The 68,325-nt window shown below is 50.9% G+C and overlaps 14 protein-coding genes across 14 annotated transcripts; 8 read left to right on the forward strand and 6 right to left on the reverse strand.

The window, feature by feature from the left end:
• The first annotated feature begins 967 nt into the window (after window positions 1-967).
• On the forward strand, window positions 968-1,791 carry LOC126804750 (uncharacterized). The gene is made up of 2 exons (XM_050531986.1): window positions 968-1,221; window positions 1,321-1,791. The coding sequence occupies exons 1-2, from the start codon at window positions 970-972 to the stop codon at window positions 1,789-1,791; spliced, it is 723 nt and encodes a 240-aa protein (XP_050387943.1). The 5' UTR covers window positions 968-969.
• Window positions 1,792-5,873: 4,082 nt separating this feature from the next.
• LOC126804752 (uncharacterized) lies at window positions 5,874-6,245 on the reverse strand. The gene has a single exon (XM_050531988.1). It carries the CDS (start codon window positions 6,243-6,245, stop codon window positions 5,874-5,876), a length of 372 nt encoding a protein of 123 aa, XP_050387945.1.
• A 1,445-nt stretch (window positions 6,246-7,690) lies between these two features.
• On the forward strand, window positions 7,691-9,922 carry LOC126804753 (uncharacterized). The gene has a single exon (XM_050531989.1). The coding sequence runs from the start codon at window positions 7,691-7,693 to the stop codon at window positions 9,920-9,922; it is 2,232 nt and encodes a 743-aa protein (XP_050387946.1).
• A 1,390-nt stretch (window positions 9,923-11,312) lies between these two features.
• LOC126804755 (uncharacterized) lies at window positions 11,313-12,845 on the forward strand. Its single transcript, XM_050531990.1, has 2 exons — window positions 11,313-11,759; window positions 11,841-12,845. Exons 1-2 carry the CDS (start codon window positions 11,313-11,315, stop codon window positions 12,843-12,845), a joined length of 1,452 nt encoding a protein of 483 aa, XP_050387947.1.
• Window positions 12,846-14,389: 1,544 nt separating this feature from the next.
• LOC126804756 (uncharacterized) lies at window positions 14,390-18,448 on the reverse strand. Its single transcript, XM_050531991.1, has one exon. The coding sequence runs from the start codon at window positions 18,446-18,448 to the stop codon at window positions 14,390-14,392; it is 4,059 nt and encodes a 1,352-aa protein (XP_050387948.1).
• Window positions 18,449-19,088: 640 nt separating this feature from the next.
• On the forward strand, window positions 19,089-19,976 carry LOC126804751 (uncharacterized). The gene has a single exon (XM_050531987.1). It carries the CDS (start codon window positions 19,089-19,091, stop codon window positions 19,974-19,976), a length of 888 nt encoding a protein of 295 aa, XP_050387944.1.
• Window positions 19,977-20,003: 27 nt separating this feature from the next.
• On the reverse strand, window positions 20,004-21,092 carry LOC126804757 (uncharacterized). Its single transcript, XM_050531992.1, has one exon. The coding sequence runs from the start codon at window positions 21,090-21,092 to the stop codon at window positions 20,004-20,006; it is 1,089 nt and encodes a 362-aa protein (XP_050387949.1).
• Window positions 21,093-25,426: 4,334 nt separating this feature from the next.
• Window positions 25,427-27,286, forward strand: LOC126804759 (uncharacterized). The gene has a single exon (XM_050531994.1). It carries the CDS (start codon window positions 25,427-25,429, stop codon window positions 27,284-27,286), a length of 1,860 nt encoding a protein of 619 aa, XP_050387951.1.
• Window positions 27,287-27,314: 28 nt separating this feature from the next.
• LOC126804760 (uncharacterized) lies at window positions 27,315-27,590 on the reverse strand. Its single transcript, XM_050531995.1, has one exon. The coding sequence runs from the start codon at window positions 27,588-27,590 to the stop codon at window positions 27,315-27,317; it is 276 nt and encodes a 91-aa protein (XP_050387952.1).
• A 9,344-nt stretch (window positions 27,591-36,934) lies between these two features.
• LOC126804761 (uncharacterized) lies at window positions 36,935-37,666 on the forward strand. The gene has a single exon (XM_050531996.1). The coding sequence runs from the start codon at window positions 36,938-36,940 to the stop codon at window positions 37,664-37,666; it is 729 nt and encodes a 242-aa protein (XP_050387953.1). The 5' UTR covers window positions 36,935-36,937.
• A 185-nt stretch (window positions 37,667-37,851) lies between these two features.
• LOC126804762 (uncharacterized) lies at window positions 37,852-39,750 on the reverse strand. The gene has a single exon (XM_050531997.1). The coding sequence runs from the start codon at window positions 39,748-39,750 to the stop codon at window positions 37,852-37,854; it is 1,899 nt and encodes a 632-aa protein (XP_050387954.1).
• Window positions 39,751-40,571: 821 nt separating this feature from the next.
• Window positions 40,572-41,135, forward strand: LOC126804763 (uncharacterized). The gene has a single exon (XM_050531998.1). It carries the CDS (start codon window positions 40,572-40,574, stop codon window positions 41,133-41,135), a length of 564 nt encoding a protein of 187 aa, XP_050387955.1.
• Window positions 41,136-48,015: 6,880 nt separating this feature from the next.
• LOC126804764 (uncharacterized) lies at window positions 48,016-50,623 on the reverse strand. Its single transcript, XM_050531999.1, has 4 exons — window positions 48,748-50,623; window positions 48,531-48,643; window positions 48,278-48,424; window positions 48,016-48,171 (listed from the first exon to the last, which is right to left on the reverse strand). The coding sequence occupies exons 1-4, from the start codon at window positions 50,621-50,623 to the stop codon at window positions 48,016-48,018; spliced, it is 2,292 nt and encodes a 763-aa protein (XP_050387956.1).
• A 9,149-nt stretch (window positions 50,624-59,772) lies between these two features.
• On the forward strand, window positions 59,773-60,867 carry LOC126804765 (uncharacterized). The gene has a single exon (XM_050532000.1). The coding sequence runs from the start codon at window positions 59,773-59,775 to the stop codon at window positions 60,865-60,867; it is 1,095 nt and encodes a 364-aa protein (XP_050387957.1).
• The last annotated feature ends 7,458 nt before the right edge of the window (window positions 60,868-68,325 follow it).

The raw sequence follows: 68,325 nt of genomic DNA on the forward strand, positions 1-68,325 counted from the left end.
GGATATTTTTGCTAATGGACTCAAGGAGCTATCGAATGCAAGCCTAACAATATATCTAATGTTATTATTGTATCGTGTTTTGACGTCTCGCTCGTTCCAACATTTGACAACGCTGGTTTCGTTGGACGTGTGCGCAAGCGTGCGCAATGCGCTACGAAATTCAAATCATACCATGGAACCGAATTAGACAAACGATCTATGAGGTCTGGTAGAAAACGATTGCTCTCAGAGAGAGCTCAACAACATGGTCAGGGTGGACATTTATTGTATATCAAGTATTTAAATATCTACGCGCAATTTGTGCCACCTTCTTGTCGAAAGACGTTGACCTAATCAAACTATTGTGAATGTAGAGGGGATTTGTTGCAAATTTACAGTAGGCTTGATAGAGTTCGATGAAAAAATTTTCATCAACACGGGCAATCTTATTTGTTGATAGAAGTAGTATCCTGAGTTTGTTGGGCACGAATGCGTATACTGTCCATTCATTGAATTTGTCGATACTCTTCAGATACATTGATGTGCTAGTTGACTCCAGTTCATCGATGATATCTAGCGCCGAATAGGCTATGAATTGTTTCAAATACCTATGCTTGTCCTCAGTTGGATACTCGTAAATTGGTTTGTCATTATTGACTATAACAAAATAAAATTCTTGACTCATATCTCCATATGATGTAATTAATGGTTTGTTAATAAATTTTGCACTGCCAATGAGATTGCCACTGGCGAAGGCGGATTGTGCGATTGTAAACATTCGGCAGTATCTTTTTCAAAAAGAGCGCTCGCTTAAAAACTGCCTTCTGCGCAGGCGCACGGGCACAAGCACATGATTTCCTCTGTAGCATGGTGCCGGCGGTCACTGCAAGTCGCACATTGCGCTAGTATTTACTTACTCTTATATTCTAATTAAGAATTATACTCTTTCATCATATATTATTGATAAATTAAAACCTTACCTTGGACATCATGGCGAATCTGTCACAGAAGAAGAAGGTTGTGGCCAATGGTATGTTCAAGGCCGAAATTGACGAGTTCCTTCGCCGCGAACTAGCAGAGGATGGATACTCAGGCGTCGAAATCAGGAAGGCAATGAGGAAGTTCGAGATCATCATATCAGCCACAAGAACCCAACAAGTTCTTGGAGAAAAGTCTCGCCGTATCAGGGAATTGACCTCAGTTGTCAGCAAAAGATTCAACTGTGACGATAACACAGTCGAGGTAAGTGTCTGATCATCTCGACAGACCAGCAACAGCTGCCCATTATCATGTCATCTAACCACTCCGTGATCTCTATCTCACTTCAACTTATGAATGCAGATGTATGCCGAAAAAGTATCCGACAGAGGTCTATGCGCTGTCGCTCAATGTGAATCACTCAGATACAAGCTTGTCGGTGGTCTAGCTGTCAGACGTGCCTGTTATGGTGTCCTTAGATTTATTATTGAAAGCGGAGCCAAAGGCTGTGAAGTCGTAGTAAGTGGCAAGTTGCGTGGTCAGCGTGCTAAATCCATGAAATTCGTCGATGGATACATGATTCACTCCGGAGACCCAACAAACCACTATGTAGACACTGCTGTAAGACACGTGCTCCTCCGTCAAGGTGTGCTAGGTATCAAAGTCAAGATTATGTTGCCATTCGATCCAACCGGCAAGAAGGGGCCAAAGAAGGCTCTACCAGACACAATTCACGTCATCGAACCGAAAGAAGAGATTCTACCCACTGTTCCATCAGCTAGCAACGACGAAGGTCAGATAATCGAGCCAGTCGCGTTGAACACTCTCGAGTAAGCTCTTGAAGGAATGTCTTGTAATATTAAAATAAATTGACTTATTGAAAAAGCCTGTGCAGTGGGTCAATCTAGAAACTCGCCTCCGCGCAAACCAAGTTTGTCCAAATATTGTATCTTCTTCCATGCATGTTAAGAAAATCCCGATCCCTAAGCTAGCTCTACCCATTTTCTCTGACACGTGTTTAGAAATTGCCTTGATGCATGATCTTCGGTCTGGCACTTAAGGGCGAGCAAAGCTCTTCGCCTCGCATCCCCAAGATTCCGCTGGTGAATGTGGTTTTGTTTGACATGAGCTGGATCATTGCAATGCGAGCGAGTTAGACGCAATTTCAACTCGCCCGATCTTGGAATCAAATAGAAGCCAGCCAGCATCTATGGGTCAGCGAAACGCGCACGATGGACTGATTGGTGGTCGGTGATGAGCAACCAGCGAACATGGTTCGGTGATCAGGATGCATTCGAGAGAAGCAACAAGAGCGCCAACATTGGGACATCAAGTAGCAGTGTCAGTGCTAGCAACGATGATACTGTTTCCGATCCAGCACGACCATCTCGTTACCTCATTGGCGCGCGAAAGTTAACCATGACAGTCAATGTAGAGTCTCTTCTCACTGAATGATCTTTGGTTTGGTGCCGCAAAGTGAACAGCTTTCCGTCTCGCCACTAGCAACTCAAAGTTCTGAGTGATGAACTTCGATGGGCTTGGGGGGCCTACCAAGGGAAGGTTCATCGACTTGTTTGTCGAGTCTCGGCCGCCAAATTGAAATATTACATAAATAACCTTAGGGAAACCGCGAATCCTCGGCCAGCGGGAGGGGTTTGGCCAGGAAGGTGGCATGTTTGCATTGAAAGTCTCATACAAACTTGGAGCGTATGCGAAGCTGACAAGATAGAGGCACAGAGCTTGGATCTCGCACCGAGACGTTTTGTGAGCTTGCCACAAATCTTTCAATGGATGTACCATATTAACTTCAAGCGAATTTGATATCAGCCAAGAAGAATTGATGACAATTGGCAGCGCCAATTTCATTGACCGAATCGGTTATACTTGCCGTGTAATATGGCAGCAGTGTGATGTTTGCCCATAAAATGCAGAGGCGGGCGAAGAAGCGCGCGATATGGAGGGAGAGAGGGGGAAGAGGGCAAACAAAAATCCGCCAAAGTCGGAATGTGAAAATTTCCCGATGAGTCCACGAAGAGCGGAGAGAATCTGTGTCAGTGAGAATCCCTCGCCGGAGGAGCTCACTCAATGGGCTGGACATCCTGTGCATTACATCATCCTCTTGAGTTTTGCCCGATGCGTCAAGCGCCATTGATATTGAATGGCTGGATGCTGTTTGAATTGGTCGGTCGGTCGGTCGGTCGGTCGCTGCGCCGAGTTCACATCGACAATCATTCCATCGAGAGTGATTCCCTGTGAACATAATCTTTGATAGCGAGGCATAAGTGACCACTACTTTCATATTTCCAATACAATGTCGGCCAAGTCTCCTGTGATATTCGGCTCGGTTCAGCTTTCTATCGGATCCATAATCAATCATTCAGTGCAGCTGCAGCAGCTCATATTGCACATAATTCTGTTCGTCGTTTGGGCCAATGCCGACGGTCAAATATCGGACAGATTGCAGCCCAGAAGGCGACAATCTCAAGCGACCCTGTTGAGTCACAAGCAGAGCTTGCTGACGGGCTCGGCCAACAGTCACCTCGGCTCGCCCTACAATCAATTCTATCTCACCAACAGTGTCAATTCACCCCACAACGGTAAGTACCAATCATCACGAATCCAGTGCCTCTACCCACTTCTGGAGCAATTAAACTCCAACAACTCATGAGCATCCATCATCGATCATCGTTCAGTAATAAGTTCCTTGCTCACGAGTCCATGGATAACGCCGTTGAGCATCAAGGAAACCTGCACGACCGCCTCGGACAATCGGGCCGGCATTTGCATGCCCAAGAAGGCGTGCCTGAGCTCGGGCGGCTACGTGGCGGGCACTTGCGGCATCCTGGGCTCGTGTTGCGTCTACCAGGGCACCTGTCGGACGATAATTGCCGCCAACGAGACCTACTTTGTGTCGCCCGCGTTCCCGTCCATGCACAAGGAGCGCCTCGATCCGCCGATCTGTATCTTCACCCTGCAGCGCAGCCCCCTCTATAACAAGTGGCCCGTGTGCCAGTTTCGGCTTAGTTTCGACGAATTCTCCCTCGCCCCGCCAATCAACGGAACTTGCGGCGGCAAGACCGACTCGTTCATCGTGTCGGGCGCGGTCAACTTCAACACCTCGGGCCTGCCAACGGCCGGCCTGTGCGGCGACATGAGCGGCCAGCACAGTAAGTAACCATCCATTAACAATCTTTCTCCGGCCAGCCAGCACAACTTGCCTAACGCGCGACCAATCACCTCAGTGTACCTCGATGTCGACCCAGAGCGACCAGACGATCCGCTTCTGCTTATCGTGAACACGGCCAACGAGCAGCGCTACAATCGGCGCTGGTCCATCCGGGTCCAGCAGATCGCCTGCCATTCGCCCTTTCGGGCCCCGAACGGGTGTCTGCAATTCTACACCGCCGAGTCGGGCATAATTGAGAGCTTCAATTATCGCGGCAACGGCCGGGCGACCGCGTTCCCGGGCTCGTCGGTGCTGCCCATCCGCTCGGTGCCCCAATATCCGACGTTGCAGTTCATCTCGTCGCCGAACTACTTCAACGACCTCTACTATGGCGTCTGCATCCAGAAGCAGCCGCGCATGTGCGCCATCAAATGGCAGGCAATCCATTTCGATTTCGGCGGCACGCTGGCCGGCCTATCGGACGTCAGCGCGCCCAACAGCCAAACCTATGGCTGCGTGCGAAACGATGGGCTCGCAATGTATGGCGCCGACTTGGGCGACTATGTCGCCATCCAGGGGGCCTCGCGCGACGGCCGCTTCCGGCTGCAGAATCAATTCTGTGGCCAGCGTCTGAACTCGTTGCCGCAGCAAGACGTTAACGACGAGATCATTAGTTATGCGAAACCGTTCACCATGATTGTCAGGACCGACAGTCTGGCCGGGCTGCACTCGTTACCGCAGGCGCCGAAGAGCCAAAAAGGTGAGTTCATCTACGATCCGGCTCGTGGCGGGCAGCCTGCTCGTGGTTCGCTTCAACTATGTGATGCGCCCCAAGTTGATAACTCCTAACCGAGTGGATGAATAAATCTCTCTCCCCCCGCCCCTCTGCCCTGGCCCTTTGTATCGCGCGTGCTCGCGTTGGCGCACCAGGATTTCGACTTAAATACAAGCAATTGGCCTGCAAATAGATTGTTCGCAATCTAGATCGCAAGCGAACAGCTCGGCTCAGCTCAGGCCAGGCAGTCGCCTGTTCTCATGCCGATAAAATCAACGACGAGCACGCGCAACATCCGCCGCTCGCGTTGCATCAAACAGATTAACGCCGCGCGACTCCGACGGGAAGTGATTCAAGGCTTGAGCTGGAGAGATAATTGTTATTGCTGCTCGCACCAGTTTCGCGCTTTATCGCAACCCAAAAATCTTTATTGTTGTTGATCGCTGGCGCGCGATTAGCCGCCCAGATGATAGCGGCTCGCGCTGTCGGAACTTTATCGATGGTTTGAATCTACGGGCGGTCCTTGTGCTGCAGTCGCCGCCGTCGTCGCCGCCGCGTCGTTCATCCGCCCACTCTGGACTCGAGTGGGCCAATGATTGTTCCCAGCACGGAATGGCATCACATACACACACACACACACACACACACACACACATTCGGCCAGCAGCTCATCACTCCAGCCGGAGGATCAAATCGCTGCATCAATATCTATTGAGAGATTTTATAAACCAGCCGGACAACATCACTGGCTCGGACAAGCTCACACGCTAGCGCCAACGACGATTAGAGCTGTCAATCAGCTCTAAATAACGACAACTCGTATCTGTATTTGTACCTCTCTTTCTGTCTGTCTGTCTGTCTGTCTGTCTATGAATTAAACTGTTCGGAATAGTCTTCGGTTTTGCTTCAATGATACGTTTCTTGTGGTCATTCGGCGGCGGTCAGCTGGGATGATGCGCCGTGAGAAGCACTCACTTAACTGTGCTGGAAGTTTCGCTTCTGAGAGTTGTCGTGCTCGAGTATGGACTCGAGCAGTCGTATGTACTTGATGGCCATTCTCAATATTTCATTCTTGCTCAGCCTCTTGTCGGGCGGATGTGTTGGAACTAGGCGCCGTAGGTTGACAAAGGCTCGATTGACGTTCTGTTGGCGCCACTTTTCGCGATTGTTCGTCGATGAACTCCGTCTCCCGTTTGCCTTTCCTTGTGCAATCATTCTATAATGGCTCCTCTTACTTCGAATCCCATTGCTAGACATGATCTCATCCAGACTCGACGAGTGGCCCTCCTCCTCTTCCTCCTCGCCGGAACCCGCGTTGTCACCTTCAATCGATGGCTGTGACGCCATACCCTCACACTCACCTTTCATGACTTGAATTTGCGCCCACTAGAATGCCCGATGATTTCGAATGTAAACATATCGGATACCGATGCTCGACTGCGACTTGTTTCGAGAACCGGATGCGCTTCAAGTTCCTATGAAGCACTTTTTTTAGCGCACGATTTGCGCGCATGCGTTCCAAAGAGGCTAACCAATGAGGCTCACCATCGCTCCGAGTTAGGTGCTCTCTCTCTCTCTCTCTCTCTCTCTCTCTCTCTCTCTCTCTCTCTGCGAAATGTTGTCTTGGCGACTGAACACGATTGTCTACAGTTGCCAGCGCTCCGAACTGGCGCATGAGACTCAAGGGTGATATCCGATTAAATCCAACTAAAGATCGGAAGACCATACACGCCCGACCATGCACCTGTGTCGGGCAGTTCAGGAAAAATCATCGTCCTTGGAGGCTAGAAACCATGACATCCAATCTATAATCTCGCACCACTTCTCCTCCTCCTCTTCGTCTACTTGGTCCTTATTTGTTTCTCTACAATACTTGACGCAGCCGTTTATCACCGAGGCCAATTTGCATGCAATTGCTGGATTGAGCTCGTCCTTGACAATGGCCAACACTTCATTTGCCATTGTTTTGGGCTCATAGATTTGCTCTTTAATCATTAACGTCAACAGGGATTCGTATTTGATCCAACTTATAAGTTGCGAGCCGCTTTTGTGTAGAACTGTGAGGTTCTTGATGCTGACAAATTCCTTGATTTTGATATTCTTGTGCTTAAAACATTCTACAACCTTGGCTTTGACGTTGTCATCGATTAGATTTGGTTTCGTGCCGATGACTTGAATCAGAAGTGCAATCAAGGCTCGGTGACACGAAGGCAGGCTTCCAGCATCGCCCAGCAGACAGCCTTCGTGCTCTGGGCTGCCTTCTTTGTTATCACATTCGGTGCTTGAGTTGTTCTGGTATTTGTCAATTATATCGTACAATCCCTTCGAATCGTCCAGTTCGCCGACCATTCGGCCGAGGTCTGTCATCTCAATGTCCTGCCCGGCGGACTATCGGTGTGAGCGAAATAATCCAATATGGTTAGACCAACAGTTGGTGCTAAGTTGAACGCAAACTCAACTCACAGAACATGTGTTCAACTTTGTTATGCGGTGAAGATTTTCCCGAAGAGGCTGGCGGGCTTGATTGAGCGGACAGGCACAAAGTCAACGGAGAGTCTGCCCGACCGAACAGGGGGAACGTGTTTGCGGTATTTACGTGCAGTCGATTCTGAGCTGTAAACATTAGAAAATGGTCCCGGCTAAGTAGTCAATCTTTTGTCGCAATTTCACCCGATCGCCCATCGAGGCCAAACAATTAGTTTACATTGAATTGTATGTGATTATATTTTTAAGTTAATACAGGCATCAGTTTATTGTTGACAGCTGCAAAACTGAACAAATTTATTTCCAAGATGGATGCCTCGGCCGTCAAAGCTGGCATGTGGCAGGATATTACTGCCGAGTTCAAGAGCTCAGTCAGTCAATTAAACCTTGGTGAACTGCTGAAAAGTGATCATTTCACTCTACTCGAAGCAATGAGTGCAATAGAATTAATGGACCCCAAAATGGATAGTGGTATGATTCTTAAAAAATGTAACAGAAAGATATTGAATTTTGATCAGTCAGTCAAGTCCGGTTTGATCAAGATAAACAATCTAGAAATTAGTGAACTATTAGGCATAATTGATGATACTTATTCGTGCTTAGTAACTTGGCTCGAGGGTCATCTTCTATCACTAACAGTCATGACAAATTTATATTTACACCAGCCTGAGAAGATAGAAGATCGATGTTTACGAATTTTCTCTCTATCAGCTTTGAAGCTAACCAAATTCATCGACAAGATGGTTTCTGTGATTTTCTGCATAGAGGAGGAAGATTTTATGCTCAATATGGGCAAATTCAACCTAGACTCCCAGATCAACGATTCAAAAGTATTATGTTCGCTGGAGGACCTATGCCAATATTATGAAAGATTAATCGAGCATGATTCAATTAGAACTCATAATAATAGCCATGGCACTAAAACAAATAATACCAAAACTACTAATACAAACAACAAGCAAGCGGATAAGCATCAATCAAATTCATCTAGTGACATGTCTCCATCGAAAGTGAACCTGGAACTTGACAAATGCCAGATAGCTGCCTTAGTAACTAGGCTTCGATTTACATACAACTTTTTTGCATGTTTCCTGCACATTCATCGCCACATTCTCAAAGATGCTGTAGCTGGCATGGAATTTGATAATCAAACTGATGCAGGAATCTCAAGAGCAGTTAAGCTCTTCCAGAATGATGTCCTCCTCTGTGATCAGCATCTAGAGAAGTGCCTTGAACATTTAGACCATTGGAGTGAAACTATCGATATGGGAATCAAACCCAACCCAAATCAAACTGATAGCACAAGTGAGGGAATTTATCCAACCATTATGGGCTTTGAGCCACACGTAAATCATAAATTATTGCCTGCTACCTACCCCAGGTGTTCATCCATCAAGAGTAGACCATCTACCATAGATTATCTAAGAGATCTTATTATAAGGATGAGACATTGTACCTCAATTTCGGTATCATTTTATCAAAAATCCTTGATCAAATCAGTAGATCTCTTTGAAAATTTCAGCAAGTACTTCCGGCCTAGCTCATGCGTCATCTCTAGATCATTTCTTCAAACTCTGTACTTACCGGGTGTGTCGATCAAATTACTCAGGGATGAAGTAGTACAATCAATGACTGAGTTCTGTGAACCACTCGGCCAAATGATGCGTAAAGACGAAGGAGGAGGAGGAGGAGGAGAGGAAGAATCTCAAGGTGCGGATCGGTTCATGTTCCTTACCCATAGTCAAAAAGCCTTCTCACAAGTTGTGAGCATCTATGGCCACAATCCATCAAGACAGCATGAGAGATTTTCAGAATTAATCACAACGTTCAAGAATCTTCAGTATGAAAGCGCCTTCATCAACAGTGTAGCCTATTCTTGGACAACCTACCACTTGGCTAGATTATGTATCAAGTATATCCTCTCAGGCCTTGAGCTAGAATTATTTTCTGTCCACGAATATCCGTATGTCTTTTGGTACTTATACGAGATTCTGTACAAAAACGAAAGAGAACAACTTGATCTAGCTCGCCAATTCATCGAGGGGCAGTTACTTGCAGAGGATGCTCAGAAGAAGGCCAAAGGTAAAAAGAATCGCAGGAAGCAATCTAGCACGAGTTTTCACGATAGCAACCTGCTACGCAACGGCGCCTATCGCTACCTGACTGGAGGAACTTTCCTCTTAACTTATGGATTGAAACTTCAGGGTAAAATCAGAACTCCGTCCATGGATTTCACCAGTGAAGAGATATGCTTTGATCATCGATTTGGCGCTCTAACTGGAACTAGCGTCTATCAATCGTACCAAAAAACGCTCAAGAGATTGGAGAAACTGGAGCATATCTACCGTGAGGCGTTGGACTGTTTCTCGGAGGCCAAAGAGATCTTCACTGTGCTAGTCCAACATGAAGACTGTGTAAAAGTTTGCAAGGCAAACATGGTCGTAACGAGGATACTATCCAGTAACTTAGAAGCTTTCAAAGATAGAGAAGTCCAGTTTAACTTCGACACACATCCTAGCTTTCCGACTGTGAAATTCTAAACGAATGAATTCAAAACCAGCCAGTTTCTAGATTTACTGAGAGGGCGCCAAAATTCAACTTGTAACTGATTCTATTTATTTGCGCAGTTCCATTCATGCACTTGTCGAGTCATTTAGGCTTGCGACGAAAATGAGCTATTTGAAGAGACGGCTTGCAAACTACTGTTTGTTGTTGAATTGCGCGATGGGGTACTCTGACCTGGTGGCAGCGGGCGGCTTCGCTTCCGACCCGCACCAGCTCGCGCCCCACCCCTTCGCGACTTTCTGATCACAGTACCGTTGGGCAAGATGATCGAGGTACCTGGTAGTGCAGACCTGAGCATCTGTTTTACTTCTTTGGGGTCTATACTGTCTAGAAGTGGGTTGAGCTTGTTGAGATCTTTCATTGAGGTAACAATCTGGTGGCTCGTGCTCGGGATGGGCTCGGCGGAGGTTGATGCATATGATTCTGCAGTTGTGTTGGCTAGAGACTCGTTGGCTTGTGTAGTGTTAACAGAGGTATCTGGGTTCACTTTAGCTGGCGGGGGTTTTCGTTTAGATGATGATGATTTAGACTTCTTCTTGGAACTCTTCTTAACACCTCCACTGGCTACACTACGTCTAGTTGTACTTGATGATGGTCTTGACAGGGTGGGCACTGACCTTCGACTTAGGTTCGCGACGGCACGTCTGGTGGCAGCTGCAGCCCTACGGGCAGCTCCAGTGTTGGGGACCGCACTTGATGAAGTTGCACCTGACCCATAGAGGAGCATCTGCTGACGACGCTTGGCCTGAATTACTTCCTCAAATGTCTGTGGCGGTGGGAGAATGGGTTTAGCATTCTCATCCAATCTGATCGTGATTCTATGTGGCTTGCTAATATCCACTATTTCATCGTGACGAATTGCGATGAAATTTACAACTTTACCATTCTTATCTCGGACTTCTATTCCACTAACTGATTTATTATGATAGTTTGACTCCCAAGTGTGTTTGTCAGGTTCTTTTGTCATGATAATTGATGGCTAAACAATAAAAAACTAAATTATTGCTATTCTAAGATGAGGAACATCCAACAATCTTGTGCACTAGAGTTCGAATTGAAAGTTGTTTGATTGCATTCCAAAGCGAATAGAGCGCAAACCTCGAAATAATCACATCCTAAGAATTTGAGTTTTGCATTTGTCACGCTGTTGCAATATATAAGGCACTCGACTGCGTTGAAAGATATGCGAGTAGAGCGCACAAAATTCAGAAACTATCTATGAGTGTCAAATATTGAACGATCAGAATGCAAGCGTGCGTGCTTCTAGCGTGCATCATTAACCAATAGTTGCCATATGAGAGAGAAAGTTGAATTTAATATTATCTAACTATTTCAAACAACCCCATATTTATAATTGTGATCAGAATGGCTGATGATAAAAACCAAGCTCTACCCTACGGAGACATGAAACTCATCCAGTCGGATGGGTCAACCAATCGACCTCTGGTGTCAATCAAAGATATTCAGACGAATTTGGTCGGGCAACAGATATGGGTTCGCGGGCGACTTCACTCTAGTAGATGTAAGGGGAAACAAGCCTTCTTCGTGCTCCGTCAACAACATTTCACTGTGCAAGCAATATTGAGAGTTGCTGAGGGAACTCAAGTGACCAAAGACATGATAACTTTTGCCGCAGGGCTTCCGAAAGAATCCATTATTGACGTGTATGGCCTTGTCAAGCAATCCCCAGTCAAAATTGAATCATGTAGCCAGACAGATGTAGAATTAGAACTCAGTCAGGTTTATGCTGTGAGCCGATCGGATGCTCGGCTAGCTGTCCAAATCGAGGATCTATCACGATCAGAGTCAGAGATCGTTGCCGAGATGGAAAAACTCAAGCTCAAAGCTGAAAATCAGCGCGGCAAGAAAGGGGCAGGTGATGCCTCAAAAGACACTGTCCTCGTCATTAGGGTCGACCAAGATACACGTCTCAATAATAGAGTTATCGATCTGAGAACAGTCACCAACCAAGCCATCTTCAGATTCGAATCGGGCGTAACTAACCTCTTCAGAGAAGCCCTCAACAAGCGAGCATTCGTTGAAATTCACACGCCTAAGATCATCAACGCGGCTAGCGAGGGTGGCGCGAATGTTTTCGAGGTTAGTTATTTCAAGACAAAGGCTTATCTTGCGCAATCTCCGCAATTCTACAAGCAAATGGCAATTGCAGCCGATTTTGATAGAGTCTACACAGTTGGTGCCGTATTCAGAGCAGAAGACTCGAACACCCACCGACACTTGACTGAGTTTGTTGGTCTTGATCTGGAAATGGCATTCAACTATGACTATCATGAGGTTGTTGATCTAATTGGGAAGACATTCGTTGATATATTCAAAGGACTCGAGGAGCGATTCGCAACTGAAATAGCCGCAGTCCACAGGCAATATCCAGCCGAGCCATTCAAATACCTCGACGAGACGCTTGTGTTGAAATTTCCTGAGGCTGTCGAGATGTTGCGGCAGGCGGGAGCTGAAATGGGAGACGAGGATGATCTCACCACAGCCAATGAAAAGCTACTCGGAAAGCTGGTACGAGACAAATATCAAACCGACTTCTATATTCTAGACAAATTTCCCCTCGCTGTTCGTCCATTTTACACGATGCCTGATCCTCATGATATAAAGTACTCTAATTCCTACGATATGTTCATGCGCGGAGAGGAAATCTTATCGGGCGCTCAGAGAATTCACGACGAACAGCTTCTGAGGGAGCGAGCCTCTCATCATGGCATTGACCTAGCAACGATCGAGCCTTATGTTAAGGCTTTCAAGTACGGCTGCCCACCACACGCGGGTGGAGGAATCGGACTCGAGAGGGTGGCCATGCTATACCTTGGCTTGGACAACATTCGCAAGACATCGATGTTCCCTCGCGATCCGAAACGATTGGAACCATGAGCATGGCGCGTGGTAGGTCTCCAAACTAGGCGCAACTCTACGTCAATCTGGTTGCTTGTTGTTTGTATAGAACCACAGGCTATCATTGATGTGATTATTTATAAATTGATCATTATCATCATCAAGCGTATTCTGAACGATTGGTTTCTTGTCTGCGTATCCTCGTCACAATGTGGCGCTCAATTGATCTTGTTTTGCCATCGCGTCTCTAGATGCAATCTGTCCTGGCATTCGGCTACTTTTGCAACGATTTGCCAGAAGTCTCGCTAACCAGATAACCAGACTTGCTCCGAGAACCGCTCGCATGAGTAAGCTTTTGGATGCAATATCGTCCACATGGATCTTTGTTCTCTGTGCTAAACAGAATGTCTCCAAGGATGATGAGTGCAAAACTTCGCAAGCTTGTCAAGTTTTGTTCAGGCAAATTCGCTCAAGTTTCAATCACGAACATTTTAATTCTATGCTTTTTTGTCTCAAGTCTGCCAGCTGCAATTGTACAGACTGCACCCAATATCCCGGCGGAAACCGGCGGCTGCAATATAACATACTATGACGAAAATCTACAGCCCACCCAAACAAATGGTAGTTTACAGAATCTCACCAATGGACTCCAATCAGGTTACGCGACACAGCAGCAGCAGCAGCAGCAGCAGCAGCAGCAGCCGGCCACAGTTCAAGCATACATGAATGGATTCTATCAGCAGCCCGCGGCCATCGGGCTCGAGTGCCAGTATGTAACAGCTGAACAGCTGCACGATCAATTCAATCGAGTGAAATCGACTGGTGTTAAGATAGTTTCGCTCGTTGTTAGGGATTCGTATCTGACCACATTGAGCAATCTGCCCCAGGGCACGCACGAGCTCAAGAAGTTGGTCATCTCAAACTCGTCCATTGATTTGGAGATCCTCAAGGAGGGTAGCGAATCATTAGACCAGCTAACAACACTTGAGATCACAAATGAAAGAATATCGAATATACCCCAAAACTTTTTCCAGGAGATGCAATCATTGAAAGAGTTGCGGCTCGAGAATGATGAGATCGCCTCACTAGATGGAGACGCATTCCACAACCTGGACGATTCGCTCGAGGTGCTGGACTTGCGCCGGAATCGATTCAACAGGTTCCCGATGGCAGTGAAGAACCTCGCACAGCTAGCGGTTCTGGACCTATCTGACAATGACATTGTTATTGACACACAGGAGAATGATCTACCGGAAAAGCTCGAACCTCTATTGAATCTCCGAGAGTTAGCCATGAACAGGATCAATTGCACCTGTGAATTTAGTTCATCGCCGTTTTTCGAATGGATCGCTAGGACTCACATCTCTGGCGTTAGATGCTTTTCGCCAGAAAAATTGAAGTCCCAAGAGGTGATAGTCTTCGAAAGAGACGAATTTTGCACTCGAAATTCGGCGCCGGGGGTCGAAATTTCACCATTGATTGCAATGACAAATTGTTTGTTAGTTTCTTTGGTATCGATTATGTCCCTAGTTTATTACTCTCGGTAGAATTGAGACTAAATATGTTCAATGTGTCAAATACAATTATTCGATTGTTTCGATATCGGTATCGTCACCGCTGTCTAGTCTTGGTTTTTTGTCTACTTCCTTATCATCCTTAACGCGCCTCTTTGACACTGGTAGGATTTCGTCATCAGACGAGGAAAGATGAAAGGTCGTTTCCGGAGCATCCGAGTCACTCTCCCAGTCATATTTCTTCTTTGCGGACTTCTTCTCAGCCGCAGCGGTCCCATTCGCACCGTTGCTCTTCTTGGTGGGCACAGATTTTGAAGGCTTTGCGGTGGTAACCTCGTCGTCATCCAAAACTTCGACGTCAGTTTCATCATCTTCGTCGGAGTCATCCAAGATTGTATCGTCGTCGTCAGGGTTCAGCTTCTTCTTACCTTTGGCACCCTTCTTAACTGGACCAGCTGCTTTCTTCAATCGTTTGATAGCTTGGGTTGTGCTTTTCTTTCTGTATTCATCAAGTGGTGGTGAGATGGTTTCAAAATCTTCAGACGGCTCGAGATCCCGAGCGTCAGCCACAGCCGAACCCTTGCCTTTAGATCTACCTCCTCCACCTGTTTTCAATGTCTTCTTGTGCGCTTTCCTTGCATCCCTGGCCTCTTTTTGCATTTTTTGTAGACCCTCGAGCCATTTGGCGTATTCGGCCTCGAGTTCCTCAAGGTCAGCGAGCCATAGATCCTCGATGGTGGAACGAACCATCTTATCAAGCTCGAGCATCTTTTCGTCTCGCTTCTTTAAGAGCGAGTTCTTGTCGCGTTTGGTCAGTTGTCTGGTGGTAGTATTCATCAGATAGCCGAAATCAGCTTCATCTTTCGTGGTGGCTTCGTCGGTTTCTTCTTGTTGAACGACAACATTCTTCAGACCAGCCTTCCAACGACGCACAGGGTCGCGTGCATAGCGGTGGTCGACCAACCATTGGATGTATTTCTCTAACTCAGGCTCCTTGAGCAAGAAACTCGATACAGCTTGATAATCACCTAAGAACCTAGCCTGATTCTCCAACTTTTCTGATTCAGCCTTGAGCATGCCGATCACATATTCGCGTCTCTTGTGGTAAAACTTTCGCCGCTCATCAAAGAAGTCCCTCATGATTTCCTCGGCAGATTCGTATCTCTTGAGGCAGAGCTTAGGGTCGTATAAGACCATAGAATTTAGGGATAGGGTAGTTTGAAGCTTGAAAGACTTGTAGAGACCTTCAGGGCCGATGGAACGTATTCTATCCTCTGGTACTCTAAAGGTCATACGCACAAATGTGTCATCAGGGTAGTTGGACAGATCCTCAATAAAGTTGTAAGGCGCGGAAGGATTTGGTTTGACGCCAGCCTCTGCCGGTGGCTTCAACACAGATTCAGTATAAGATTCAGTCCAGGTTCCAACAGGAAGTTCGGTGATTTCAAATTCAGTAGGCTCATACATGTTCCTCCGCAAAGTACCGCTTATGACTACGCTAGTGCCAATTTGTTCTATGTGTCCACGGAAATCTCTGTACCAGGGGACCATCGGCTTTAGCGCATCACCCTTAATCAACCTTCTTATGTTGGCAATGATGTCTTTGGGATTGTACATAGGCACCTTGGTCGAGTATCCGGTACCTATGCCTTCAGCTCCGTTGACCAAGACCATCGGGATGATTGGAGCATAGTACTCTGGCTCGACCGTCAAGTTATCATCCTCCAAATAGTTCAGAAGAGGGTCGTCTTCTGGTCGGAAAATCTTCCTTGTCAAACTATTAAGCATCGTATTGATGTATCTGGCGCTGGCCGAGTCCTTACCACCTCTAAGGCGGGTACCGAACTGACCGAGCGGTTGCAACAGGTTAATGTTGTTCGAGCCCACGAAATTTTGAGCCAATGCAACAATGGTCTGCTGGAGTGATTGTTCACCGTGGTGGTAAGCCGACTTCTCAGCGACTGAGGCGGCAAGTTGGGCAACTTTGACTTCACGCTTGTCATTCCTCAAGCAGCAAACGTATAGTACCTTTCGCTGACCTGGCTTGAGACCATCCATAGCAGACGGAATGGAACGATCGTTGTCGGACCTACTGAAATGAATAAGCTCTTTGTTGATAAAATCCTGGTAAACTATCTCGTGAGTCTGTTCTCCATAGAGGTATTCGTCGGGGAGACCCAATTCACGTCTCCTCTTCCTCTGCTCCATATCATTCTGGAGCCATTGTTTTCGCGCTTCAATCATATCTTTGCTGAAAGCCATGACGATTGCATCATCATCGCCTTTACCACCATATTTGAAGTTGATTCTGTGCCTCTCAAGGTCGCTGAAGTACTCCCTAGCCTCTGAGGCAGTCGAAGTACCCAAACCCTTGTAGTATTTGATATGATAAGAATTGTAGTTCGATGTATTCTTTTTCCATTCTTCAAATTCAGGCTGACTGTAAAAGTTGAGTGTCTGGCTGCCTTTGCGCGCCTTAACAATCGGCGTAATAAACTGCTGAAGAAATTGTTGGTGTCTAATAAGTGATGGCCACTGAGAATGTATAAAATTGATAATCAGACCCTTGATGTGAGAGCCGTCGACATCCTGATCGGTCATGATCATAATTTTTCCATATCTCAAATCTTTGAGATCTTCTGGGTTCTGGTAACCTTTTTTGTAGCTAAGACCCAATATCTTGACGATTGCATTGATCTCAGCGTTTTCGGATATCTGTTTGGACTTGGCTTCACGAACATTCAGAAGCTTACCCCTCAGAGGGAATATACCGAAATAATTCTGACCGATGACCGAAGTACCAGAGACTGCCAAACTCTTTGCCGAATCTCCCTCGGTGAGGATGAGGGTGCACTGTTTCGATTGTGCCTTACCGGCCATATTCGCGTCGATCAATTTCGGGACGTTGATGGTTCCAGTCTTCCTACCACTCTTTGATTCGAGCTGAGTTCTGGCATGGCTTTGAGCCGCACTGATGATGCTCTCTACGACTCCAATCTTGAGGGCTTTCTTCTGGAATTTGTCGGTCAGCTCACACTTACTGCCGAACTTAACAGGCTTGGTGTTGAGGTACTCCTTGCATTGCGAGTCGAAATCTGGGTTCTCGATAAGACTGTTGACAAATAAAAATAGATGCTTTTTGGCTTGAGGCTTTTTCACAGCTGTCTTCTCTTTGTTCTTCTTCTTGACAGCCTCTAATAGAGGGTCTAGAACTAGATCTGCCACATAGTCGACATGCTTACCGCCACGAGTGGTGGCAATGTTGTTCACAAAACTCACTTGTTTGAAAGCGTCACCATCTCCGGGGGCCAGGGCTACCTGCCATCTTCCATTCTCGCACTCTTCGTATGCGAAGTCCGTGTCGCCTAAGTACTGTTTGACGTAGTCTTTGAACCCTTTGTATGGTAGTCTCTCTCCGTTCAAGGTGACAGCGACTCCTGAGAGGGTTCCGCAGATGTCGTAGGCGCGGCGCAACATTATAGCGACAATGTCATCAGTCAACTCTGACATTCCAAACCTTTTGAGATCCGGATAAAAGGTGACCTTGGTGAACTCTGGACCCGAGGATGATGATATGATAGGTTCACCCGCGTCCGACATGTTATTTTTCCAGGTTTGCTTGAACTTTTTGCCATCTCGTGCCGTCTCGACGATAAATTTGGTACTGAAGACGTTACACAATTTAGCTCCGTAACCGTTGAGACCACCGACGACTCTCTTCTCGGCGTCGTTATAGTTCGAGGATGTCAGTAGGTGTCCAAAAATCATGGTCGGAATGTACATGTTCTCCTTCTTGTGGATGGATACATGAATACCGGCACCGTTATTGTAGACGGAGATCTTGTTTTCCTCCTTGTCAATGTCGATCTTGATGGAGTTCATCTTCTTGTCGCGCTGCTTGTTGTCGGCCGCGTTCACGATGATCTCGTCGTAGATCTTGTACAGGCCGGGCACGTATGAGTACTCCTTGAACTCCATCTGCTTTGTGTCCGGATTGAAGCCCCACATTGGGTCCTTCGTCTCCTCGACCGAGCCGATATACATGGCCGGCCGCATAAGGATCTGCTCCTTATGGGACATCTTCTGGTAATACTTATCGATTGAGGTATTCATACTTTCGTTCGCCATCTTGGGCAGAATAATAATATTCCTAATTGGCAATTTAAAAATTGATGTAAGAATTCTCATGAATGATTGAGGGTGATCAAAGGGATAATTTGTTCGCTGCCCCACCGAGTGCAACGGTCAACTGGCAGCCAAAGTTGCAACAAGCGTTCATGGGGCTGCCACATGAACGAGCGCGCCGAACGCTCGTCGTGCGGCGGCTGCGGCGGCGGCCGCCGCCGCAGCCGCCGCGCGTACGTTAGACATTTTGCCCATGCAAAGCAAGGCTAAAAGCACGAGCTAGCATTGGGTATCCGATGTTCAGGAATTGCGCGCGCAACTTGGAATGTGCGCAATGTATTCGGAGAATTTATCCCCGAAAAGAAAGCCCCAAACAATTGCGTAAGAATGTTCAGTTGCTCATGCCACTAGTGGTGAATCCTTCGCAGCGCATAGCTCCGATCGAGCGATGATGGCTGACAGCGCGACGGGGCAGCGGCGGCGGCGGCAAGTGCCGACTACATTTTTATAGCCGATCTACAAGACCACCAAACTTCGATATAGACACATTCTAGTCAGCGATTAATCCATTGGCAATATTGTGTAGTTCACGGAGTTTCGCGCCGAACTGCTGCAGGTCAGTCTCGTATTTTAAATTAGATTAATGCATAAATACGAGAAAGGATCTCAGCTTGGCACGGGCGCCTATGGGACCGTGTTCAAGGGAAAAAATAGGGAAACTAATGAAATTGTAGCGCTGAAGAGAGTCCGCCTAGATAATGACGACGAGGGTGTGCCCAGTAGTGCCTTACGCGAGATTTGTTTATTGAAAGAATTAAAGCACAAAAATATAGTCAGATTGCAAGATGTTCTGCATAACGAAAAGAAACTTACTCTCATTTTTGAACATTGCGATCAAGATCTCAAGAAATACTTCGACAGTCTCAATGGCGAGATAGATCCCAATGTCGTTAAATCATTCTTTTATCAGCTCCTTAAAGGATTATCATTCTGTCACAGTCACAATATACTCCATAGAGACTTGAAACCTCAAAATCTACTAATCAATAAGAACGGCGTGCTCAAGTTGGCCGACTTCGGCTTGGCGAGGGCATTCGGTGTCCCGGTTAGATTTTATTCGGCTGAAGTGGTGACCTTGTGGTACCGGCCGCCAGATGTTCTCTTCGGGGCGAAACTATACTCGACTGATGTGGACATATGGTCTGCCGGGTGTATTTTTGCCGAGATGGCGAACGCGGGCAGGCCTCTATTCCCGGGTTCAAACGTCGAGGATCAGCTCAAGCGAATATTCAAACTCCTGGGCACTCCAACTGAGGAGACGTGGCCCGGACTGACGCGCTTGCCTGAGTACAAAACTTTTCCCTATTACCACCCGACTACAAACTTTTCTCAAGTTGTTCCCAAACTCAATGCAAAAGGCAGAGATCTCCTCCAGAAATTATTGGTTTGTTTCCCTCCAAAGCGAATATCAGCTGAAGATGCACTATGTCATTCCTACTTCAGCGATGTACCTAACGATATTAGAGATTAAAACAAATCTCTTAGAGTTAATTTATTATCATCTAGTGGGTCGACTCAAATTTTTAAACCCAATGCCCTGACAGGTTGCAATAACATATGGATGAGCGCTCGAGTCCAATTGGAATGTAAGCCCACAGAATTCTTTCAGGTGTCTCAGGAAGTGTATTGTGTATGTGGTTAGTTCTCCAAGTTTGACTTTTGAAACGTCTTTCTGATTGAAGGCCATCAATGTTAAAACTAAACTTTGGCATGTAGAATCTACACAACCACCACGTTGGATCTCCTCATATAGCATGTACGTAGCCTCTTTGGCAACATCCTCGGGAACAGATGGCCCATCTCCAGAGCCTTTGGCGTTCGAAACCGCACTACTCGTATAGGTACAACCCTCTGTCGTTTCAGCCACTAGAGTGATGGAGAATCCAGGCGAAAGTCCGCTCTGTTTTCCCTTATTATGGTCTGAGTAGATGTAAACATCGGGTAGAAATTGAAGCAAGAGTCCCTTTGATGTCTCGATCATGCGATTCGCTGTCTGCGGCGAAACTCTTGCCGCCACTGCAACTCCTCTGACTCGCTTAACTTTTCCATCATCCTCTAAGCGAACAGGCTGTAATTGGCGCACGATTGGACACGAGAATAGAATCTGTCCTCCACCCTCTGGCTTGAAACCACGTGCATTCACTTTGATATCTAACTTAGTTCCCTCAACATCTCCTATGAATCGTTTGATCAGAGGCAGAGCAGAGGCTTTGAGAGCATCCACATTTGGGTCGATCTGATCGTTTGTGACCCCATTAAGGGTTGCTTGTAGGGGTTTCTTGCAAAATGCTGCCACCGATAGGAGGAGCTCTAAATAGTATGAGATGGATCTTTGCACGTGACAGTTGTGGGTGAACTCTCCTCCAATAAGAGATCCTGGATTGAATTGAAGTCGCGTACCTCTAATCTGGATTCTTGTCCCATTGGTGATCTTCTGAACCAGCTCCAATAGGTTGATTTCATAATCGTTCATTCCATCCTCATCGGGTCTGATATCTTCAATTATCAACGATTTTCCTGTTAATAATGAGAGAATTATCCTCTGCCGGAGGCAGTTGCTTCCACGAAATTTCAGAGTGGCCACCATTGTTATTGATCAATTTTGATATCAAGTGATAATACACAACAATTGTATCAGGCGCCTAGTTGGCTGGGACGAACACGTGGGATTCGAGTCGGTCTGTCTGTCTGGGCATGTTTTGGTTTTCGGAACGAATGGTGATGCCGCATGCGCAATGGCTCAGTGTGCGCCTTTCTTTGGGGATTTTTCGTTCGCAGAAAAGAACTTGTCCGATTTTAGGCACAAGTTCTGTACATCAGCTGTTCACACAAACTCTCCTTAGGGTTACCGTTATTGATTGTGTCAAATTTGTTGCCATAACTGCGAGTTATATTTACGAGGATAATGAAGTTTCTAGTATTATAGCACCGAGCCAGTTAAGATTATTCAACCAGGCTGAGAAATGAACGGGTGATCATATTTGTCCATCTCGACCAGCGTGTCTGCCGATCGAGCCATTTTAGACCATGGAGAAGCCCACTGACACCAATTCTCTATTCCGGGTACCCGACCAGCCGGCCGCTCTACCGGTGTGGATACATTCCATTTACGTGGTCACGTTTGACATAGAATTCGGTCAAGCTATTGAAAGTCAATTCCCTCGTCATAATGAATTGAAACTCACCGAATTGGAAAGGAATAATATTTGTTATTCATCATTCCCCGATTCGAATTCGGCCATTACCGGCTCGACCCAATTTCAATTCAGAATGAGATTATCGAAACTAGATGATAAGTTAAAAGAATTTTATTCCTATTATAACACTCAAACAACCCAAGCCCTCAACGTAGATACAGGATTTATCTATGGATATGTGCACTTTTTGCAGAAGAAAGATCCATCCCTAAAACGAGGCTACTTTCAGAAATCACTTGTTATATTATCGTTGTTACCATATTTTGAATTATTTAAGCACATAGTTACTGTTATAGGATCAAATTATTTCGATAACGAACGCTTACTCGATCTGGAGAACGTTTACAATCAATCCAAGAAGTGGCCAACATTGCGAACCGGTACACTACTCAATCTTGTCATAATGGGCTCGACAATCGCTTTCTATGTACCGAACAAAGATGATAAGCTCAACAGTTTGCACGCCAACCTATCACCAACTTCAACATCGTTCGCGAATAAGATGAGAATGCTCAAGAATAATAGAAATGGACCGACATCAAATACTAGCTCGGTCGGACACCCCACCACAACAGTCCATGGTACGCCGCTCGCACTTGTTAATCACCACCAAAATTACAACACAATTTTGACAGCCTTTGACTTGGATCTCTATAAATGTTTCTATCCGGTGATTTCAGACTTGCAGATTTTATGGGAGATGATACTGACCTGTGAGCCGTTTATTGTTATAGCTCAAACGCCGGACCTATGTTCTAGTTTTGTACAGGCCCTCATAAGTCTCATATACCCCTTCAAGTACAATGCTGATCATCGGCCTTTCTTCACAATTCATGACCCCGAATTCAAGGAATATGTTGGAGCCCGAGACATCAGACCTAAAGTGATTCTTGGAGTGACAAATCCATTCTTCACCAAGTCATTGGAGCACTGGCCAAATGTAATCCAGCTTTGTAATATGACAAGCAGCAAGTCGTCAGATCAATTGTGCTCCCTGATTTCATCATTTTCATCGATGGCTTCCCAAACTCAACAGGAGCCACAGCAATTGAGGATCCATTTTGTCGACCGCCTGAGATTCACCACCACTGAAACCTTACGGCCGGGTCTTAATACAAAATTCAAGCCATACTTACAAAAGGATCGTAATTTCTTGACAAAGATCTTACGAAGTAATAAGGCGCATGGGAGCAACAGGCCAAACAATGTGCAAACCGCTTTGATTAGACGATGGTTAATTGAGCTAACTCAAAGTTTCTTCATGCCTTTGGAGAGGTACCTCACTCAACTGATGCCTTTGCATAGCAGGATTTCGCCATTCAAGGCTCCGCCGCAGTTACCTGCGTTCGATTTCTATGCCTTCTTGACGACCATAGATACTAGCGGACCTCATCTCACCACGAAGATACGTGGTGACTGGCTCGGATTGTACAAAAAGTTTTTTGAAAGCGCCAACTTCAGAAGCTGGTACGAGGAACGGAAGAGCGAAATCGATCGAAAACTGTGGACTCTGCACATGGAGTCATTCCTTGATCTCGATCTACCCCAAGCTGTCCAAAATAAGGGTGAAGTCGAGGTTGTCGACATGATAATACAGCTGAAGCGTCGATTCGCGCTAGCCATCAGCAAATCACACGAGTATCATTTCACCTGCAAAGATCTTGATCAATTCAAACTCAAGCTCACCGAATTGATCAACACATTGCCCGAAGACCTTCGAACGGTATTCAAACAGAGCCAATAAGACACCGCCGAACATTCGATTGTGGCGATGAGCTCAATGCGATGAATTGCATGAATGAGTCGCGCAATCATCCCAATTAAATAATCCGAAGATTGATGATGATGTCTCTATTTAATTCTTGAGCATTTCCAATTATAATTCAATCATGGGATGCAACAGATTTCAATTCTTCTGAGGCTCTTGAATTTTGGCCGGCATTTCGACACAAGCAATTATGTCGCCCTTCTCGTCGACCAGACGCAAGAAAACATCGACATTTATCTTCGGGTAGGTGCGCAATATGGGCAAAGTCAGCTTGAATTTGTAGGCCTTTCCTTCCTCCAATGGACAGTTGAAACCATAGTTTCCGCAGGCGTTGTCCGGGTTCACATGGAACGGAACCGGCAGCGTGTTTAGCTTACCGGTTACTTTGACTTTGACTTGCTCTATTTTTTGCTCTACTCAGCGAAGATAGTTGGCGATGGTTAACATATGCCTTTTTGGAACCATTTAGATTCTGATCACGCGGAAAGTTTTGCTGGTTGGTCACTTACTTGGAACAAAGTCGAGCTCGATGGACTTGTTGAAGCCCCTGAGGAATGGACAGGCGTCCGCGAGGGCATCACAATCACTGACCTTAACTTCCTTCACGTTGGAGTGAGATTTTTCCGGCTCTGAGAATCGGGCGAACAAGGCTGCGATTAGCACAATGCTTGAATCATACTATAGATTTGAATTCACTACTTAGTGTTTCGTAAATCTTTAGAAGGACGACAAATTCAGGAATTTACTCACCGCAGACACTATATTTAAGCGCACTAACAGAGTGCTGAACTGCCATAAGGGCCACCACTGCCACGAGCAGGAGTATTGGTTTGAACATGTTCGAATTGTTTTTTGCTCTGTCTTGCACTGTTTGGTGATATTTGAGTGTAAATTAGTTCAAATAATTGAACGCCGCAATTATGTGATCCAAGCTGTCTAATAATCACTTGGCATTTGAACGCTGCTTTAATTTGCGCAAAGCTAGTCGGCCACACTGAGACGCCCCGCCGAGTGGCGACAAAAACTCTCTCGATTCATTCAACCAGTGGGAGAGGAGGTGTCGTGCGTTGCCGCGCGGCCAAGCCGGCTATCGAGCTTTGCTGCTAATCAGGATCATCTGTCGCCTTGTCCTAGGCGGTGAGTCGCGTCATTGACTCAAACACTGTACAGTGGAGTGTGGCGGCCGGCACAAAACTCGTAGCCTGTGAGAGAAAAGCTCTCTCCCTCTCTCGCTAGATCTCGAGGCTTCAGCCCCTCGGTCGGTGGTTTGTGCTTCATCATCATCATCAGCGACATTATCGTGAGCGATTGCCGCCGCCGCCGCCGCCGCCGCCTAGCCGCCGATCAGTATTCAATTGAGACATTTTATCATCATGTAAAACGAGGAGCCATCTGAATGCCGCAGCAGCCGCCGCCGCTGTAGCCATGACACAGATGACTGATTAGCTAAGTAAACAAAGTCCATATGGTGGACTACTTACTTGAGCCTCTATCTCGGCCGCGAACTAGAGCCAAAGTTCGACAAGAAGATGGATATTCTTCTTCGACGGCGATGTTCATAATTATAGAGGACGATTCGTGTTTCTCGTCATCATCATCGACTACACAGTTTACCTGTTGGTTTGAATCAACGTCACGGATTCGTGTCGTCCCCCGCCCTCGAGCGTTCGGCTCCTCGCAGACACGAGCTCCTGGCGCCAACTGCGTGCCGCTTCCACAGCGCACCAAAACACATGCGCCATTTCTCTTTCCCCCATGTGCGAACCGCGTGGACTTCTGCAATCGCTTGCGTCCAATGCTAAATTTCGATTGCTGTTCGTAACGAAACCAAACTATTAGGCATACTACTGGAATCTAAACCTTCTATTGTGATATTCTAATTTTTCTTTTCTAGTTATATTGAAACTAAAATATATAATAATAATAATTAAGTAGAACTGTAACCAATTGCTAACCATGCCTTCCGATTCAAAGAAGAAACGTGACGCTAAAAAGAAGGAGGCCCAACGATCCAAGCACTCCTCGGGCAAAGCCGCCGCCGCCGCCACCAATGGGACCAATGCCTCAGAGATAGCCAAGGACAAATTAATCGAAGAGAATGGGGACTGTGTCGACGAGCTGACCGCCATGCTGGAGCGCGATCTAGAATTGGCGGCCCAAGCTAGATCTTGCACCGGTGTTCTGGGCATTGAGGCCATGTCGAGGGATGTTAAAATAGACAATCTATCCATTACCTTTCATGGTTTTGAAATTTTGAACGAGACTCGGCTCGAATTGAACTACGGCAGACGTTATGGTTTAATTGGATTTAATGGCTGCGGAAAGTCAACTCTGTTCTCTGTCATTGGTAGGCGCGAGATACCAATCCAGGAGCAGATCGATATCTACCATTTGGCGCGTGAAATCCCACCACTGGAAAAGTCCGCTTTAGATGCTGTATTGGATTGTGAAAAGGAGCGTATCAGATTGGAGAAACTGGCCGAAGAATTGGCCGAGAAGGAGGACGAAGAGTCTCAGGAGCAGCTAATGGATATCTACGAGCGTCTCGATGATATGGGAGCAGACAAGGCCCGCGCTAAAGCCGGCTACATCCTTTACGGTCTAGGTTTTGACAAGCAAATGCAACAGAAACTCTGCAAGGATTTCAGTGGTGGTTGGCGCATGAGGATCGCCCTGGCAAGGGCTCTCTACTTGAAACCTCACATGTTACTGCTGGATGAGCCCACTAACCACTTGGATCTCGAGGCATGTGTCTGGCTCGAGCAAGAGCTCAAAAACTACAAGAGAATTTTGGTAATAATATCGCATTCGCAAGATTTCTTGAACGGAGTTTGCACAAATATCATCCACTTGGACAAAAATCGGCTCCATTATTATACGGGAAATTATGATGCTTTCGTCAAGACCAGGCTAGAATTGCAAGAACATCAAATGAAGCGTTTCAATTGGGAACAAGCTCAAATTTCGCACATGAAAGATTATATTGCCCGTTTTGGTCACGGAAGTGCCAAACTCGCCCGTCAGGCACAATCCAAAGAGAAGACATTGGCCAAAATGGTCAACGCTGGGCTGACTGAGAAGGTGACATCAGACAAGCTTGTTGAATTTTACTTCCCCGCATGTGGAAAAATCCCGCCGCCCGTTCTGATGATCCAGAACATCTCCTTTAGGTACAATGAAAAGTCACCCTGGATTTACAAGGATCTTGAGTTGGGTATCGATTTGGATAGTAGGATCGCGCTTGTGGGTCCAAACGGATGTGGAAAATCAACCTTTCTGAAATTAATTTGCGGTGAAGTCATACCACAGGATGGTCTCATCAGGAGGCATTCTCATCTCAGGATCGCCAGGTATCATCAGCATCTTCATGAGGCTCTCGATCTCGATCTGAGTGCGCTCGATTATATGCTGAAATGCTTCCCGGATGTCAAGGAGAGGGAAGAGATGCGTAGAATCATAGGTCGATACGGATTATCTGGACGGCAACAAATTTGTCCCATGCGTCATCTGTCTGACGGCCAGCGTTGTCGAGTTGTGTTCGCATGGCTGGCCTTCCAGGTTCCTCACTTGCTACTATTGGATGAGCCCACCAATCACTTGGATATGGAAACAATAGATGCTTTAGCTGATGCTGTCAATGATTTCGAGGGAGGCATGATACTTGTGAGTCACGACTTTAGATTAATCAGTCAAGTGGCCAAGGAGATTTGGATTTGCGAGCACTCTACCATCAGGAAATGGGACAAAGATATCATGGCTTACAAGAACCATTTGAGGAGCAAGATTTTGAAGGAAACTGACTATGAAGCTGAGTGAAGATAGGAATCATGAAATAACATTATTATTATTTCGGCTTGACTATGACGCGTCGCGCCGTCACCACTTTGTCTGTTTTTCCATAGTATTTCTGTTTCTCGTCTGAATCTTGTTCTAGCAATAGTCGTGAACCGATAGAGTCTTTGACATCGATTTTGTAAAATTTAGAGTCCACCTTGAGCACTGGTTCATCCGTGTCAATTCCTAGAAGCTGGAGTTGCTTGTCGGCCAAGCTATCGAGATCGAAATTGCCTTCAAATTCGATGACAATGTCCTCTGTTTCTGAATCCGAAGCATTAGCCATTATTGACAGAGGTCTCAAGGAATGTTGAGCAATTAAATAATTCACCCTAATGTCATGCGGGTCGTCAAGTTAATGATCGCTAGAATAGAAAACCTATTTGTTATTATAATGTACTTGCGTTTCGGCGTTTTCTTTTTCCCACCTTCGCCCAACATGAAGCGGGCGGGTCGGTTTGTGCGCGTTGAGCCAACATGCCCGCCGCTGCCGTGTAGCTCGCGCACAAGTTACACCATTCGGTTGGTGCCTCTGTGTCTACCGCAGGCAAAGCTGGTTGGTTGGTTGGCTGGCTGGCTGGCTGGCTGGCTGGCTGTAGCTCGTCCCTCGCCAGTTGGTTGGCATTAGTGAGACTGGTGTAAGTGTAAAGCTGGATTGCCCACATAGTCTACAAAAGTTGGAGCGGCAGTAGCTGTTAGATTGTGCGCCCGCCTTCTCATTCGGCATCCACGAGAGCTGATTGGCAAGGGGAATCTAATCGGGGATCCTGAGCGCAGCATCTCGTTGCAGCTAGAGCTGTTTGCATGCTTCAGGAATGCGCCACCCTACCTCGAAGGGCGGCAATCTTTTCTCAAATGAATCGAAATGTTTCCCATTTCGGGCGCCTCCCTCGAAGGGTTTGCATAGAGCTGGCTGATTTGTGAGCCGCGCAAGAATCTTCCACTTGTTGAGGGCCGCTCTCCGCTCGCTAGGCAGGTTCTATCCCGTCCGGATGAGATAAGTACTTGTTTGCCTGCACGTGCATGCGATTCCGATGCCGGCGCCGCAACTGCAGCCGCCGAAACCGTTAGCGGCGTGTCGTAATCGGGCGTAACGGTATTCTCTTGTGGGGGGTCTTGCGTAAGCGAGCAGCATTAACGCGCCGACAATGATCTTGCTGGCATTGCCACTAGGACGGAGACTGTCGTCAGAGTGTTTCGCGTCGCAGCTTGCATCTTGTAGCTGACGACGCGTCTCTGGTGCTGCCGGGTGTTGGCGGGTTCACCAGGTGGCAACGATGCGCAGTTAATCCGCAACCGAACGCGCCTGGCGAATCCATTTGACACACTTCAAGCGGCGGAGTAACATCAAAGCTCACCGACGACCTCGAACGTTGAAGAATCCATCATCCAGAGTAGGCTGAATCTCCGATAGAATGTTCTGGCATGAAGGACCGAGAATGGGCGCACTGGCTGTGCTGGCGTCAGCTCTTCTGATGGTGGCGACAGTTTCGATGGTGCCCGCGCACAAATCGCCGCTTCACTCCGGAAACAGACAGCGCTCAGCCAGAGACACTGGCGGCGCTATTTTGCCCATCGACAGCCAGAGTCAGCAGCAACCACAAATCGCACCGGCCGGCCCATTGTCGCAGATCATCACGGATTGCCGCCTGGCCAACGGCGAGCAACCGTCGCCAGTGAGGGGCGCCGAAGTGGGCGAGCCGGCCGAGAGTCAACTGTCGCCGAAGGTGATGCTCTGCTTGAACAATTGCGCCAATTGCGTCAAGCAATGGAAGACGGGCGTCTACAATGGGCGCAACTGTGCCGACGATTGCATTCAGCAGGCGGCGGCGGCGGCGGCGGCCGCCGCGGCCTCAACGGGCGGCCCAGACGGCGAACAGCCGCTCGTCGAGTCAATGGACCCGGATTGCAGCCTAATCAAGTATTTCAACGCCACTCTGCTGGCGGCGAGCGCCTAACCAGCAGCCGCAGCACTCTTCTATCGTCAGGCGGCGGCGCCGAGATAGCAGCAGGACCACCAATTTCCACCATTATTTATCTAGCCCATTATTATCTAGCAACCGCAAAGCTTCACTTCGCTTCATTTGTACAGCTCGGGAGCCCAACGAGAATAAACAACGCCCATGATTGACATCCGATGGCCGACTCGACTCGCTCGCACGGCTTTGCTATCCAACTGTTCCATCCGAAGGCTTGAGTGATTGATTTGCATATACATATTTGATTTGAATTTGCATTTGCATTCGCATTTGTAGCAACTGCTTTGCGTGCTCGAAAGAAAGCGAACAAAAATGAGATCCGATTCAAAAGGGAAACAGAAACGGAGTGGATACACCAATCGGAGCGGGTGAAAGATTCACGTGAAAGCCATAATTTATTATTATTCAGCTTATTATGTTTGGTCTGCTGATGGCGCTGTTTGATCTGGGCAACCATCAATGTGGGAGTGGGAGAGAGAGAGAGAGAAAAAAGAGAGAGAGAGAGAAAGAAGAAGGGGTGACGCCAAACAAGAATCTCGATTAGATCTTGTTCAGGTTGTAATAGTGATAGTTGTTTTGGTTGATGTCGCTGTAGACTTGGAAGGCGCTGCCTCTACTATCGTGATTCCTTGATAGATCGATAACATTCGGTTGGCCGGCGCCGCCGCCTCCATTGGCCACCACCTGATGATGCAAGCCGAGCGAGCCGCCCCCATAGCTGGCGCCGTTCTCGGCGCTCTGGTTCATCGGCGGCAGCGGATGATAATTGCCGCCGCCGCCGCTTCCATTCGAGTAGGAGTTTGCGTGAAGATTGGCGGCTGGCTTACCGTTTGCATTTGCATTTACGTTTACATTGTTGGCGATTCCATTCGGGCCGCCAGCAGCTCGGATGGCGCGCGAATAGATGCTCTCCGGTTGAGGCGGCGGCGGCTGCTGCTGCTGCTGCTGCTGTAGTCGACTGATAGTTTGCTGCTGTTGGTGGTCGCCGGCAGCGGCCACTTGCTGGTGACTTGGTGCCATCGTCGGATAATGCGCTTGCTGCTGCTGCTGCTGGTAGAGCATATTGGCGCTGCTCTGGCCGTAACTGGCGCCGCCGCCGCCGCCGATTCCATTCGAGGACGAAATGGAGCTCGAGTTCTCGAACTCGGACGGGAAGGGTTTCTTGGCGCACTCGTCATCGTCGTCGTCATCTTCGTCATGCTCGTCATGCAAGTGACTGGTGCGCTGCAGCCGCCTCATGTCGTCGATATCGTCGGCGCCCTCGTCGAGCCCGTTCCGGTGCCGCTGGCGCGGACGGTGCTCATGCTGCTGCTGCTGCTGGTGCTGCTGGTGGTGGTGCTCGTAATCATCCAGGTCGTCGACATCGTCGTCTTCATCATCATCGTCGTCGTCGTCGTCGGACATCATTCCGTTTAGTTTTGGTTCGCTGGACGCTCGAGCCAACTTTTGGGCCAGACTGTGCGCATGGGCGTTCCTCAGCTGGCTCCTATTGCCGTACGTTCCGCCAGGTAAGAGATCAATGGTACTTTTGCTGCTCGTTATGTGTAAACTTTCACTGAATCTATCGTTGAGGGCGCTCGTCGAGGTGGTTGCGCCCGCGACGCCGCCGTGCTCGAAGCCCATAAAGCCGCCATTGGCGGGCATCGATTGAGTGCTGTTCATTTGGTACATCATTTCGTTCAGATTTATCTTGCTACTGTTGCCTTGGCCCAGCTCGCCGGCGCTCACCTGGCCGCCGCCGCCGCCGCCGCCGCCACCATTCGAGGCCAAATGATGGATCAAGCTCGAGTTGGCGGCGGCGGCGCCGCCGCCGCCGCTCGTTAGCTGCCGCTTGTCGGTTGCGCCGGACGACTTCTTGTCGCTCATCCAAACGTTTGCCGACTGCTGGCTCTCGATGGTCTCCCGCAGCTTCCGGTACCACATTTCGCTGCCCATCGTGGACAGATTGAGCGTTGCCGTGAACACATGCGACCACACCTTCTCCAGCTTGATCGACTGCTCGAGCAGCTTGCGGCTGCTCGTGTCCTGGCCGATGGTGGCGCGGGCGCCGCCGCCGCCGCCGCTCGCGCGGCCCAGCAGCGAGCCATCGTCGTCCTTGGCGCGCGTTGCGCCCGGCCCCGACGACGGCGAGGACGGATCGAGCGACTTCAGGGCCCGCTGGCGGAACTCCTTTATGATCGACTTCGAATCGGATTTCATGAATATCACTATGGGCGTCAGGTTTACATGGTTGAGCTTCTCCACGGCTGGCGGCGTTATGTCGAGCAGCGTGTGCTTGCCCTGATCGATCACCTCCAGGATTCCCTTCATTCGGATCACCTTCGGGTGGCCGGCGGCGGCGTTCTGATTGAAACCCGTCGGGTAGGCGTACTTTTCGGGATAATCTTTGAGCAATTTTTCGCGCGCAACGTCCGCGAGCGGCCCGAATATCACCACCGGCCTGCAGAAACCCGGATGCTTATGGGTGACGCGCTCGTAGGCGGCCAGCTTGCAGCTGCCGATATCGAAGACAACGTTGTCCCAGTTGTCCTTGCACAGACTCTTTGAGCGTTGCGCCGAGCGGCGCTTCAGGAAGTTGACTCGGCCCACGCTGGCGCTCAGAACTCCGCCGCCGCCGCCGCCGCTGGCGCCATTCGACGAGAGGCCGCCGCCGTTTAGAGTGGCGCTCAGATCGCCGCCGCCGCCGCCGCCCAGCTCGAGGTGTCTGCGTTGCTCGAGCGCGAGCTCGTCGGCGCGCGCCCGATCCGGGATGAGGCCCTTCTCGGCGTCCTTGCCGTTCGGCTTGACCCGGGTGGCCAGCCAGTATTGGTGGCCGTAGTCGCTGTTCTGCAGCGTGTCCAGCACGTGCAGGATGTCGCCCTTCTTGAACGAGAGCTCCATCTTTCCGCTGCGGGTGGCCTGGAACGAAAAGTTGGCCTTGATGTAAAACTTTTCCGGCTCCTGCTTGGCGGCTGCCGGCGTGGTTGTCGCCGCCGCTGCCGCAGTCGAGGTCGATAAACTAGAGACGGCTCGACTATGCTGCTGCTGCTGCTGCTGGCTGTTCGCTTGGGCTGGCGGCCGAATCGAGCTGCTGCTGATCGATGAATTGATGACCGATTGCCGAATTAAAGTGCCATTCAAGCTCGACTGCTCGCTCGGTGTCGGTGGGATCGTTGGCGGCTGCTGCTGCTGCTGCTGGCCCATTTGATTTGCGGCCACCTGTTGATGATGCTGATGCTGCTGCTGCTGCTGGTGGGGGCTCATCAGATAGGGAATCATGAAGACAAGTATCTGGGGCTGGCTCGGATTGGGGAGCATCGATTGCGTGACAGCCTGCTGGATTTGCAGCGAGGCCGACTGAATTTGTGCGGCTGCTGTGGCTGGAATCATGAGTGTGGTCATGGGCACCTGTTGCTGGTGCGGTTGCATTTGTTGCTGAGGAACTTGATGATTGATCTGGGCGGCTGAAATAAGCTGCTGCTGCTGCTGCTGCTGCTGCTGCTGCGACTGAGTATACTGTTGTTGCGTGATGTACTGAGTAGTCTTTGCGGCCATCATTGGCGACATTAAAATAGTTGGCTGACTTGAGTATGGCATAGTGTTCATGAGCTGCTGCTGTTGCTGTTGCATTATTGACGCGTGCTGTTGGCTCAACATGGCTTGTTGTTGTTGTTGTTGTTGTTGTTGCTGTTGCTGTTGGTGGGAATGGGGAGGAACTATAAGAGTGCTAAAGTTGGACGGATCATCTTGCTGCTGCTGCTGCTGCTTCTGGGGCATCTGCTGGTGACTCGTTGGCTGCATCTGGGCCATGGAGGCCACCAGCGACGACGACGATGGCGGCGGCGGCGGCGGCGGTGGAAAGTGACCCGGCTGCTGCTGCTGCTGCTGCTGCTGCTGCATCGAGTAGAGGAACAGGGGCGACGACGAGCTCTGCAACCTCGACAACGAATTCTGGGAGGAGCCCATGTGAGATTGCATCGACTGTTGCTGCTGCTGCTGGCTCGGCGGCTGCTGTCTGCCGTTATTAATGCTACTGTTAAATGCAGTATCCCGAACTAGATGCGAGTTCATGTTGTTGAGATTGTTGTTGTTGTTGTTGTTGTTGTTGTTGCTGTTGCTGTTGTTGCTGTTGAGCGAAGTTTGCGCCGATGGCATCGCATCTGGGGATGATAATAATAATGACGATGACGATTCAAGTTAATATTGATTCAATTTTGCGAAAGTGGAGCAACAAATTAATAATTGTGCGCTCGCCCATAAGAGGGGGACGGCCAATACTTTCTCTGAATAATAAATCAGCGTCTCGGCCAGTCAGTTTGTGGCCTGACAAGAATAATGACTCCTCCAAGTCAGTGTCGTCATGTCAGTTGCTTGCAGGCAAATCCTTCCCCGTCTCGACCAGTTTGTTTGCGCTTCACGCTGGCCAGTGCCGTCCAGATTGGCCGCCCTGATGGCTCACTTTCCTTGATGCTGCTGCTGCTGCTGCCGCTGCCGCCGATGATGATTATGGTGCAGCCTCCTGTAATCTAAATTAGACAGCCGTCCAAAGTCGCTCCAGCGATTCCAAGTGGTGGAATTAAAATCGATGCTCGGGAGGTGGGTGCAGTGGCAATACGAAGAGGCAGCGGCCACTAAGTGGCTACCTGTTGCCCGCCAGCCGGCCAGTCAGCCGACACTTTAGCTCCCTAACTTGTTACGCCTGCTGCTGCTGCTGCAGCAGCCTATCGTCCGCTCGCTCGGTCTGTCCACCTGTCTGCCAAGCAATCCTGTCCCGTCCCGTCCCGTCAAAGCCAGTCCTATGGCTCGACTGTCCGTCGTCTCTTGGCCAACGTTTGCTTGCTGCTTTGTGTGTCTCACTTGGCTGCCGAGCGACAACCGACTGACTCTTTGCTTCGGCTGCCCCAACTTGAGCCGCCTAAAATCGTGTCCGGCGATGGGCTTCTCTGGCCGTCCGTCTGACTGTGTCTTTTCTCTCAAGCTAGATTGGTGTGTTGCAATATTGTTGTTGTTTATGTTGTTGTTGTTGTTGTCGTTGCTGCAGCCGCATCACAGAAAACTCTGGCCTGTAGAAGTAAGTAAATTTGCGCTGCACAACCAGCGGCGAGGGCTCTTCTCCTGTTGCCGCCGCTTCTCTCTTTCTCTTTCTGCTTCTTCTTCGTTCGCATGCGAACATTCGAATTCTGGCGTCTCACTCAAGCAAAGTTGTCGGCTCTCGTTCGTTCATCGGGAATCCAGTCGTTGGGCTGCCAGGGCCAGAGCCGCCGCGGCCGCGGCCGCAGCCACAGTCGCAGTCGCAGCCTCAGCTTCAGCTTCAGCCGCAGCCAGTGCCAGCGAGTGGCGCCAGTGCAGCTCGTTGTAGCTCCGGGCCGACCAACTATTGCCCATTGTGGTGGCCGAGGCACAGGCACAGGCACAAGCAGACCAGTGCTCTTCCTAGGGCGGCTTTGCTTGCTACCGCCGCCGCCGCCGCCGCCGCCGCTGCTGCTGCTGCTTTTACTGCGGCCCCCAGCGCAGGCTGGACATCGGCGCGCACTGTGAGAACGAGCAAGCGAGAAGGAGAGAGAGAGAGAGATCGCCTTGCGCTGCGACCGTCGTCGGCGTCGGCGTGCTCCTCCGCACCGACAGAGAGAATGGCCAATTCAATCGAATTGATTCGAGCGAAGAACGACGCATCCCCCCTCCTCCTCCTCCTCTCTCGATGGATTAGTATTTGCCCAGTAGCCGCCGGCCCGAGAGCACCGGCCGCAGCAGCGGCAGTCACAGCCACAGCGACAATCGGCGCCACAACAAGTGAACGCAGCCGAGCTCCTCCTTCTTCCTCTCTCTCTCTCTCTCTCTCCTCGTCGTCCATGCGGCGGCTCTTGTTTGCCGACCAGTCGCCCGGCTGGCTGACTGGCCGCCGCCTGTCGCCGTGGTCTGGCTTCGAGCGCGTGGCCTTCGCACCGGCCGGCGGGCGGGCTCCTCGCTCACTCTCGGAAGGGGCAGCCAACGGGGCTCTAAGGCTTGGCCGTTCAACTCAGCTCAGCCCAACTCAACTCAAAGGATTCCATCGGCGAACAACCAACAAGAGCTGCTGCCCGAACGAGTCTGGGAAGTGAAGGCCAAACTAGGATGGCGACAGACACTTTTGGGTGGCCGCTCGGCTGCACGACGACCAGCAACCTCTTCTTCCTCGTCTGGTCGTTGTTTGAATTTGCTAATTTGTCAGATGTCGTCGTGATCGTCGAGAGGTGATTGATCTAGCACCAGCAGCGCCGCTTGTCGTGTCAATCGGGCACTAAATTGATGCCTCTGGAAGTTTGCAAGTTCTGGAACTGGAGCCAACCGGCGTTGCACAATAAGTCGGCCGCCCTGAAGCGGCGGCCGACTATTGGATCCGCCAATAGCCGAGGCCAAGTTCCGATTTAAAGAGACAGAGGCCGCCGCCGCCGCCCCTGAACAGAGCAAAATGTAGTTTCAAGTGGCGCATGCAAGCGGTTTACTATAGCTAGCGAGCGTGCGATCAAGTGGAATTGCAATTGCATTAGTTAGGGACGATTCGTCGACTGGCCGGACATTATCGGCTCGCTCGGGTCGGTTGGCGATTTAAATGGGCCTTGCAAGCGACAGGATCGATGGCACTGGCGCTTTGCAGCGGCGGCGGCGCCTAAAATCTCGGGCGGGACCCACAAATCAGTGCTCGCCACGGGATGGCTGCGCTGGCTTGCCCGAGCGAGTGGCTTCAGTGGGGCGGCTGCTGCTGCGACTGCGATCGCAACTGTGGCTCTGGATGGCAGAGTGGTGGCGAATCTGTGCTCTATCGCTCACGCCACAGGAATCCCGCTGCCATTGTGTTGCTGTTGTGTGTGTCTCTCGCCTGTGCCAGCGGTAGCAGCAGCAGCAGCAGTGGCGGCAACAACAACAACAACAGCAACAACGGTACGCTCCTGCGAGGCTTGCTTGTTTTTTGGCCCTGGCTTTATTGTAGCAGTGGCGGCATTGGTAGTGATAGCAGCAGCAGCAGCAGCGGCGGCGGCGGCGGCGGCGGCAGTGTAGCAGTTGTAGTGCAGGGCAAGAGATACACCACCGGCAACGCGGCTTCCAATGCAAGCACCTCAATCGCACTGACGCCGCGCTTATGGATGAGACAGAAACCACTGGCTGGAGTGCATTTATTGCGGCAGCAGCCGACGACGACGACGACGACGACGACGACGACGAGGCTTGTGTGTGCCGAGTGCAAGCTAGCCCGCTCGCTCGCTCGCTCGCTCGCTCGCTCACTCACTTTGCTCGCGTTGCACCTACAAAACACCGCATTTTAATTGATCGACCAATTCGTCAGGCCCGGCCGTGTTTTAACTACAGACAGCAGGAGTTGGATCTTTCTCGCCGCCCCCCAGCGCAAGCAGCAACCACCTGCACCTTTATTTAGCAGGCAGGCAGTCTCGGAGAAACGGACCAGCTTTGGTGGCCCAAGATTATCATGTGAGACTTGCTTTTTTATCCAACTCACACAAATCGAATCATCAATTACGTGCAAATAGTAAACAATACACCGCCGAGAGAGGCAATAATCCTTCATATTGTGTTTTAAACAGGACACTGCCACCAACATCATACCATTTTTATTCATTATCCACCATTCAAGTGGGGCCAAGCGAGTTTTTACAAGTTTAACAGCAGCAGCAGCAGCGACATGGAGGTCATCAGAAAGAAACTACAATCGTATAAGGTCGATCTAGAGAATGCCATCGATCGGGCCGAGCTGGCCGACAAGCAGCTCAAGGAGCACAAGCTGAGGGCCGATCGGGCGGAGAGCGAAATTTCGGCGCTCAGCCGGCGGATTCAGTTGCTCGAGGAGGATCTCGAACGGTCGGAGGAGAGATTAAAAGTCACCCAACAGAAGCTGGAGGAGGCCACTCAGGTGGCCGACGAGGGCGAACGCGTGCGAAAGACGCTCGAGCATCGTGCGGCCACCGACGAGGAACGAATGGACGCCCTCGAGAGTTCGCTTAGGGAAACGAAACTATTGGCAGAGGATTCAGATCGAAAATACGACGAGGTGGCCAGGAAGTTGGCTCTCGTCGAGACCGATCTCGAGCGAGCAGAGGATCGCGCCAAGAAGGCTGAAGCGAAACAGGCTGAATACGAGGAGGAGCTCAGAATTATTGGAAACAATCTGAGATCGTTGGAGCTGAGCGAGGAGAAAGCTTTGGAGCAGCAGCAAACTTTTGAGCAGGCCATTAGGACGGCCCACCAGAGGTCTCAGGAGGCAGAATCGCGGGCCGAGTTTGCCGAACGAACCGTCCAGAAGCTCCAAAAGGAAGTCGACCGATTAGAGGAGGCCCTCATAAACGAACGTGAAAAATACAAACACATTTCGGAGGAGCTAGATCAGACTTTCTCAGAGCTAACCGCCTGTTAGAATTCGGCATGATATTAAAGAAACATTCCTGTACAATTGGTGCCATAACTCCTCCGCTTTTCCGATGATGATCACCGAGTTTTGAATTCTCCAAATCGACGCTTTTCAACGTCGAATAGTTCGAACTAAAGGCAGACATTTATATTTCATCATTTAATTCAACTGGAGCAGCAGCAGTAATCCATTCATCTGGCCTTGGTCTTGTTTGCAAACTTTTTGTCACTCTTTTGCTTCTGTCGAGTCGCGATTGCCTCAACAATCTTTCTCTTGTTCTTCATCTTCTGTGTCTTCATACTCTTTTGCTTCTTTGTTCTAGTTATCTTGTCAAAGAGACGCTTCTTCTTCTTCGGTATCATCATTATACCCATCTTTCTGTGCTCGGCGTCCTCTTTCTTCTTCAACTCTTCCTTATCCTCTATCTTGAGTTTACCTTTCTTCACGGCCATCTTAGACCTCTTGTTGGACTTGTTGATTTCGTTGACCTTCATCTTCTTTGCCTTCTTTTCGTCGGCATCTGCTTGCCGCCTCTTCGCGGACTCAACCTCGGAATCCGATTCCTGGTCATCGACCTCTTTCTCGAATTCGGCATCAGTCTCCAGCTCGGACTCAACGCCACCCTCGCCCTTGTTGACCTTATCCTCGGAGGCCATATCTGCCTCGAATTGCTTACGAAGGTTGAGCATCTTGGTCTTATCTGGTGGAACATATTCGCCCTTCTTCTCATTCACAAACGGCGATAAGTGAGGTGGTAGCTTTGCACCCATCAAATAGTCGTCAGTGGGCAGCAACATTCTCATATTGAGCGAATCATAAATCCATTGTGGTTGGATAAATGTCCGATCTAGTCGACGCTCCGCCACCGATTCACGATCCACTATCTGGTACTTGATATCGGGATCGCTTTCATCGAAAGTGGCGCCCGGATAGAGATTCTTGTCCCACGAGACCTCGCCGCCTAACGATCTGATCACAAATGTAAGCGATTCTCGTGGAACTTCGCGATTCAAGAAGAATTTCATACCCGAGAATAGTCGCTCGAGAGCTATAACCTGTTGAAGAGTCATCTTATCCTCTTTGGCTTTCTCTTCGGCGCCTTCCTCCTCCTCTTCGAAAACATCCAACTGCTGGTCGCTCTTCTCGGCCTCGGCGAGCGACTTGTTCTCTAGAATTTTGATTTGCTTGTTCAATGTGGCTGTCATCTCATCCTTGAGCAGCTCCTCGTCCTCATTTTCGCTATCATCATCGAGATGCTTCCTCTTTCGGTTTTGCTTGATCTTGCTGCTGTTGTCAGTTCCATTCGTTTTCAATATATTGCTGGCCGCGAATTCGGGCGGATAAACAGCGTTGATTGATTTGAATAACTTATAGTTGATAAATCCTAACAGTGTGACATAGAATTCGGCGAAGGTCTTCATCACGTTGAGGTCGACATTTGAGACTCGGTCGATGACAAACTGGTGTGGAACGATCCAAGTGATAGTTTGGCTCATGATTTCGGCCTGATAATAGTAACCCTTGATGGTGATGAAAACTTTTCTGAGGCTTTTGCTGGCAATCACGTAGTGCAAGAATTCCAATGTTAGCTTCCTACTTAGGTCAATCAGATCGTCCGGTCGTCCGCGACCTTTTGGAAACATGGCGAATAGAAAACACATGCTCAAGGCATCATCACAGTCTCTTAGCGCGTCAACGAACCTTGGATAACGCTCCTTGACGATGGTGTCCAACTTATAGATTGGCTTCGCTTCATTAACCTTGTTGAATTTCTCTAGATCATGGCGTCCCTTGGCCTTTGTGAGCCGTTTCATGAAAATCTTAAACTCCCAGAATTTGTGTATCAATGGATCGTTCATCAAGAACTGGATATCTCTGGTGTAGAAGTAGGTCTTTCTTCGTGTATTCGCGCCAGTGAGTTTGCTCTTATTCTTCGGCTCCACCGGATAGACTCCCTTCAGGATGCAAAGCCGGCGAAAGTCCGACAGTGGGATCTGAAGTTTCCTAATTGCGTTGGCTCTCGACACATAGGCTTTAACAATTCCGAGCTTCCTGCGTTCTTTCACCTTCTTCTTTGAGAGCTTCTTCATTTTTGATGTTCAGATGTCTTGTGGTTAAACTAAAACGACAATAGGCAAGGAGTGGAGCTCACTTTGTTCACGTCAAAACGGCAATCTGCTCCCTTCCAATTGCCAAACAATAAAAGACTCGTTAGCACTCTGGTGTAATGAATTGTCTTGAATCTGATAATTGCAGTGTAATTAGTACTTTTGCTCTTATTGTTGCTTGGAGTTTCTTTGAAGTCCAAAATATCGATTTGATTGCCAAATTCACCATGAACTGTTCGAATGGCAGTTGCAAGCAGGAATCGGAATTCGTTTTCCTCCAATTGCTCGTTGGGATTCTCCTTGAATTGAATGGATACTCGGGCAAAGGAGTTCTCTTGGGGTACAAATATTGGTGTCCGGCTACTGCTGCTACTCTCGATTGGTCTGCTGGATTTTAGTTTGTGTAGTTTAGTCATGAGTGAATGTGAGAAAATAGTTTCAGGAGAGATGATCCATCACCATACAAATGGACAGTATCCTTTCACTTCGAGGCCGGCAACACGCATGGCCAATTCCACACGTTTAAAGCAACCACAACATACAGCGAACGGCGACGACCACGCGGTTTTGGTGGCGTCGCGCGCGTTGTTTTCCTGCAGTCCTGCTGCAAGTTGCAGTGGCACCGCCTCAGCCTGCAACCAAATAAAGTCGCCGAATCGGGCTCGTCTCGAGTTATTTTTTCAATAGAAAGCTTCATGGGTTTCAATTGTGCGGCCTCGTAACAGCCTTGTAATTTTTATCACTCATACTCAGTGGCGATACCACTGTAATCATCGCCGACCAATCAAAGTTAAATCAATCCGATGCAGGGCGCCGAACTCTCGGAGCGGCTGCCGGAGCCTATTTTCCAGCTGGTCGAGTCGTTTAAAAAATTTGTCAGAGAGCAAAAGACATACCGAGACCAGAGATTCGAGGTGGATCCCATCCAGGAGGTCGGCAGGGCCATCGAGGAGTTCACCAGCATGTTCCAGAGGATCTCGTTTGAGAGCGATCGTCATGCCAAAGTGGTCAATCAGATAAAAGACGATACCATTGTACTGTTGCGCCACGCGGAACGAGCCTACAGCCAACTGAGATCTCATCCCACAAACAACCCGTCCATTCAGCCACAATCGAGCCAATATTTTGCCGAGACGGCCGACCAATTCGAAGCCAGGATGAAGGCCTACGGCGACAAAATCAAAGAGCTCAAAAATTCGCTCGATAATATTACTAGGACATGCAATGTTGACGATTTATTCAGATGGCTGAAGAGGCAACACGAGGCCCTAGCTGAAATTGCGGCCAAAATCTACATCACACATGAGCGAATCATGGAAAAGAAATCGGAATTCGACAAGTCTATTGTTACTTCTAATATCGCTTAGCAAGTTTACCGCTGCGGTTGCGGAGGTTTGCTTTAGCACCGTAAGTTTGTAACAATAAATTAGCTACCTCGGTCATATTAAAAATGTACGCAACATGCAACGGCGTATAGCCGGCGCTTGATTTTATATTGGGCGAGATGCCCTGCTTGTCGGCCAGCAGCCGAATGATGTCCACACGGCCGAACTATACAGCCCGATGGATCAATGAAAGGCGATATGTTTTCTTACAAGCAGCTGAGGTTGTGATGTTTATGGCCCACAGAGATGTCAAGCTCGATCCTTAGCCGTCCGCCTTAGGTGGCGTGTACCAACCGTTTTTCTCGTGTATCTGAGAAAGTGACTTGAAAGTTGCCTGAGCCTTCTGGAAGGTGTATAGCCCGTGAGCATTCTTAACACTACTCAGATTCACTCTGGCCTTTCCTTTGACTAATGTGGCCGCAATCTGCATAATTAAGGCTTCGATAGTGTAGGCACTACTCCAACCCTGTGTAGATTAGTTATAAGTTTGATTGGCGGTAAATGAGTATCAGTATTAGAGGTACAGTTATACTAACAACAGCATCCGATAGAGACACCGACTGAATCTGGTGCCCACTTACCTGCTTGGTGAGAAGTTCCATGCAGATTGCTCCGCCAGTTAGCACATAGCCCCCTGTTAAGACGGGATAGACTATTCTCACAAATGGCGGAGCGAATGGGTAATTGTCCTTGTATGAAATGTGAAGCTTTATGTGATCCTTACCGCCTTTGTCCTTGAGCTGCTTCAGGTCTCCGTGCAATTGACTCTCTGAGTCAACTATAGATAGTTTTACATACCACTCATAGAGGCTATCATCGATTAATTCAACTGTGAAAACGCCACTCTTGTAGCTGTCGGACTTGTAGACCTCCCTGAGCTCCTTCATCAATCTATCGGACGCTTGAACCGTCCCGTAAGGAGCGCCCTTCATGTAACTATCGCGTTGAAGTTGGCGGAGCCTCTCAAGATTAGCGTAGTGCTCAGAGCTTAGGCCATCCTCTCTGGAATTGATTGCCATTTGAGCGGGTTCGTCATCCATCTCGATATGGATGTCCTCGTCATCATCATCATCGTCATCGTCCTCATCATCGTCGATGGTTATGACTTCTGGCTCGGTGGCGTAATTGGACGTGAACGATGATGTGGACACTGACGAGGAGGTGGACGATGAGGCCGAGGAAGTTATTACAGAGGCATTGTTATTGTTGATTGTTGATCTCGAGGAGTTTAAGTTGTTATTGGTGTTGCTAATGGTAGTATTTGTAGCGGTGGTGTTGGTGCTTGATTCGGTGATCATGATGATGCTTTGCTGGTTAAGTGACGATGCGATTGGTGGTGGTGGTGGTGCATGATTATCTGCGGCTGCTACGGCGGCGGTGGCGGCCCCATGGTGCGATTTGTTGCGTGACTTTAGTGAGTGCGCCTGGTCGGCCATATTACATACATTTCTGCACTGGTTTGATTCAATATCATTGGTCACTATCTGTTGGTTTCGGTGTTGTTGTTGTTGATGATGATGGTTGTGTGAGAGTCGTTCAACTTCATCCGGTATTGGTAGATTGTGAAGTTGGGATAACTTAGTTACTAATATCTTAACTTGATCTAATATGTGATTATCACTTCCCGAGGTTGCACTCAGTACTTCAACAATGGAGCTCACTTGAGGATCATCCGACTCGGAGAACCATACTGGCGGACTGGTTGGGTAAACTTCGGTTATGTTTGCGAATATTATCTTCTTCTTGCCACTCTGGTTCAAATAACAGCATTTAATTTCGTCAACATTGGCGTTCAGAATCCTAAAACGCGAATGACTCTGAGGAAATAGAGTCTCGAGTAGACGAACATCGGCTTTGAGCTTGTTCAAACAAGCCATATTAGCATCAGCTATATTATTCACAATGTACGATGATGGTTATGATAGTTATGGTTATGATAGTTATGGTGATGCTGATTTTGGTAAACGATTGCAGTAGACAGCAGCTCGGGACAGACACAACTCATCGACACAAGTTGAGAGCGAGAGGGAGAAAATTGTTGGTCAATAGTTTAGAGACCAAGAGATGGCTGATGACTTGATGTCAATATATTTAGGTATCTTGAGTGAGGGGATTCGTCTTGGCTGTCGCGTTTCAATATGTAGGTTTGTGTGATTATTGATAATAAATATCCAGTCGTCTTTTAGATCCGATAAGTTTGCGTTGTTCACCAATGAGGGAGAGTTGGCCAATAAACAACAACAACAGTGGAGGCGGCGGCAATAGCAGCAGCAGCAAGTAACTCAGTAACTGGCGTGTTTATTTTCTTGCGCGTTTTTCACTTAATTTCGAGGATTCAAATGATGGATATAGGATGATGACGAGCAGCTCGAAGAATGGGCCAACTAGTTCGGCTGGCCAGCTGGCTGTCTGGTTGTTCAGACAGAAATAGAGTAGTAGTAGTAGTTTAGATGGTTGGTATTGTATCGACACTGGTAGGTGGAAATTCGTGGCGTCGTTCTGAGCCGCTTGGATACAGAGCAAGAGCAAGAGGAGATGTGAGTGTTTTTTCCCCAATTGATTGTGTGCTTGCAGTTAGACTGCCACTACTTTGCTGTGTGTTTGTGTGTGAGTGTGAGCTCGAGTGTGTGTGTGTGTGTCTGTCTGTGTGTGTGTGTTGTTTCGTTCGGTAGGTCGCCTGTATTGAGAGCTGCTGCTGCTGCCGCCGCCGCCGCCGCCGCCGCCGCCGCCGCCGCCGAAGATACTAAACTCTACCATTGCCTCATTTCTGCTTGCGCCGCCGCAGCAGCAGTGGCAGTGGCAAGAGGCAGCCGAAGGCAGCAACGACGACGACGACGACGACGACGATGCGATGAATCTTTCCGAAATTTGTGCACCGTCGCCGCTGCCGAGAGATCTTGAGCAACGCACACACGAACAGACAGACAGGCTGACAGACGAACAAGCCCATTTGAGCCTGGCTGGGAGACAAACAAACAGACACACAGACAGCCGCACACGCGCGCGCGACCTGCGAGCGAGCGAGCTGAACAATGAGCGAGCGAGCGAGCGAGCGATACTCGGCATAAATCTACCCAGCGCGCACACACGAATCCCCATAGACCGTGTGTGGCGCTGCTGCTTTGCTCATGTCTGCTGTGGCCTGTCGGAGGGAACTCAATTCGGCCCCCATGGCGGCCCATTCAATCGGTAGCCAGGGATTGGGGGAAAGAAGGAGCGCCTTTGGAACAACAACCATGGACCAGGCGGCGGCGGCGGCGGCGGCGGCGGCAGTGTGCTAGGCCCCGTATCGTGCCTAGCACACTGCTGCGAAACGAGCAGCACTAAAGCAGCAGCAGCAGCGGCCCAAGCGAGAGCCTCCTCCACGCATGCACGGGCTCACCGCCATCATGGTTATGGGTGTTGTTGTTGTTGTTGTTGTTGTTGTTTTGGTGCCGCTGTTGCTAGCCCCATCGAGGTGGCAATTAGATCTCCCTCAAATGTGATGAGACCACCAGTAGAGGGAGAGAGTGAGCTTCATATTTCATCACCCGGCGGCGCGGACATGGTGAGAGACGTCTCCCCTCCATCATCGTCGGATGCTTGGACGCCTTTCGTCGGGTCCAACAGAACGCCGCGCACCTGTCCCGAGGCGCGTGCCAGCTCGCTCGCTGCAGCTTTTGTAAGGCTGTTGAGTCATTGACATTTCTTTCACTCGAGACGCATTTCCTCTTCCATCCTTGAGCTCATATTTCGTTGAGAATTCTGGACTGGCGGCGTCGTTGGTTCCAATGCAGCCACCGCTTGATGCCGAGCAGCCCATGTAGCGGCGGGCAGCGGCTGGCGCCTTTGGCGCGTGCTTCGCGTGCGTGTGCGCGCGCTCCGGGCAGGCCACGACGACGAGCCTGCGCTGCGCCCAGTCCGGCGCCCCAAGCTCGGCCTGCGCCCGACTCTCTCTCACTGGCTCCAAAGATAATCGCCCACAATTCCTATCCATTCCTAGATTATATTTATATATATCTCTCTATTTCTACTCAATATTGACACTTTGCATTATTTTTGCTGAAAAAATTTCTACCCGAGAGGAAGACAACGAAAGAATTGATGAACAACAGGAACCATCCCGGCAATAAATGGGCAAACCAACTCGCTACGATCTGAGCTCGGTGCTGCTCGGCGACGAGCTCGGCCAGATAAAGCTCATCCAGTTGGACCCGCGCTACGATGCCGACCCTGGCCCGGCCGAGCACGCCAAGGGGCCCGACTATTGGGACAATCTGTCCGAGGCGCCCACGGAGGGCGGCCAGACCACGGCGACCAGGTCGCTGAATCGCCAGCAGCGCTCGCTCAGGAACCGTATTGTGAGGGTCCACGATCGTTGCCTGCAGAGGGAGCCGGCCGCGTCGCGCGCAATCACAAACATCAGACCGATCGAGGGAATTCACGAGAGCAACCTGGACACCACCGACCGAGCCAACAATCTGTTCCTGATCACGAACAAGGTCGGCCAACTGTTTGTGTGCGACACCAACTCCATCCGACAGAGGCTCAGATATTGCACCCACTATCCGGATTTGGGCGGCGATGGCTGCGGCGGCGGCTACGGCGGCGGCTACGGCGGCGACGGTAGCGGCGGCGGCGGCGGCGGCGGCGATACCCAGGATGAGCGACCCGAGATGGCGCCCATCCTGTCGCCGATCTATTACAACATGAATAGCAGGGTTTCGGTTTGCGGCGGCCAGCCCATCAATCAGACGGGCATTCTGGTGGTCTATTTGAACGGCGACATCCAGCACATCAACATCCCGCAGGACACGCTACAGGCGTCGCTCCGGATCAAGCGGAAAGCCATCCGAACGCTGGGCCTCGGCTACAATAGCGACGCCCGGGCCGTCCACTGGCGCATCGACGGCTCGAACGGAATCTGCTACTTCGACACGGAGGCCTCGTCGGCGCACCTGAACGAGAACGACCCGCTCACCGACCTGGTGCTGGCCAGTCCAACGCACCGGATCAGCAGGAAGCACTGCGAACAAGCGCAACAGAGCCAGTACAGCCAGTCGCCGTGCATTAAGTCGCGCAAGCTCAACGAGCAGGGCCGACTAATTCCAACGCATGTGATAAATATGATTAGCTCGCGGGCCGACCAGCGGGGCGCGCAGGGCGTCAGCCGGAACTGTCGCTGGAGCTCGATTGCGTCGCTGAACTTGATCTACCGGAAGTTGGCCCTCTACGACCTGATCGGCTCGTCCGAGGCCGACTTCGCGCGCGGCCAGCGGCAGCCCGAATACGAGGTGACCAATTTCAAGCTCAACGACAATCGGCTCGCGCTGGGCGGCCGGCGCTACACGTTGCGCGTCTACGATGTTCAAACGCAGAAGCCCATCTACAACTGTCGCACGGGGCCGGGCGGGCAGCCGCTCGTGTGCCCCGCCAAGGGCGAGCCCTGCATGAGCGGCGACGTCGACTGGCTGGGCGGCAACAAGACCACCAGGCGCACGCCCCACATGCTGGCCATCTGTTCGGGCGTCGACTCGATCGTGAACGTGTACGATCTTCGCTCGCCGAAGCCGGCCTTCCACATCGATCTCACGCAGGAGACCGAGACCAGGTGGCAACCCTATCGGAATCATCCGCGCGGTTGCATGTTTACGCGCATCTGCGCCTCCGGCGCGCCCTACTCGACGGCGGTGCCCTCGCAGCAGCTCGCGCTCGGCTCCACCAACGGACAGGTGCACCTGATAGATCTGCGATTTGTGGCCAAATCCTACCGGCCGCTCGGCATGTTGTCCGGCTTCTGTGGCGGCTCGGTGCGCGAGCTCCGCTTCGTGTCCGAGTCGTTCGATACGAGCAAGATGATCAGCTGCGCAACAGATCGCTTCGTGCGCATCCACAAGATTCACACCTCGTTCACGTCGGTGGTATCGCAAAAGTTGGCCACCGAGGTGTTTCTGGGCACCCGGCCCACCTGCATTCAGCCAGTTTGCGACGAGATCACCCAAAGCTATCTCACAAGTATCAGCAGCAGCTCCGACTCGGACCTGTCCAGATCCGAGTCGGGCAGCTGGTCGATGCTATGATGCTGCTGCTGCTGCTGCTGCTGCCTCCTCCTACTCCATGTGCAATACGATAAAATATATATTTTATAAAAGAGATGTACCATATTTTCGCAAACACGCGGACACCTTTTGACATTCGCTCCGGAGCGCAATTGATTTTTTAAATTTTTGCAAAATAAGCTCTTGCGGTTGAACTTATATTAGGGACACATGATGATGATGATGATGATGATGATGGATTAACAATTAGGCTAAGTTCATTATTTACACTTGCTTATTATAACTTGAGGGGTATAGTTTTCCTCCTTCATGGTGGCGATCCCGCTCTCGAAAACAGTCCTCCCAGTTTGTGGTGTCATCCGACAACAAGCTGGCGGGCACGCCCAGATAGATAACAACGGTAACAACAATCTTGTCTAGCCGATCAGATTTCATGATTGTAGCTGTCAAAATGATTCCTCTTTCCTTGGATTACAATTGACAATCGCATTGCCAACTCGATATCGACGTCGAAATGATGATGATGATGATGATCACTAATCGGCTGGCACTTGTAAAAAGTCCCAGTCTGATGAGTGAATGATGCTGGTGGTGGTGGTTTATGCTGAAGATTTTTGGTCGGTTTGAGGTTCAAATGATGTCCACTGTTGTGTTTCACTTCGACTGTCTATCGAATGGAAGCCTGATAAAAATGCCTAGACAAACAAACATGGTTTTTTCCTTTAAATACATTCTTATCGAATCATGAAAAATCATTTCATTCTTTTCTTTTTGTTCCCCTAAATTGCGATGATCTCTCTCTCTCTCTCTATTTAAAAACTAACTCAACGATCCATGGAATTGAAATTCTCGTTCGTGTATGAGAATCCCTTGAATTCTTCTTGGTTGATCCCTTTAAGTACCTCCGGATTGACTGGAGTCAGTATTGGCTCCTCTTTGAGAAAATCTATGTCAAAATTGCTAACATCACGGGCGTTTTTCTATAATTTAGGTGATCGATTAATGTTGTTGCTGTTGTTGTTAGCAATTATTGTTTGTGCTAGTTTATAGCGAGTGGATGGAAAGTTAACCCAGTTGAACACTTACAATCTTTGGTTTGAATGGGGGCTTGACTTTCTTGGCCTCGAGAGCTACCCAATCAATCTCCTTGAAGAATGGATGGTCGAGAATTGCTTGCTCACCGCCTTGACTAGATACACAACCTAGGCGCCTGTTTACATTCTTGGTCATGAACTGCGCGACATTTGATCGGTATAGTAGGTGTTCAAATATTTGTCTTTGTTAGAGCGTTGGTTGGGTTTGCTTTGTTGTTCAGCTGGTGATTTGGTTCAACACTTACCCCTCTAAGGATGGAAACGGCTTCACGGCTTAGCCAGACCGGGTAAAGAACATCTTCGTGCAGGATCGCCTCAAAAAGGTCGTCCTCATTCTCGGCCTCGAATGGAGGTTGACCTGATGACCAGATGGTGTGCGTGGGGACAAATTTAATTCAGTATATTGCGATACACAGATAGATCAACAGAATCTCGGCTCAAGATAGAGCAACCCTTACTTACCTGCCATCATCTCGTACATTAGCACTCCAAGTGCCCACCAATCAACCGAGGGCCCATATTCGAGCTCCTGCAATACCTCTGGACTTATGTAATCGGGGGTGCCGCAGAAGGTGGTGGTGGTTGCGCCACCCAAAATGCCCTCCTTACACATACCAAAGTCGGCTATCTTACAATGGCCCTCACAGTCTAATAATATATTATCTAATTTGAGATCTCTGTAAATAACACCCTGCCTATGGAGAAACATTAGCGCTAACGTAACCTCGGCAGCATAGAACCTTGCCCTGGCCTCCTCGAATTTCCTCGACTTTTGGATCTGAAACATTAGGTCGCCGCCGTTGACGTATTCCATAACAAAGAATAGCCTATCTGCGGTCTGAAAGCAACAATACAACGCGGTGAGAAAGGGATGCTTTGCGGCCAGGGCCAGGATTCGCTTCTCTGTCATTGTGCACTCAACATCGTCGTCCTGAATGATGACATCCTTTTTCAGTATCTTGATTGCAAACACATCGTCGGTCTCCTTTAGCTCGGCCAATATCACAACACCAAACGAGCCCTTGCCGATGACTTTGATGAAATTAAAATTATCTGGTGTAAATTTGCGATGCTGCATCTGCTGGTGCTGCTGGTGCGCCGGATCGAATGGTTGACCAGCAAAATAGCCGGCGCCCGGCGATCTACTGATGGGCATGATTCCAGCATACGAGGATTCTATCTGAGGCGTTAGGGGTGTCATCGGTTGATACTGCTGCTGCTGCTGCTGTTGGATTCTCAAATTTTTCGATAGAGACTCCTCGAGGGATTGATTCTGATTATTGTTCTGCTTGTAGGAGGCTCGCTTTGAATCGCGCATCGTGAGCCGATGCAAGGCTGAGGCAAAATTAGAGGATAACGATTTCTGTTGCTGCTGCTGTTGCTGCTGTTGGGCCGTCTCTAAATTGGTATAATGTTGTCCATAGCGGCCGCTGGCCACCGGCACCGAGTCCAAATCGACAACCATCCTGCCGGCCGAGCCGGCGCCGTCCGGCGACGAAGTCGATGACGACGCCGCAGACTGTTGCTTGATCCGGGTCTCGTGGTTGATCCGATCGCTGGTTTTGCCAATCGCGAGCAGAGTCTCGGCCAGTTGCTTCTGATCGACGCCGCAATTGTTTGGCACATTCTTTTGACACTTGTAATGGATGCTCATCCCGCAGTGCTCCTGAACGCAAAATAAACCCTGCTTATATAGGCCATAGATCAACGAACCACAGTGGGCGCAAAAGGTTGGTTTCTTAAAAAAATATTCCTTAAATGTGTGCGGTATGTTCATACCGAATCGGCTCGATCCGGTTGCTTGAGCAACAAGCGAATCACCCTCTCGGACATCCTTGTTGCCCGGGCACCTCGTCACCACCAGCTCGTGGCAGCGCTTGTGCAACACCAGCGTGCACACCTGGCACTGGTAGCCCTGCTTGCCCAGGCCCCAGATGAAATCCTTGCAGTGCGAGCAAAAGGTGGGCTGCTTGAAGATGGCCGCCATAAATCTATGATCGTTAACTATGTGGACACGGCGCCTAACTGCGCCCCGTCTCTTGTTCAACAGGCCATGCCTTTCGGTGAACTCGCGCGCAATTATATTGGATGCTTGCGGTAGCAGTTGCTGCTGTGAGCCGCCCGAAATCGAGGCTGTTGCTGACGACGGTGATTGTTGCTGTTGCTGGTTAGCACCACCAGCCGCGACGGTGCTTATTGAGCCAGTGGCGCTGACCGATCCGCTGCCCGATCTGGTCGCGGCCGACGACGACGACGACGAGCCGGACAGGGAGACGCTCGCCGATAGGCTCTGCTGAGCCGACGGCTGCTGCTGCTGCTGCTGCTGATTTGGATCCATGATTTGGCTGCTCTCGCTGGCTAGATAGATTTGTTCAATTCTGTTTAGCGAGCTCTTCTTCTACGAAGATCTATATATATATATATATAAATATCTGTATATATTGATAATTATAAGTACTTGTGTGTTCCCTTGTAGAAACAGCCTAGCAGTCTCTTTTGTTCGCTTCAGTTCGGTTCAGTTCAGTTCAGTTCAGTTCGATTCAGTTCAATTCGATTTGTTGTCTTGTTTATAATTTAGCAACAGCGATAATAATGTATAATAATTGGCTGATGATAGCAATGGTAACAATAGTGGTAATCCTTTGCTTGTCATTGCTCATCAATTGTAGTCTGCGGCGGCGGCGGCGGCTACGGCTGCGGCTCATCTCGACTCTGAATCCATTCTGAAGCGTCTGACATTTTGGGCCAGCCAGCCAGCAGCTCTCTCATCATCCAATTCCGACGACACCAGCCCCGAATCTTGTCCGGTTACTTAGGCTACAGCACATACAACACGCTTAAATTAGGCCCAAAATTCTACTTCTTCTATTCGGTGGTTGCACACGATTGAACCCAATTCAAATCAATAGCTGCGGCTCAGTGCGCGCATAAATACGTAAACACACAGCTGCGGTGATAATAGTTTCCGAGTTTGTCAATTTTGATTAGCGCAATTTTGCGCAATTATTGGAATATTGTTTCGCTTTTCGTTCAACAAAGCGGTAGTCAGCATCGATGGTCTAGAATGGTTTTGGCGGCCGAAGCCGCTAGCGTCGTTTAGTCGATGAAAAACTAAATCGAACAGCCTCTTGCTGCTTCAAGCTGCCGGCCCGATGAGTAACCGTCTGCCGCTGACGACGACAACAATAACACAAGACGACGATCGAATCTCAGGGCGCAACTGATGGCCTTGCTGGCGGCCTCATAGCCGTATGTCTGTCTATGGTGGTGGACGCGCTGCACTAAACTTGAGATTCCTCTTTCTCTTCTATCATAACTTGACGACGTCCACGACGGCTGGCCTCTAGATGCTCCCGGGGCAAGCTTAAGTTGTGCAAGTATTACAACAACAACAACAACAACAACACCAGCAGCGGCAGCAACACCAACAAGAGCACCAACAACTACTTCTACAACTATTATTATTATTATTATTATTATTATTACTATTATTATTGTTGTTATTATTGCTTATATATTTGTTTTGTCTATTTTTGCGCGTTAGTGTTGTTCCTCTGTGACGAAGGCTTTAGTTCTATTCGTTCGTTCGTTCGCTCTTTCTCTCTTTCTATCGCTGTCGCTGTCGCCCAATTCGCGCTGCTCACCAGTCAGCCAGCCAGCCAGTCAGTCAGTCAGCCAGTCAGTCAGCCAGCCTAGCTAGCTATCCAGCCAGCCAGCCAGCCAGCCAGCCAGCAGTAGCAGCCAAGTTCCCCTCAGTCCTGTGGGCGCGTTGCTGCTTTTCCCGCCGCCGCCGCTGCTTCATGCGCAAAATTGCCAACCGAACGCTCCTCTCTCAACTCGAACGAAATGGAGCGAATTCGCTCGTTCGTTTCTAAACTCCCTGGTCGTCGTCGTCGTCGTCGTTAGTAGTGCACAGTGCTGCTGCTGCTGCCGCCGCCGCCGCTGCGACTAGTGTATGCCTCTCTTTGGGCCAGCAAGCTGGCTAGCTAGCTAGCTCGATAGCTGGCTGGCTGGCTGGCTGGCTGCTGCTGCTGGCATTCGAGCCCGAGCCCGCTATTCGCGCAATGCTTTACAATGGCGCGCCGAGCCCCTAGTGCACCAATTTCGCCCGACGCTGCACAGCACAGCAGCGCGCGCACAACTGCAGAGAGTAAGCACAGCCAGCCGCCGCCGCCGCCGCGCACTGAAGCGGAGGCCTGGCCAACCGAGCCAGCAGCAGCCAGGTTGGCCCAGCTCGCGAGTCTCTGTGTGTGTGTGTTTATATACGCGCGGCGCGCGCGCGCGAGCGCGAAACCGAGCGCCCCCTCGCGCGCCCTCTCTGCATGCCAGAAGGTAGCGCCGAGCTTGGCTGCAGCAGAGCGTGTGCTGCTCGCGCGCACTCTCACACGGCGGGGCGGCCGCCGGCCCTGGCAGCCAGGGGCCAGGCGCAGCCCGGAACGGAGTGCCGCCCGCCAGTGCAGCAACCCTTAGCTAACGGGCGGCCCAGGTGGAGCCCGCTGAACCCACAGCCGCCGCCGCCGCCGCCGCCGCTGCGAGATGGGAGGAATACAACAGGGCGCTAATATATTGTCGCGGCCTGAAACTGGCAGACTCGGCCGGCCGGCCGGCCAGCCGGTCGCTATATTCAGAGGACTCGCCCGATGCAAGGCGGCGACGCGCTTTCAGTGACGCTCCTCACTCCACCCGTCCGTCTGTCTGTCTGTCATGTAGCCAAGGCCGCCGCCGCCGCCTCTGCCGCGAGCAGTGCATTATGCGCCCGGCCAGCGAGCTGACCAGCTCCTGCTCTGAGCAGAGGCGGCCGGCCGGCTGGCTGCGAATTCAAACAGGCGGCGCACCAGCTGACTGATATCTCGCGGCTGACATCTTGCGCCGATCGGCCGGCAGCCGATCGGCCGGCCCGCCCGCCCAGCTGGAAATCGGCCTCGGACAGATAAGACAAACGCGCTGCGGGCAACAATGAGCGCCGCCCGAGCGGGCCCGAAGAGATGCCCTCGGTCGCGCTCGATGGGCGCCCGAACAGTTCCAAGCAAGCCCCTTAAGCTCCCATTCTGAGGCACCGGCGGCGGCGGCGGCGGCGGCGGCGCTGCTTGCCGAATCGGCAAATTATTCAATTAAAAGTTGGTCGACCCCGTTTCTCGACGCGACCCCCAAGCCCGGACTGCTCAGGCTGGCGCCCAAGCCCAAGCCAATCAGGCGCCCCGAATTGCACGCCGCTCGCCGGCGACGAGAGGAGCCGTCCGCCAGCCACCATTCAGCCGGTTGCTACTCTCTCGCTCTTCGGCTGGCCGGGCTCGAACAAGCTCGCCGATTTATATACAAATAAAGGGGCCGCCGCCGCTGCTCGTCGGATAATCTCTAGTTTAGATTGGCGCCAAGCATCACTGAACTCGCGCGAGCTCGCAGAGCTTTTGTGGGCCCAAAAATCTATTCACATCCAATTTCGTTTGATTGGATTCAATTTGGGCGCCTTCTGGAGCTGCCAGCTCGGGCGCGATCGCTCGCTGGCTGGCTTTCGAGTCGCGCGCCCAGGGGCCTCGATCGGCCCAAGCCCAAGCCCAAGCCCAAGCTCGAGCGCAAGCCCAGGCGCTAGCCCGAGCCCGAGCCCGAGCCCGAGCCCAAGCTGGCTGGCTGGCTGGCTGGCTCCATTATTAGGGAGGAGCCAGCCAGGCCGAGGCGACGCTTTTCCCGCTTGGCAGCCGAGTTTCGACGATGGCGCCGCCGCCGCTACTTAAGACGACGACGACGACGACTCGCAGGCCGGCCGCTTTAAGCGATCTTATCGGGGCCGCCCAGATCGCGATCAGCATCTCAAATCGATGCAGATATTCTTCCTCTTATTTTGCTGATGCCGCTGCTGGCGCTGCGTTTGCCTGTCGCGCAAGCTAGATAGAGAGAGAGAGCCCTCCTTGAGGACCTCGCGCTCGCGTCGACAAGTATTGAGTTTCGGCACTCGGACAAAAGCAGCAGCCGCCCGCGGACTCCCACGCAAGCGCACGCATTTTTCTTGCCACTGCCGCCGCCGCCGCCGCCGCCGCCGCCGCCGCCGCCGCAGCCAAGTGTGTGTGTTTGTGTACAAAGACCACCGAGCGGCGAGAACATAGAAACTCGGATCACGCTCGGCGGCGACGGCGGCGCCGCCTAATCGGCTCGGCCGGGCCCGAAGATGGCCAACTGAGCGGCGCCTGTGTCATGTCGATGTCGCCCGAGCAGCCGCCGCCGCCGCCGCCGATGCAGATAAATGTTTTCTCCTGCAAACAAGCCGCCAGTTGGGGGCCGGCTGCGTCTCCTTGCCGTCGTCGTCGTCGTCGCCGCCGCCGCCGCCGGGAGACACAACTCGCTGGGTCCAGTTGGTGTTGAATAACAAGCACAAGCCAGTTGGTTGCTTCGGGCCGCAACCTTGGTTCGGCCAGCTCGGCCGAGTGTCGTCTGGCGGCAAGTGGCGCCGCCGCCGCCGCCGCCGCCGTCGCCGACATTCAAGATGGCCGGTCGGCGGGCCGAGCGCGCTTGGGCTCGCCCTTGCGCCTGGGCCAGCTGATTCATTTCGATTCAATTTGTGTCCGCTGGCCTGAATTCTCTGAGGCCTTGTTGGCGGCCTAAATCAAATGTTCGCCGGCCTAAACTGCGCCGCCGCTGCCACTGCCGCCGCTGTGCCGCTACTGCTGCTGCTGCCAGTGCCACTGCCGCCGCTGCTGCTGCTTCTGCCAGGCCCAAACTATGCCGCCAGCAGAGCGCGAGCGGCAAGTTTTTGCCCGGGCTCTCTGTCAGCTCCAGGCCTTAAGCGCGCGCGCGCCCGTCCAAATCAGCGGCCAGCCAGCCAGCCAGCCAGCCAGTCAGCCAGCCAGCTTGCAGTCAGCCGTCTGGGCTCACAAGCGAGAGCCGCCGCCGCTGCCGCCGCCGCTGGATGCTGATACTGGCGCCAGGCAGCCTTGGTGTTTGAGCCAGAGTCGGCTCGACTCCGCTAAGGCCTTCCTGGCGCAGCCTCCTTGTCCCAGGTCCGGGCCCAGCTCAAACACACACACACACACACAGAGCTGGCCCGCCGAGGACACTGGGCGGCCCCCAGCCCACTCTCGGTGGGCTTTTTATATGCCCGGCCGCTGGACTTAATCTTTTCGCACGACTCGCTCGACGGTAGCTCGGCAAGACCAAATTGGACATCGATGAAGATAGATAGGGGAGTGTCTGTTCGGTGCGGTGCGCGTTGCGTTGCGTTGCGTTGCGTTGCGTTGCGTTGCGTTTCGGATTTGGATTTGGATCAGGCGCCCGCTCGAGGGGGCGTCTCCATCCAAAGTAAGCGGCCCAAATCTTGGAGGCTGACTTTCGATATCGAGCGAGCGGACGAGCTAGCTAGCTGGCGAACTAGCGGGCGGCCTGCTGCTGGGCGCGCGCCACCTGCTCGCCAGTCAGCTGGCCGGCCTCACAAGTGCGTCGCTAGTCTCTGTGTGTGTGTGTGTGTGTTTGCGCGGGCGCGCGTGTCTCTTGAGGCTGCGCCAATTGAGTCGGCCGGCCGGCCGGCCCCGAGCGGACTGCCCCTCAGCCGGCCGCACTTGGGCCCGCGCTGATTAATTAAGAATTTCAACCCGATTAATATGAGACCGCCGCTTCGTGGGCCATTCGAGGCCGGCTTGACCTGCTGGTGGCTTGTCGGCCGGCCGCATTGACAGAGTTAGCTGGCCGGCTGGAGCGCAAGCCATTGTTAATGGAGTGATTCAATTATTCATTCAGTGCGCTGCTCATTCACCTTCAAGCGCGCGCCACTCAATCTATCTCTCTTGCGTTGTGTGTGTGCGCCTCCCTCCCTCCCTCTTTGGCTTGCTCGCGCCTTTCTAGTCGGTCGGTCGGCCGGCCGGCCCGCAGCATATGGGCCCCCCTTCCGCATCCGGCCCGGGCTGGCTGGCCGTCGAGTGTGTGTGTGTGTGTGTGTGTGTGTGTAGCCATTATTGCGCGGACAGGCGCGCATCCAGTCGCTGCTGGCAGATTAAGCGACGACAGGCTCTCGTCTTTCTCTCAAGCGGCGGCGGCGGCACGTTCTTGGACACGGGCCGGCGCCGGCTGCTGCCGGTGCCCAGGCTCGATCCAACCCTCTCGGCATCCTTTCATTGAATGCTAATGGAGTGAGATTGAGTTCGGGCGGCATTTTAGCTGCCTGCACCGGGGTCGGTTTGGCTTGCGAGGCGACGCGGCGATGCTATCTGCCGAGACGAGGCGAGACGAGGCGAGATGAGATGAGAGAAGCGGAGATGAGAAGAGCGGAGAAGAGAAGGGAAGAGATGGGATGGGATGGGATGGGAAGGGAGACAATCCGAGCGGAGCTCGCCTCCATTTGCGGGCCAACGAAGCTCATAGAGAGTCGCCACCAAGTGAGCCGGCGCAGTGCGATGATTGAGCGAGCAGGAAGAGAAATGGGCCCACCGACTGACTAACCGAATGCGCCCAAGGTCTCTTCATCGTCGTCGTCGTCATTATTATTATTATTATTATTATTATTATTATTATTATTATTATTATCATAAAGGCGGCCATCTACTGTTGCTCGAGTGTCTTTTCTTCTCGGGCCAGCCGGCGAATCAGGCAGCATCCTGTGTGCCCCTTCCCGAGCGCCAATTAGTGCGATGGTCTCCGCGATGGAGAGACCGAAAGAAGGTACACACACACACACACAAGATGCAGCGGCACCAGTAATGTGCTTGGCGGGCACAAAATAAAACAAAATAGAATAAAATAAAATAAAATAAAATAAGCTGCCTGCCGAGACTCCGAAGGCCGGCCTTTCGGGCGCCCGTTTCGGTGGCGGCTGCTGCTGCTCTTGCTCACCTGATCCAGCGCGGTGCGGGCGCTCCAGTGGAGTTGATTTCTGTGCGGCTGTGGATGAAAAGCGAAAGCGAAAGAGAGAGGCAGATGGAGATGAAGAAGAAGGAGGAGGAGGCGGCGGAGGAGAAGTCAATGGCATATGGCGTGATCTCTCTGCTGATGTAGGCACGCGCGCCATCGACAGACGACCGCACTAACATTCACTTGTCTCGGGGAGCCCAGGCAGCGGCGGCGGCGGCGGTGGAAGCAGTTGCAGCAGAGATCTAGCAGAAAGAGGCTCGGCGGCGGCGGCGGCATTACGGTTCGCCGGCGGTAACTCGATTTTCGTGTAGTTGTTGTTGTTGTTGTTGTTGTTGTTGCCATGAAGGGCGGCCAACTAACTTGAGTACATTCGTGTGCGTGCCAGCGTTTAAATGATGTTTTGTCAACAATACTCTGCACCGGCCCGAACTGGGATGGCAAAAGCAGCGGCAAAGGCAACCGAGCAACAGCGAGAGCAACAGCGACGGCGCCGCTGCCAAATAGCGAAGCCAACGAGGGCAAGCGTGAACTCTCAAGCCGGCCCGGCCCGGCCCATCTAGAGATCACCAATAGAGCAATCGCTTTCGCTCGATTTCACCCCTACCTTTCAATCATTTAAGTTGACTGGCTCGCTTTGCTTCGAGGCCTTGCCGCTCGCTCGTGGGCCCATATTGCGCGCGCGCGCGCGCCAACTTACTTAGCTAACAAGCTAATGGATTGGCCTCGACGACGGCTTCAACTCGGCGGCGACGGCGGCGGCGAAGTTGGAGACGAGGCTAAAGACGGCGCTCAGGATCACCAATTTATCGCGGCGGCGGCGGCCTCTACAAGTCGGCCTCTGAAGACTCGCAAGACTGAGAGTATTTAAGCCAAGTGCGCTGAAAGGCGCATTGTTATCAGTTGTGCTCGCGGGCTCATGATGGTGCCATAAAAGCCTGAACTCGCATCGATCTCTTCACAAACGAATGACAACTGGAACCGTTCGATGGATCCTCGCAGTGCGCCATCGCGAGGCGACTTGACGTTGGCGCCTCATTCGGCAGGCGTACGCCAGGCAGGTAATTGTGCGGCCAGCCTTGGCGGGCGGTGAAAAGTCGTCAACAGTAAATGGTGTTGTTATTGAAAACAGTCTCGGGCCGGCTCCATGCAAGCCAGCCAGCCAGCCAGCCAGCCAGCCGGCCGGCTAGACAGACAGAGTTGGTTGGGCCGCCAAAGAGGAAGCAATGGAGCTTAATCTTCGTCTTGATCGGCGCCAATCGCGATGGCCTCGGCAGCGCACAGACAGCCAGACTAACCGACCGACCGACCGACCGACTGCTTCATGAATTGACTCCACTAGCTGGATGGTGTTGAATTGCACCCCGGAGGTGATGTTGGCCGCCGCCGCCGCCGCCGCCGCCGCGCGCTGCTGGGATTTGTTCGCAGCTCGGCGAATGGGCGCGCTTCGTTACGGCATTGGGAGCGCAACACCTTCGCCGCGGCGCCGGCGTCTCTACTGCACCGCCAAGCCAACAAAGCCAGCCAGCGAGCCGAGCCGAGCCGAGCCGAGCCGAGCCGAGCCGAGCCGAGCCGCCTGTGCGCTTTGCTGGCCCGGCTAGCGGCGCCTGCCGCCTGCCCGCCTTCACTTTATGCCGCCCTTACTGATGCTGCCCCTGCTTCTGCCGCCGCTGCGGCGGCAGCTTCTGCTGCTGCTGCTACGGCTACGGCTACTGGCTGCTTTTGTTGTTGTTGTTGATGGCGGCGGCGGCGGCGGCGGCGGCGGTGGTTTCGTCGGTTGCTGGCAACATGCAAAGAAAAGCTTCACTTGATGACAACTTTGATGCCCGAAACACACACACACACACTCACTCACACCACAAATCCTGCCTATTAACTAACAAGTATCCAATTGACAATCATCTCTCGTCAAAAGTATTACCGCTGTCAGCAATTGTCATTAACCGTTTTAGTGTTGGTGCTGTAGTTTAGCCATAATGTATTTATTCAGGTAGCGAAGCGCCAATCGCCAGCCAAGACAAAGCAGCAGCAATAACAACAACAACAGCAACAACAACAACAACAACAACAACAACAAGCAACAACAACGACCAGAACAACAACAACAACAAAACCGAAACAAACAAAGCAGAGCAAAACAAACACCGCCTCAAACCATAGTTGAGCTAGAACTCGACTGGACAGGACGGAACGGGCCATCATCTATCCTGGCCGGCCATTTAATTAGGCCATCATTCGATCTACAAGTTAACGACTCATGGATGATAGCGGCACAGCTGTGGTTGTTTTATTGCGCACCCTTTTGGCCATTAAAGGGATAGTATTATGCACTTAGATTCCCGTCCAATGAGGCCAGATGATATGGATATAACTCTGTCAGCTGACAACCATCTTATGTGTACGATACCAGCATCATCTAGTTGTAAGAATCACCTGCTGTCATTATTAGTATTAGTATTAGTATTATTACTAGTGCCATCACACTGACATCAGGCTGTCATCGTCGTTAAAATTGTGCCCCTATTGTTGCTGCATTCGAAGAGAGCATTGTGAGAGAGAGAGAGAGAGAGAGAGCGAGAGAGAGAGAGAAGTGAGCACTGATCCGATTCAATCATGGTTCAAAACACTATGCATCAACGGCCAAAAGTCAGCTCGAAAATGAAGAATTCACCAGTGAACAACAATATGTCCGTCCAGAAAGAGGATATACCAGAGGAACAACATCCTCAACAACAACAGAAACAGCCACAACAACCACAGCAGCAAGACCAGAGAGTCTTCTTTCAGCTAACCGGTCACAAGGAATGCTTTAAGACCGGCACAAGAGCGAACACTATATTGAAAAAGGCGACAGGCAATGAAGAGAGCTGCCTGCGGGAGCTCATGGACGATAGTCTATCAAAGTTTGTGCCCAGATTAATCGGAACGGTGGACGTCAACGGCCAACGATACCTTGAGATGGAGGATTTGCTGTTCAATTTTGAGAATGCGTCCGTGATGGATGTCAAAATGGGATCCAGGACGTACAGGGAGGAGGAGTTGAATATTGCGGCCAGGGAGGAGAAGCTGCGCCGCGACATGTACGAGAAGATGATTGAAATTGACAAAAGCGAGCCCACCGACCAGGAGAGGCAATTGAAAGCAATCACGAAGCCCAGATATATGGTCTGGCGCGAGACCATAAGCTCCACTTCAAGTTTGGGCTTTCGAATCGAGGGGATGCGCTTCGAGGATGGCTCCATCGATAAGGGATTCAAGACCATGAAAAATGAGCAACAAATTGAGCAGGCGATAGCGCGCTACGCTCGCTTGGATCGGATAAAATTGAAGTATCTCAAACGATTACATGATCTCAGGGAGGCATTGATGAAATCAAAATTCTTCTCCACTCATGAAGTCATTGGAAGCTCGTTGCTGTTCATTCACAACGACACTGACGCTAATATCTGGCTGATTGATTTCGCTAAAACCGACACATTGCCAGCCAATACCATGGTAACTCACCGCAAGAAATGGGAACTCGGCAACCACGAGGACGGTTACTTGGTTGGCATTGAAAATCTCATTCGCATTTTCGAACAATTAATCTCACGTACAAACGATCTTAGAGCCACCGAGTCTGCGGCAACCCTAGAGGGTCAGCAGCAGCAGCAACAACAACAACAACAACAGCCGCCGCCGCCCATCAGCCAGGGCCGGCGCCCAATCAAGCCCCAGATGTCCAGGTTGACCTGCCTGGCGTATGGTCGCTAGGGTGGCGCGAGCGACGGAATCAGCCCAGTCGGGGCTCTAACAAGTCATACAATTAGAAACAAACCGCACCAATAGGGGCGCAAATCGCCTTATTTTTCTACCTGTGCCTGTCTGCCAGTCGCCTGTCAGTAAGCCTAGCTCTTGGCGCGCCAAGGCCGATAAATAAATCACTGCTTGAGCCCACTGGGACAAGATTGTTGATCTCTCTATTCGTTACTTCTCACGAGCGGCGGACCTCTTTGCCTGACCTCGAATACTTAATTGAAGTGATTCTCATCGTCATTATCAGTTCATGCGCATTGTTGGTGATCCTCCTCTGCTCGCCACTTTGCTTTTCATTCTTCATCTCCAGCTCAAATCGTTGGTCTACTCTGGTCTGGCAGAAAATCAAAACCATATGATTTATACGGTAAATTGTTCCTTGATTTTGGTCGAGTAAAAACTGGGATATCGTTACTTGAGCTCTCCAGATTTGTTGCCTAGACAGCGCAATATTCAAACGATTGCGAGATGATTACCCAGAAATCCTCTCCAAGAGGCACGCAACAGATTATCGAACAACGAACGAGACTAGCAAGGCGAGTCTCGCGTTAACTCATTCATGATTTAGCTTTTCAGTTGGCCGTGCAAAGGCATTCAATAAAAACCACCCATCTTGATGGATGGTTTTTACATACGTGATACATTTTCATAAACATCTCCAGATTGTTTATGGCACGAAGCAATGTGACACTCTACAATAACAAAGTAGTCTTCCAGTGAACTTGCATTTTTGCAACTGTCTTTCATCTTGGAGCATTGAATTGGGTCGTATCGCCACACCACACAAGACGTCATGAATCAAGCGAGGCTTGATTTTAACTGCACCAGTTTATTTATAATTGCAGCAACGAAATTGAAGAGACCACGAGTTTGGTCGCACGAGAAGACGCACCCAAGTCGGCCGGCCAGTGGCCAGTGGCCAGTGGTTTCAAGCAACTTACCAGCCGCAATTAGTGGCTATTCCAAGCGGCGTCCATAGCCAAAACCATGGCCAACTCGGGGCCAGCAGCTTCGGCAGCTGCAAGAGGCCAGCAGCGGCCATGATCCATCATCCAAACCAAACTCATAAAGGCCAGTTGCTGCCCGTTATTGTCGTCGTGTTTACATGGTGATGGGTCACGACGACATCTAGGGCTGCCTTGCTAGGCCGAAGCATCCAACAGTCTGCTCCCATTGCAAGGGCTTCATTTGGGGCATCGGCAAGCAGGGCTACAAGTGCAAGACTCGCGCACTGGTCCTACACAAGCGCTGCCACGAGTCGGTTAAATTAAAACCAGATGCCAAGACAGCGAGGCCACTCTTGCTGCTTCAAGAGAGGCTGCAATTGCCACCCAAACGCTTGGCCCAGATTCAAGTTATGGATTCGAGGATCACTCCTTCAAGAGACCAACCGCGCCTGTGCCCATTGTGGCACAGGCGCTCTACGGCCTGTATAAGCAGGATTTATCGTGCTCACAAGAGCGGTGTAAAATGAGCACCCATCGCAAGTGCAAAAGGAGTGTGGCCAATAAATTGCGCGGCCCCGGCGATACTTTTATGAGTGCCAATAAATACGAATTGAACGCGGCGGTCGTAAGACGAAGGAATCTGTCGCACCATAACTCCATCGAACGATCTGTCTCCTCTCGGTGACTTATACATTGACTGTAACTTAATTGGTCTCGTCTAAACGTCGTACCGAATCAGAAGCAGCTGCAGCCCCTTCGTGGTCGGTCCCAACTTTAAACCCCAAATGTCTCTCGATTCGATTCAGATTTGTGTGGCGTCCATGCCGTCGTGCTATAGCAGAACGCGCAATAGAAGCGCGTGCAGCCCCAAGTACAGCATTCTGTGCAGCATGTAAATAATAGTGCCGCTGGTGAGCCTAGGCTTGAGGAGGGCGGCGATAGGGAGCGGGAAAAAATGGCGCCGCATGGCCCCATTTCGAGCTGGCTGTTTACTTCGCCTAGCAACTTGTTCTTCGGGCTTCCGAGAGTCAAAAATGGTGAAAGTTTTCCACAATCCTCGCCTAACATCCTCAAAAGTATTGGTCTCTCTATTTCTAACATCTGTGATCATCCTGTGCCAGCTACTCCTGTTCCATTATTATTATAGATTTATCTCGGACGGCGCCGAAGACCTCTGGCGAAACTCTAAATATCCATTGGAATCGGTATTCTGTCAATTCAATCGATTGGGGCACATTCATGAGCTTGCGCGAAATTCCGACGTAGATTTGGTTCTAATAGATCCTGATGTGGTCAAGTCAAACGATAGTCTAAAGCGAGAATCAAGTCAACTCGAGTTTAGTAGCTCGAATTATCAGCAGCAGCTCAAAAGAAGCCAAGAATCGAGCCACAAATCGATCATACATCTCGCGATCATCAATGAAACAAGCGGCGGCCAACCAAATTTGAAACTATTCTACGAATCCCTGAAAAACAATGGATATATTACGCTGCAATACGACTCGAGCCAGCCGATGCAAGCCGAAGTGTACCGTCGAGCATCGCATTTGTTCGACGAGGCCCACGAGATCCATGAACGAGGTAAGAATGTGTCCAAAATCTATACCGAATTTATAGCACATATTTTTGTATTGAATAGCACCGCTAGCTCTCCAGGAGAGGCGGCCATCTCGAACCAAGTGAAGTATTCGTGCGAAAAGCGTGGATTCCATTCTGGCGGCGGCGGCGGCGGCGGCGGGATGAGAAACACTGTGATACACATAGTTGTGCTGTATAATTACGAATTCAATCCCAAGTTTGAATGGATTCAGCCCGCTTTGCACCTGGACGAGTTGGACAAGCATAAACTGCTCGCTTACAATGTTCATTGGGTCGATTTTAGGATACCAATCGAGCATCATTATTTACATCGCAAACGGACCACTAGCAGCACCGTTCATTCCATCGGTGCAGGTCAGCAAAATGATCCCAACGGCGGCGGGATCCTCTCAGAGGCCAGCCGGCGGCTGACAGTGTTCGAACCCGAAGAGGACAGAACCTTGAGCTATGCGAACAATTCTTTCGTCTATTGCAAAAGTTTGCCATTCAATATAAGTGCTCTTATCGACAGCCAGAAGAAGTACAGCAGATATCTGATGATGCTTGACGGCTCGAGGCCGCTGCTTGCGTCGGAGTTCAAAGTTGAGCTCGAGGGTCAGCTCGACTTGGCGCTCCAATTCATGGCCACCTATTCCCAAGTGTATGGAAGCTTTAGTTTCTGGCTAACCGGCTCAAGTCTGCTGGCCTACCTGAAATTTTGTGATCTCACATCTAACTTCGCGGACCCGGACGAGCCGGATTCGTCTTCCTCCTCGTCGTCGTCGTCATCGTCAGCGACTGGCCAAGAAATGAAGCTTACCATCGAGCTGGGTGTCCTGTCGAGCGAATTCAACGAGACAGTTCTGAATGGCCTGGCGGACGCAACTAATATTGGCGTCAGAATGATGTCCGATTGGCGCAAGCCGAATCCAGTGATCCGATTTCGGCTCGCCGATTGCCCGAACGTGACCTTTCAGATCCATTTGTACGAGTTGCGGAAAGACTTCTATCAGCATTACTATGCAACTCAAACCTCCATGGTTTGGAATCACAAGCGAAACAGGAGGCGCACGATGACCAGCGTCGTGTCGAGGCCCGACGAGGGCCCATCGTCGTCGTGGAGCTATCATGTGTTTGCCTTGCACAACCTCGAACTGTGCTGGACTCAGATTGGCGCCATCTCAAAGCCGCTCAGGGTGCCTTGCAACATCTACGACCATCTGAGGCGAATCTACATCATTTGAGGCCGCCCGGCGCGTCAGATCATCGACCACCTCCACCAAATGACAAGCCCCTGCTCTAGATTAGAATGGCCAAAGTTGAGCACTCTATCGAGCGTCAGTTGCATGGAGTTCGCGAATGACGCAGATGATGCTGCTCAAACGATGACGTCAAAGTGTGGCCCCACGAACTCGGCCAGTAGATCATCGAACCAAAGCGGCGGAGTTGAATAGCGGCTGCTGCTGCCGAGAGAGGCAGCAACTGCAGCTTGCGATGTACGTTGACCCTGCAGTTTTGGGCATTGCATTGTCGGGATCTGGATCGGGAAAGGCCGAAGGAGGCTCGATCGACAACCAGCAGCAGCTGTCGGTCCAGATAGGGAGACTCACTCGTCGCAATCGGTTTCGCTTCTAAGGAAGCGACTACATCATGTGTTTCTGAGGGCTGCTGTCATTGCTCACTGAGCAGCAGGTGGTGCGATTGTCGAGGAACGTGCCGATCACGCGGCCGCCAACCTCGTGGTGTCTAAAAATATCTTTCCTGTTGTGCTGGCACTAAGCGGCGGCGCCGGCGGCGGCGGCGACTGCCTCTCGATCCACGGCAGGCCCACAATCACTGGACCACCATCACCGAGCGGAATCACCACTCGGACCAACCATTGCAACAAGCTAGCTTTCCTCGAGGCCCGGATCAGCTGGACAAGCGAGGACATTCGATTATAAATAACCAATTCAGACCATCTCTTAAATAGAAACCAAACAGCAGCAGCCGCGTCATCATGTTTAAGTGGTGGTCGTGTTCAAGTGTGGCGCTAATGATCGCGCCCCTGGTGGTGCTATCTGTTGCTTCAGCTTCGGATAAGGCCGCCTCATCTGGCGCTGCCGGCGAGGAGAATCATCCGTCGCTGCTGTCGCAATTGTGCCTGCTACAGAGGCCCACCGTTGGCCTGACGAAGGTTGCCCAAGTTAAGGCGCTCGTCGCCGAACTGAAACAGGCCGAGCCCGAGTTTGTGTGCAATGTGGAAACTGAACGGGCGATCATCGATCTGGGCGCCATCGTCGAGGAGGAAAGCATGTGCACCCTGGACACGGTGGACAGGATAAATCGATTCCACATGACCTACGTGTACAAGAAGAGCCCGTTGCGCGGCTTCGTGCCCGCAACGGTGCGCGACTTTTTCCTCGGATACGCGTTCACGGTCAGCAAGGTGTGCAAGGAATCGCTCATGGACGCCCTGGTCGGGGTGGGCCGGGCGCACATCACGGCCGACGACTTCGAGGTGGTCACGAACGGAATCGCAAACGCGGACACGATCGAGGATTTCGTCGGGCCCAAAATGAAACTGGTCGACCTGTTTCTGGTGGTGGATTTGAGCTACCCGGCGCATCGGGCGAGCGCCCAGCTCGAGGAGCGCCCGACCGAGGGCGAAACGGTGGCCCTGGCGCCGGGCCTGAAGGCGCTGGTGGATGATCTGCAGAGCAGATGCCGCAACCTGTTCAAGCCAATCTATGACCAGCTGATGGTGCCCATCATCAAGCTGGCCTACCTGGGCTTCAACTACGAGGACTCGGACGTTGGCGGCCGCATGGACAAGTTCAGACAGTCGCACGAGTACAGGCTCTGGTACAAGGCGGTCTTTGTGTGCCAGTCGATGTTGCGCGTGAAAACGGTTGTCCTGCCCGAGGATGAGGCGGCGGCGGCGGCGGCGGCTGCGCCCGATGCTGACGGCAATCCAACTGTGGCTCCCGTTACGGTTCTACTGGAGGGCGAGGAATCCTCGACCAGCGAGAGGGTCGCGGGCGGAGAGTCGGCCCAGCAGACGGATTCGACCGGCAAGCCGATCGACTTCAAGCGAAGGGTTCACATTGGCCCGGAGTACGAGATTATTAGGCGCGAGGACAGGTACTTGATGGACTCCATTGAGAGGTTCAACATCAGGCGCAAGGAGGTGGATCGAGTTCGCGCTCGCATGATCAAAAAGATACCCGAACTGTTGAGGATCTACCTGAAGACGGGCCACATCCGCTTCGGGCGACAGTCCCTAAGCGACGGCGAGCGCAGAGAGATGATCAAATCGCTGTCCAACTATGGGATTCGCTCGAGGAGCTTCTGGGCGCCCAGCTCGACCCGGAAGGCCCACCGAGTGCGCCGCGTGCTCCTCTACAGTCTCCGGCTGGGCATGGTCGGCATGATGGCCCTAGCCATCGCCAGTGCGATCATTTTCGCGCCCATCCATGCACTGCCCTACCTGAGCACGATCATCCTGCTGGCCGGAGTTGTGCGCTATGTGGAGAGAAAGAGGGTGCCCGCGGCCAGCATCGAATAGACTGAGCTCCAGTCTGAGCTACTCGATGAGGTCTGGCATCAGTATTCATTCCGGCGTCCAGCATCTAGTGTTGCACCATCCACGATCGAGAGGAATAAAAAACGGATCCAGCTAGTCATCACGGGTTCTCTTTATTGGACAGGATGCGTGTAAACAAAAATATATCAATTCTATCTGCAAAATGAAAACTCCGCCCCTCAGAGCGGCAGCTGATTAGCGCAGCCGCCGCCGCCGCAATCGGTCGATCATTATGGTCGCCTCCAGCCGCTCAGCAGCAATCTAGAACTCCCATAGGGTTGCGTCCTTGGGCTCGCACCGCGATAGAAAAATCGTGCCATTGGTGCCCAGTTGCATGTAGGCGTGATTATCACTTGCACGTATTGCTATCGAGTTATGGCTGCGCAATTCGATGATCCACGATTGGGCGCAGGCCTTGTTGGTCGCCTCGCACGAGACGCCCGACTCTTTATCATTCACCACCAGGTATCTATCATTGCAGATGGTCTTTAAGTAGCAGCATTCGAGCTGCGCCAGCTGGTCGCAATTCCGAACCAGACAGTTTGCAATCTCTTGGCCGGAGCTAGCTGACGACGGCGACGCTGCTGCTGCTGCTGCTGTTGAGTTCGAGCTGGCTGAGCTGGCGCTCGAGCAGGAGGTTATGACACTGGCTATATCGGATTCTTCTCGGTTGTTAAGATGCTGCTGCTGGCCGTTGAAAGCCGAGGCCAGTCTGGCCGTGCTGGACGAGGAGCCCATCCGGTGATGTTGCGAGGACAGCCTATTCACAGTCGCTGACGACGGGCTCGCCGACTTGTTAGCCAGTTTAACGTTCGAAAATGAGTTTATGATTGATGCGACGCTGGGCGCCGAGCCCGATTCCACACTGCCAGCGCTGTCGTCTTGTTTCGAAGATTCCAGCCCAACTTGTGCCGGTTGCTCAGAGTGGTTGTTGTTATCGTCGAGTACGTCACTGCAATCGACCTCTTTAGTTCCGTTGTCGTGAATTTGCGAGCTTGCAAGAATCTTGCTCTGATCGCTGATGATGGTGCCATTGTTTTGCTTCTCCAGCATAGTTTTGCCCAGTTTTGTGCTATTGAGCTTCACGTTGAATAAGTTGACCGTCGTTGCGCTTAATTCAACGCCTGGCTGATTGCTGTTGCTGTTGTTGTTGTTGGTCATGATTGAAGGCTTTGGACCCACTTGAGGCGGATTGCATTTGCTAGTCGGAATTGCTTTGTCGAATGACGACGACGAAGAGGCCGGCAATTCCGGGTACTCGATTGCAAACGAGTCCGGCGAGGTCTTATTTGCGTCCAATTGTTTGCTATTAACACCGGGCCTGAT

This window comes from Argentina anserina, unplaced genomic scaffold (genome assembly GCF_933775445.1).
Source record: "Argentina anserina unplaced genomic scaffold, drPotAnse1.1, whole genome shotgun sequence".
In the NCBI taxonomy this organism is placed as follows: domain Eukaryota; kingdom Viridiplantae; phylum Streptophyta; class Magnoliopsida; order Rosales; family Rosaceae; genus Argentina; species Argentina anserina.

Excerpts from the sequence above, each read along its gene's own strand:
- LOC126804755 (XM_050531990.1), top strand. The coding sequence starts at position 11,313 with ATGGCTGATGATAAAAACCAAGCTCTACCCTACGGAGACATGAAACTC. Across the intron at positions 11,760-11,840 it reads TATCACGATCAGAGTCAGAG|ACTGTCCTCGTCATTAGGGT; the intron begins ATCGTTGCCGAG and ends GCCTCAAAAGAC.
- LOC126804762 (XM_050531997.1), bottom strand. The coding sequence starts at position 39,750 with ATGAAGAAGCTCTCAAAGAAGAAGGTGAAAGAACGCAGGAAGCTCGGA.
- LOC126804760 (XM_050531995.1), bottom strand. The coding sequence starts at position 27,590 with ATGGCTAATGCTTCGGATTCAGAAACAGAGGACATTGTCATCGAATTT.
- LOC126804757 (XM_050531992.1), bottom strand. The coding sequence starts at position 21,092 with ATGGTGGCCACTCTGAAATTTCGTGGAAGCAACTGCCTCCGGCAGAGG.
- LOC126804751 (XM_050531987.1), top strand. The coding sequence starts at position 19,089 with ATGCATAAATACGAGAAAGGATCTCAGCTTGGCACGGGCGCCTATGGG.
- LOC126804765 (XM_050532000.1), top strand. The coding sequence starts at position 59,773 with ATGAAGAATTCACCAGTGAACAACAATATGTCCGTCCAGAAAGAGGAT.
- LOC126804752 (XM_050531988.1), bottom strand. The coding sequence starts at position 6,245 with ATGGCGTCACAGCCATCGATTGAAGGTGACAACGCGGGTTCCGGCGAG.
- LOC126804763 (XM_050531998.1), top strand. The coding sequence starts at position 40,572 with ATGCAGGGCGCCGAACTCTCGGAGCGGCTGCCGGAGCCTATTTTCCAG.
- LOC126804750 (XM_050531986.1), top strand. The coding sequence starts at position 970 with ATGGCGAATCTGTCACAGAAGAAGAAGGTTGTGGCCAATGGTATGTTC. Across the intron at positions 1,222-1,320 it reads GTGACGATAACACAGTCGAG|ATGTATGCCGAAAAAGTATC; the intron begins GTAAGTGTCTGA and ends TTATGAATGCAG.
- LOC126804761 (XM_050531996.1), top strand. The coding sequence starts at position 36,938 with ATGGAGGTCATCAGAAAGAAACTACAATCGTATAAGGTCGATCTAGAG.
- LOC126804756 (XM_050531991.1), bottom strand. The coding sequence starts at position 18,448 with ATGGCGAACGAAAGTATGAATACCTCAATCGATAAGTATTACCAGAAG.
- LOC126804764 (XM_050531999.1), bottom strand. The coding sequence starts at position 50,623 with ATGGATCCAAATCAGCAGCAGCAGCAGCAGCAGCCGTCGGCTCAGCAG. Across the intron at positions 48,425-48,530 it reads CCGTTTCCATCCTTAGAGGG|TTCATGACCAAGAATGTAAA; the intron begins GTAAGTGTTGAA and ends AATGTCGCGCAG. Across the intron at positions 48,172-48,277 it reads CCCCATTCAAACCAAAGATT|AAAAACGCCCGTGATGTTAG; the intron begins GTAAGTGTTCAA and ends CCTAAATTATAG.
- LOC126804759 (XM_050531994.1), top strand. The coding sequence starts at position 25,427 with ATGCCTTCCGATTCAAAGAAGAAACGTGACGCTAAAAAGAAGGAGGCC.
- LOC126804753 (XM_050531989.1), top strand. The coding sequence starts at position 7,691 with ATGGATGCCTCGGCCGTCAAAGCTGGCATGTGGCAGGATATTACTGCC.